This window comes from Pelodiscus sinensis, chromosome 7 (genome assembly GCF_049634645.1).
Source record: "Pelodiscus sinensis isolate JC-2024 chromosome 7, ASM4963464v1, whole genome shotgun sequence".
Classification (NCBI taxonomy): domain Eukaryota; kingdom Metazoa; phylum Chordata; order Testudines; family Trionychidae; genus Pelodiscus; species Pelodiscus sinensis.
The window spans coordinates 52,830,757-52,902,845 of record NC_134717.1 but is presented as its reverse complement, the minus strand read 5'-3'; positions in this window follow the sequence as shown (position 1 = coordinate 52,902,845).

The following is a 72,089-nucleotide window of genomic DNA, read 5'->3' as shown; positions in this document are numbered from 1 at the left end:
CAATTTTGCTAACATTTAGGATATGAAACTTGTGGGAGTCAGAGACAGAGCTTTTTCCTGTCCAAGAGTGCAGGTTCACTTCCATGAGAGTTGGGGATTACCACGTGTGACGGGGTGAGGCAACCCCGCACTAGAAGGGCCCCCCCCAGCGAGGCAGGGGAAAGCGGCGCGGCTTGTCTCGCCGCCACCGAGGACGCGTCCGGTGGGGTAACCGGGACGCGCCGCTCGGCAGGCGGTCGAGCTGGCGGGACCCCGAGCAGCACGGGGGAGGGCGGTGACGGGGTGAGGCAACCCTGCACCGAGGAGGGCCCCCCCAGCGGGGCAGAGAGAAACGCCGCGGCGGGACCCGCTGCCGCCGGGGACGCAGGCAGCAGGGCAGCCGGGACATGCCGCCAGGCTGGCGGCTCCAGGGACGCAGCCCGGGACATCGCGGGGGAAGAACCCCCCCCCCGGCAAGGTTAGTGGGGACAACAGGGCAGGAACGGCACCCCACCAGCCTCGGGGCGGGCCGCCCCGCGGGCGCCCCAGCCAGCCCTATGCCCCACAGCTGCAGGAGATAGAGAGGACGCTGGGGGTGAGGGGAAACAGCTGGGGAGGAGAAGCTGGAGCCGTGGACGAGCACAGGTGTGGGTGCTCTGGAGGGGCGGGGCGGCACCTTCCCCAGGTATAAAGTCAGGAGAGGCAGAAGCAGAGGGGGGAGGAGAAGGAGGACGCTGGAGGCAGAGACGGAGAGACACCGAGGAGGCGGCGGGACCAGCCGGCTGGTGAGTGGACGAGCGAGGGCGTGAGGAAGCAGCCCAGGGCGGGTGTGCTGGAGCCCGAGGGTTGATGTGTTGCGGCTCCGTGCCCCATCAGCCAGGTCGGGGGAGAGAAGAGCATCTCCCCCGCCTTAGGGCCCTGGGCTGGGGTCTGGAGAGAGGGAGGGCCCGGACCCCCCTCACCTCCTCGCTCGTGGGATCCTCTGGGCGACCTCCGGGAGGGCCGACCCGGCGCCGCGGCACAGAGACTGGGACCTTTCGGGGCGGCAGCCGTGGTAGTGTGACTGCCCAGGACGGGGTGGGCTCACGGACCCCGTAACACCACGGATCACATATATAACCACTTTGTTAACTTAGCAGTGCTCAAAAATATTTTTAATAGCAACTTACCCATCCTACTCCTGCAACACCTAGCAGTTTAAGGGAGAAAAGAAATAACGTGTAGCCAAGTTTTTTTTCAGTAATGAGCAGTGATTTTTTTTAAGTGCTTTAGTGTGAGATACCAGAAAAGGACTGGATTTTAAGAAAGTGCTGAACACCCATTCTCTAAAAAAATCAATTTGTTTATATATTTCTCAAGATAGGCATTCAAAAATTCAGACATTCATCGCTACTCAGGCCTTGCGTACACTTGCTGTGATCAATTTGCTGGGGGGTCAATTTAGTGGGTCTACTAAAGATCTGCTAAATCAACTTCTGATTATGCTCTTGTCAATTCCGGCGCTCCACTGAACTGAGAAGCATAAGGGGAGTTGACAAGAGAGTTTCTCCCATTGACCCTCCTTCAGTGGTGATGCTGTGGTAACTCGATCTATTCATGTAGTTGGAGTTTCATGCCTTATTTCTACGTTGCCCCCTCATATAGAGCTTGTGGCATCATGAAAATCTTGGCCTGTTTGTCTACTTTACATTTCATTCTCTGTAATGCTTTCAAATACTATTGAGTGCAGTAGAAACAGGGGTCTAGTATATGAATTTATGCTTCTGTATAAATCCCCTTAACCACATTTCACATTCCAGCTCTTTTATGCATTTCTACAACTCTACCCCCTAAGGCAATATACACCTACATTTTTGGTGGCTGGCTAATGGTATGTGTCTGTGCAGTGAAGCTGAGATATATATGTAACAAACCAGCCACTTTCTCATCTGTGATTATTTGAATTAGGATTTAAAGCATGATACTCGCAGAAGGCAAATTAACTGGAACCATTCACATTTCTTCTAAGTCATCCTAGGCATTTCCTTTTTGCTACTAGCATTACAAATGAGACAACTGAAATCACCATTGGAGAATTTTTCTGAAGCCAAAATGTCAGTTCGCTAGGCATGTAACTGCTGGTTGTGCCTTTGAAAAAGCTTCCCTCATGACAGTAAATGCAATTCTACATGAGAAAATAGGATTAAGGGCTAGATTAAGGTGCCTAAACATGCAGATTGGTGACAACTGGCATTTTCAAAAGCACCGAGGAGCCTTGCTGCCATTGAAATCAATGCATTTTAGGTGCCTAAATCACTTAAAAATCTGGCTCTGAGTCATAAACTTATGGCACATTAACACTTACAATGCTGCATTGGCACAGTTGCATGGATGCAGCACCTTAATGAAGATGCTGAAAGCTTATGGGAGAGAGCTTGCCCATCAGTTTAGTTAATCCAACTTCCTTAAGAAGCTGTCCTGCCTACATAGCACCGTCTGCATGGGGAGTTGGATTGTTATAACTACCAATCCAGTGTGTGGATTTTTCACATCCCTGAGCAATGTAGTTAAACTGATAAAGGTCTGTCATATCAGACCTCAGTATAAACTCCCATTAACTCTCAGATTTAACTGATTAAGGAATGCGGGATTTGATCTCTATAACAATTTTCCTCAAAATTACCATGAACACAATAAATGCTTGCATTTTGTGGCAAAGTATGATTTCTACCAGTTTTAGTAGCAATCAATTATGAAGATGCCATAATCAGAGTAGCATCAGGAACCTGCATTATTTATAGGCACCGAAACATTTCTAGTCATTTAATATCCAGGTGGTGTGTATAATGCCATATATAAACTAAATTATGTAATTGCTAAATTCCCAAATGAAGCACATGACTCATACTGAGAGAATCTGGAAGAACTAATAACTTCAGATATTTTCTAATTAAAGGGAAATGACCAAGCAACAAATAATAAACTCATAATTAAAGTAACATTTCCACTTCATTGATAAAACTCATTAGCAGATGATAATGCAGATCACCTAATGGATATAACATAAATTCTTCCTTTCAAAATTAGTTGTGGGCTGAGGAGAGGCAGTGTTTGGATCTGGATGAAGTTTAGGTAATGGTCTAAGGGCTCAGTCATAGTTAGGCGAGGATCAATAGAATCACCATCTTGTGAGCCTATTTGTTTGAATTTGAAGGAATTCAGCTTGGAGGTTCCAGTTTTGGTCAACTCTATTCAAATTAAGGATGGTAAGTTACTGTGAAGCAGGGATGTAAGCGAGTAGTCGACTACCCAATAAACCTAGGCTTATTGGGTAATCAAGTCGACTACTCACATTGTCCCCCCTCCACGCTACCTCTGTATCAGATGCAGTAATGAGGGGAGGAGAGGAGAGCAGGAGCTGATGCTGAGGGAAGCTGGCTTAAAAGCTGCTTTCCTATACCATCTCCATGGTGCCACCTGCCCTTCTCCTCGCTGCTACTTCTATCAGAGGCAGTAGCATGGTGGGGCGCAGGGGAAGTTTCCATGAGGCAGCCTCTGCCCACGGTGGGCTAAGCTCACCATGGGCAGAGACAGGTCCAGCAGCAGCCCCTGTCTGCGGTGGGTCCCATACTAGGGGTAGGTCCTGGGCCCAGCGCAAGCTGGAATTGACCCAGGCTTACTCAGTCCCAGCTTGCACTTGGTCCGGGACCTACCCCCACTATGCCTCTGCAGTTTAAATATAGCAGGAGAGGGGCTGCCTGCATGTCCGGCTCTTACTACATTTAAACTGCATAGCCGCAGTGGGGGTAGCTCCTGGACCAGATGCAAGCTGGGACTGAGTGCCTTCCCTAATCGATTAATTGTGTAGTTGATAAAAATTCTGTCGACTACACAATTAGCCAATTACCCACCTCTTAACATCCTTACTGCGAAGTGCAAAACATCAGGATTTGAGGGCGGTGCAAAATTTTTTTTTTCTGGTACAATTAAATGCCACCCTTCAAAAGCTCTACGGCTTTCTTGCCTATTATGTTCTACACAATCACTTCAATTAATTACGGATTATCTGTGCAAGAGGAGGAGGCAAAGATTAATTTCTCCAGCAAAATTTCATTCGTGGTGGATTTATAGTAAATGAAAAGCATTGGAGTCCTGATGTTTCATTAAATTCAGCAAAGGCTATTTTTTAAATTAAATATGCAAAGTAGGTTGAAGTAAGACAGATGCTGAGCATTAAAGTTTAAAGATTTGATTAAAAAAGAGTAGATTTATTGATTTTTTTTGTTGAGAATCCACAACAACTGTTCAATATGAAGCATGCTCGTCTGAAATTTCTCTATCTCGCCCTTTGTTGGTAGTTAATAAAACAGCTGAAGTAACTATCTCTCTGTGTAGACACAACACACCTTTTTCTTCCTTTTTCTTCTAAAGCCTTGTTCAAGGTCTGTGGTCATTCTTGATCTATTATGTAGATGCCTCATCATCTTGTCCTGGGACAGCAAACTGTCTTCAGCAGAGCTGGACAGGAAACTATTTTTTCATCCTATGAAAATCTTTGAGATTTGAAATGTTTAAACATGAAAACATTTAAATGTTTAAACATGAAAGATAAACATGAAAATATAATTGAAGTTCCTGCCCTACTTGTTTTGAGGAACTTTAACCAGGGTCTTCGACATCTCAGGTGTTAGCCCTAGCCAATGATCTATTTACTATTCTGGTGTATCCATTTCCAACTCAAATGTTATCCTGGACCTGACAAAGCGCCCTGACAAAAAATTAATTAAAACAGATACATTCCTGGGAAATAGAGAAAAACTCCTTGTCTTCTCTTTCAGTGAAATGTTTCTATTGATAAAAATGTTAACCCGCTTTAATCTTCATCAGACTTGGACTGTGGAACCTCTGCCTCCCTTAACATTTATCCTGTTCTAGGAAAATAAAGCTGGGTGGTGCTTATTACTTTAAGAGGGTCTTTTATGAAATTTCCAACCCATATAAACTCGCTACATATTGAGAAAAGTGGGTGAGGAAGAAAAATAGAAGAGGGAAAAAAGAGGGAAGAAAGGAATTGGCTATATATATATATAAAATTTTAACTGAAAACAAATAAATGAAACCATTTAGAAACAATGTTTGGAAAATTTTCACAAACCCAGAAGCAAACACATTTTAGAAGCTGCTGTTGAGGAACAAGGAAAGGGAAAGGAGGATCCCTTTCCAATATACAGAAGTAGTACAGCCAATGCTTATTCGTGTCAATTATAATTAGGGATGATTTTCATATATTGTTAACTCTCAGAAGCATTCCCTTTTGGGGGAACATTTTCCATGCTTAGCCTTTGCTAATATAAACTTTTCTTGTATTTGTTTGAAAGTAAATGAGCGATATCCTAGCAGCCATTTTTAAAATTTGGCAAGTGTGACTAGTCTAGGTAGAATAATAATTATTTAATGTTGTCATTTTGTCTCATTATTATGATGTTGTACAGCTGGGAAAGTGGAAGACTGAGAGAAGCTCTCTACCTGTAATTATATTTATCGCTGGGATTAATCATATTTAATTGCTGAGACTACTGTAGACTGATTATTCTCCAATGAATGTGTGCCAGAATATTATGGTAGTAATATAATGAAGCAGGAGTTTTGCAACTGAACTCACAATCATCCCTTAGAATATAAGTGTGCAAAATTACAATAGAGATTTTAATAGACAAAGGTCCCCTAATTCACATAAAAAGCTTTCCACTGTAAAATAGGAATTAAGACACCAAATAACCTCCTCCTACCCTCCATTATTCCCATTTACTTTAGAAGGGATTTCCAAGTGTCCCAAAATTTGTAATTCAAGATAAATTGTATCAGGAGTGATTAGTGATGGAAGAGTCAGGGAAGAACTAAGTCTTAGACCAATTTTGTTCACAGATCCACCGATGCTTGGGAGAGTTTGAGAATCAAAGTTCCATTCCTTTCCCTACACCTGTTAGATGATATGACTCTTTACTGGGTCATAAGCAGTAGGCTTAGTATAGTATGGATAGTTGATGCTATTTCAGCAGGTGAACAATCTGTTAATGGAGTTTGTCAATTAAACCTGCATGTTTCCAATTCCTCTCCTCACATTTACTTGTCTTGAGCTGAAGTGTCTCATCAGGCAGAAACTGTCCCATCATAACAGAGCAATACATTAGGATAATCCACCAGTAACCTACAAAATCAGCCTGGTTTGTTGTTTATAGACACATGAAGTGTAGCAACAGAAACAAATGAAAGCAAACACATATCTATAGCTAATTCCCAAAGAGGAGAAACGCACTTATGTATAGTCAGCTGAAAAAAGTAATTACTTCAACATGCTAATTAGCAAGGATGAGAGGAATCAAATAGTAAATTTGTCAGACAGCATGAATATTAACTTTATTCAGCAAGCCAAACACTTCTGGAAAATGTTTGACTACTAGACTCTTGGCAGTGTATGCCCGCAAATGGGTGAAGGAGATAGAGAGAACATTCAAAGTCTAACCAAGTTATAGAATCATAGAACACTAGAACTGGAAGGGACCTTGAGAGGTCATTGAGTCCAGTCCTCTGTCCTCATGGCAGGACCCAATACTGTCTAGACCATCCCTGATAGATGTCTATCTAACCTGCTCTTAAATATCTCCAGAGATGGAGATTCCACAACCTCCCTAGCCAACTTCTTCTAGTATTTAACCACCCTGACAGTTAGGAAGTTTTTCCTAATGTCCAACCTAAACCTCCCTTGCTGCAGTTTAAGCCCATTGCTTCTTGTCCTATCCTCAGAGGCCAAGATGAACAAGTTTTCTTCATCCTCTTTGTAACATCCTTTCAGATATCTGAAAACTACTATCATGTCCCCTCTCAGTCTTCTCCTTTCCAAACTAAACAAGCCCAGTTCTTTCAATCTTTCTTCATAGGTCATGTTCTCTAGACCTTTAATCATTCTTGTTGCTCTTCTTTGAACTTTCTCCAATTTCTCCACATCTTTCTTGAAATGTCGTGCCCAGAACTGGACACAGTACTCCAAATGAGGCCTAATCAATGCAGAGTAGAGTGAAAGAATGACTTCTGGTTTCTTGCTCATAACACTCCTTTTAATGCATCCCAGAATCATGTTTGGGTTTTTTTGCAACAGCGTCACACTGTTGACTCATATTTAGCTTGTGGTCTACTATGACCCCTAGATCCTTTTCTGCTATACTCCTTCGTAGACAGTCGCTTCCCATTCTGTATATGTGAAACTGATTGTTTCTTCCTAAGTGGAGTACTTTGCATTTGTCCTTATAAACTTCAGGAATACTGACTCCTATCCCATTGCAATGCTATTTCTGAGTTGTCAACTCTCTGGATTTTATCATGAGACCCACAATCTAGCTGTGTGGGTTTTTTTTTTTTAATCCCCGCTCCTAAAGGCACGTGATTATAAGATTATTTCTTCTTTTTTTAAAGGCAGGGTTGTAGCCCTTGTGGTTTTGGAGATAGGCCTGAAAACATATGTGACCAAAGTGTATTCTGAAGTCTCAGGAATCAGAAGGCAGATTCAAAGAACCTAAAATATATCAGTTATTAAAATCTCCTGATTTGAAAGCCAGGTACATAGCTTTTTGAATGCTTAAGGATGGTAAAACTGCTGTCGGTCTTAGAGCCCCAACCCCACTCAGGAAAAAGAGTTCATTGTTTGCTATACAGTATTCCTGTGTGTCAAAGCCTTGTTATCTAGTTACTAAAAAGAAAAGAGACCACACATGAGGGGAAATTAAAGTCAGTCGCCTCAAAATGCTCATGTAAGTGATCCTACCTAACAAGAGAAACCACTACAAAAAAATCAGTTGTCAGGAATTGAAGTGACTGTGGAAATAATGGGAGATAAACATCCAATCTGGCCAAATGCACAAACTGCAATTTTAAGACAATTAACCAGATGGGGTAACTACCCCTCAGAAGTCATAAAGTTCCAGTGCCACTCTGAGGGCATGTCTCCACACCAGCATTATTTCGAAATAACTAGTGAGTATCTACACAGCAAGCCCATTATTTCAAAATTATTTTGAAATAATGGGCGTCTTATTCTCAATTCTGTAACCCTCATTTTATGAAGAATAACGCTTATTTTGAAATAGTTATTTTGAAATAGGGTGTGTGTAGATGGGGCAGCTGAGCTTATTTCAAAATAAGTAGCTTCCATGGATTCTCACAGCTGCCCTGGTGGCCACTCTGTCCATACTCATCAGAACTCTATAGTTCCCCTTCCCTTGCAGCCCTTAAAGCTACAGCCTCAGCGGGAAAAGTTTGTGTCATGACGTGAACCCTGCCAGCACCGTGCCACACAGCGGCACCCAGCTCTGACTTCCCTGCTGCTATAGTAGATCCAAGCATGCCACCTGAGCACCCCGCAGCTGCCAAGCCCAAAGAGGTGGGTCCTATACTGGCTTGGTGCGGAGATCCTGGATCTCACTGAGATCTGGGGAGATGAGGAAAGCCTCCAGGATCTCCACACCAGGTGCAAGAACACCAACATCTACGGCCAAATGGCTGACAGTCTGGGCCAGAGGGGCCACATACGCACCCAGGAGCAGGTACGCATGAAATTAAAAGAGCTCAGATAGCCCTATACTAAGGCCAGGGAGAACATCTCCTGCTCAGGGGTGGTGCTCCAGACCTGCTCTTACTTTGACCAGCTCCCCCACTCTTGTGGACTCTGGGTTTGGAGATGCCGATTGTCACCCTTCTGGAGGACATGCCTGTGGCCAAAATGGAGGAGGAGGAGGACCAGGCCACTGACACCATGATTCCTGCCAGCCAGGAGCTCGGACGCTGGAGGCAGCACCATGACTTCCCCAGGATGTTGCCCAGGGATTGGACAAAGCCAGGGAAGGCCCAACAGGTGAGCTTCATTACTTTCCCTAAACACACACGGCAGGAAGCAGTGGGCAGTGAGGGGCTGCGTGCGCTTTGCTTGGCCTATCACTCAGCAGTCTATGCATGTGGCTGCATGTGGAGCACCAGTCTAGAGCACACAGCTCCTATAAGGATATCTCAGAAGACCCTTGTGCTCCTGCTCACAGGGTTTCTGGAGAGGCCTGCTTTCCTCCCGACTGTGGTAGAACACCCTCCCACCACAAGTCACAGCTAAGGAGGCTGGGGTCATGGACAAACACACACAGCAGTGCCACGCATGGCACATGGGCATGCTGCTTTCTCAGGATAGCCCATGCTCCCGGGTAAGTGTGGTGAGGCAGAGGACACTGAGACCTTGCAAGGGCAGCCTGCTGGGAGGGAAAGGAAGCAGAGGAGATCCTAGTAGCACTCTTCCCGGCAAGCAGCATCTGCTGCTGACACACAGTTTCCAGTGGGCAGGGATAGAAGTGCTCTCCCTGCAGGATGCCACCACTGTCAGACCCAGCATGTGTATGGCATGCAGGAAAGCCGAGCCATCACCCCCCTCCCACCCACAGGCTCCTGGCCTGGCCGGCACCTTCCTATGTCTGCTCATCCCTGGGACATGGAGGTAGCGAGACTCCCCCTGGGGCCATCTGTGCCCCTGCAGGAAGGGGCCCACTGTCTAGGCCACAGATGGCCTTGCTCCAAGTACATTGTCTTGGTCTGACCTGAGACCTTTCGTGTCACCTCAGAGATGAGGGCTAGGCTTCATGTACCCCATCTCCTGGAATGACTGACCTTCTCTTTGTTCTTCACAGCTGGACCAGTTGTGAGTGAGGTGCCTGCAACATCTCCTGCACCAGCCTCCTTACCCCGTGAGAGCTGCCGCCGCAAACATGCCCATGAGGACCTGGAACAGGAACACATTGCCTGTCTGCATGGCCTCCAGCAGTCTCTGGAGCAGGAAGATCAATAGTGGGAAGAGGACCAGAAACTGTGCCACACCACCTGCACAAGAGGCCTGCAGTATGTGCCTGGCATACACAGCCGCCATCAACCGCATGGTTGCTGCCATTGAGTGGTTGAGCATCTGCCCTCCTGCTCCTGCTCCCACTCCTCCAGCTTCTCCTCTTAACCTCGCCCCTCGGTCACTGAGAGCCCCACACAAGAGGTGGTGGGATAACGCAAGGCAGATGCCACTCCCAGCCCTGAGCCTCTCCTTCCTCTTCTACCTTCTCCCCCCCAGGTACTTTCCCCAGTCCCTTCCCAGTTTTCACTACCCCAAATGAAAAAAACATACTTCGTTTTTCCAAACTAAAAAGTCTGCTTTATTGTATCTGCAGGGGTGAGGTAGGGCTGGGTGAAGGACGAAAGGCACATTGGGGCACTGCAGATGTCCCTTGTGGGGAGGCCCAGAGGAGAGTCTCAGGGGAGTCCTTGTCTGAAACGTTCCCTCGGGACCTCTCATATGCAGACAGCCCCCAATGGGCCTCCCAGATGGCAGCCATGCACATCTCCTCATAAGCCCTGGTGAACTGCTCAGCCTCTGCCTCCTTCCCCTCCCCCTGGCAGGAACATCTTATTTTCACAAATATTGTGGAGGAAACTGCATTCTGCCACCTCTTGTGGGATGTTCCGCTGGCTGAGGTCCAGGAAGGTGAGGAGGCAGCGGAATCTCCCTTTCAGATGCCCCTGAAGGCACCCTCCACCACATTGTGGGCTCTGCTGAGACTGGACGTAAACTGTTCTTTGGTGGGGTCCAAATGTCCATTGTAGGGCTTTGTAAGCCAGGGGAACAGAGGGTAGGCTGCGTCCCCCACAATGCACATCAGCATGTCCACATCCCCAACCCTGATGGTATGGTTGGGGGAAAGAGTGCCGGCGTGCAGCTTTTGGTAGAGGCTGGAGTTAAGATGTGGGCAATGTGCACCTTCCCCGCCCACCTGACATTAATGTCTGTAAAGTGGCCACCGTGGTCCATGACAACCTGCAGGACCATGGAGAAGTAGCCCTTCCGGTTGATATAGTTGGATGCCCAATAGTAGGGGGCCCAGATGAGGATATGGGTGCTCTCAATGCCCCACCCCCCAGCTGGGGAAGCCCATGATGGCAAAGCCAATGAAATGGCATCCACGTCACCCAGGAGGGTGAGCCTGCACAGCAGGATGGTGTTGATGGCCCTCACCACCTGGAAAAGGAGACAAACAGAGCCCAACCCCTCTTGCCCCACACACCAGGTTCAACCTCAACTAATCCCATATCCCGGCAAGGCTTTGTGAAGCTGGACTGGAAAACCTCCTGGGAAGGGAGCTTCTACTACAACCACCTCTTCCCTAAGGAACCCCATTCCAGCAGTTCAGCACCTTCCCAAGAACATAGTAAGATGGTCGATCTCCCTACACCAAAGTGGTTTCTGATGGAGCAGCAGCTATCTGGCAAGGCAAGATTCCAAATAGCGATGGCACCCTCCTTCTTGAGGGGAATGGCGGGTCTCGTGGATGTCCCATTGTCGGAAGGCAGGGATGAGCCACTCGTACAGCTCCAGGAAGGTGTCCTTCTGCATGCAGAAATTCTAGAGCCACTGCTGGTCTCCCCACCATGATGATCCAGTTCCACCAGTTGGAACTGGTGTCCAGTTGCCAGAAGTGGCACTGCATGGTGTGCAGTGTCGGGTAGGACGGGCTGTGCTGCATGAGAAGCATGTGGAGTGAAGTGAGGAGGTGCCCCACAGGGAGCTGGTTCTGGTTCTACAGTGCCACAAGGACAGTGTGCAAAATCTGCACCAGGAGGTGCAGCATGAGGTCCAAAAGCTGGTGACTGCTTTGCAGCAGGTCTGATTCCATGGCAGAAGCATCAAGGATTCTTCAGGTAGCTTCAGGAAGCTGCTCCATGAGGTGACTGCTGTCCCGATGCCCTGCCTGAAGTGCTTCCAGGTGGTCTTAAATACGATTCAGCCTCCAATCAGTGCAGACACTACACTATTTCAAAATGAGCTGTTTTGGAGTTTTTAATCCAAAATAATGGTGCCCTGTAGATATACCCTGATTGGGCACCAATGATCCTGGGGGAAAACAGATTTAAGAGTGTGTGGGAAGGCTATTGGCTCCTCTTCACCTTCAGTCCAGCTCAGGTTCCCTGCCTGAAATCCAGAATCCTGCACTGCTCCCTTTCCCCAACAGTGGAAATAGGAGAGCTAAGATGAGGGAAGCCACAAGCTGAAAAAGGCAGACTATGTCTCCAGGAGCTCAGAGCTGAGGTCAGAGCTCTGTAGCAATGCAAGATCAGAGTCCTCTGGCAGCTTCTTGGGCCATGGGGTCAGGGCCAGTGCCCTGCAGTAGTCCCTGGCAGTGCAGGACCAGGGCACTGTGGCAGCGTGGGGCTGGAATTTATCTTTGCGACAGTGTGGGGCCAGAGCCTTGCAGCAGTGCACTTGAGTCCCACAGCAGCCCCAGGCCAGAGCCCACCCCATTTCCTCTGGAGCACGGGGCCGGAGCCCCATGACTGCCCCTGGATGTGCTGGATTTTCGCAGAAGGAGTCAAAGCTTCTGCTGCCCAGGGAGCCGGCAGCAGCTGGGCAAGCAGCCCAGCCAGGTTGGGGGAGAGGAGCGGAGAGGACAAGGCAAGTGCCTGCTTGGGGCAGCCTGCCAGAAGCAGGAAATGGGCTTGGGAGTCAGTGGCAGACCTCGCCATGTCTGGCAAATTCTCTTGTTCAGGACTGGTTTGGTCCTGACGGTGCTGGACCAAGCAGGTCCATGAGGTCTACTTCTGATCCTGCCTTGATTCAAGAATCTGGGCAGAGTTCTGCGCTGTGGCTGCTACCTCCCTGGATGTCTTTGTGGAGCAGTGGGTTCTATCTGGGGATCCTCGGCTCAGTATTCCCCTCCTCATCCCTGTGACCTTCCTTACTGTCCCTGTTTTGTTTTTTCATTTCTTGTCCCTCAGATTCGACTGATGCCTGAGGTCTCTGGAGCCATCCTTTACAATGAGGAGGTAGCTGAATCTTTAGCAATGGGCAGGCTCATACCTGTCCCTCCCCAGTTCCTCAGCTGGTACATTGCTATCTGTAGTTGCTATAGGTTTCATCGAGTATGTGTATGTGGAGGAGGGAGGTGGGGGACAGACTTGCTGAGCCCCTGGGCAAGGTGGGGGAAGACAGCTCTGCACTGCCAGAAGGGGTGGGATCTTGGGCGGACAGAACTGGACTGAGGGGCAGCTAGCGCTCAGTGTCACCCAGGGTATGTCTACACTACAAAGTTAGTTTGAACTAACGGACGTTAGTTCGAATTAACTTTCATAGGCGCTACACTAGCGCTCCGTTAGTTCGAATTTAATTTGAACTAACGGAGCGCTTAGTTCGAACTAGGTAATCCTCATTCCACGAGGATTAAGCCTAGTTCGAACTAGCTAGTTCGAATTAAGGGGTGTGTAGCCCCTTAATTCGAACTAGTGGGAGGCTAGCCCTCCCCAGCTTTCCCTGGTGGCCACTCTGGCCAACACCAGGGAAATTCTACTGCCCCCCTCCCGGCCCCGGCCCCCTTAAAGGGGCATGGGATGGCTACAGTGCCCGTGCCAGGTGCAAGCCTGCCAGCACCCAGCCAGCAGACCCTGCACCTGGCACGGCACAGAGCCACCCACCCGATGCCCCCCAGCTCTCCCCCTCTTCCTGGGACCAGGCTGGCGGCTCCTGGGAGCTTGCCCGGGACCGCAAGAGGCGGGCACCCACCTGGGCTAGTGCGGACATCGTGGACCTCGTCCACGATCTCCGCACTAGGCACAGGAAAGTGGCTGGCTTGGGCAGGAGAGCTGCCAGCCTGGCCACCCAGGAGCAGGTGTGCAAGAGAATCAAGCTGGTCCACTGAGACCCCCGACCCTGAGCCCTGAGCTTACAATGGCCGTCCTGGGTCAGACCAAAGGTCCATCTAGCCCAGTAGCCTGTCTTCTGACAGTGGCCAACCCTAGGGACCCTGGAGGGGATGGACCGAAGACAGTGACCAAGCCATTTGTCTTGTGCCATCCCTCTCCAGCCTTCCACAAACCTTGGGCAGGGACACCACTCCTACCCCCTGGCTAATAGCACTCCATGGATCCAACCTCCATGACTTGATCTCACTTCCCTTTAAACTCTGTTCTAGTTCTAGCCTTCACAGCCTCCTGCAGCAAGGAGTTCCACAGGTTGACTCTTTGCTTTGTGAAGAACAACTTTCTGTTACTAGTTTGAAGCCTGCTACCCATTCCTTTCCTTTGGTGTCCTCTAGTCCTTCTTTATGGGAACTAATGAAGAACTTTTCTGTATGCATTCTCTCCACCCAACTCCTGCTTTTAGAGACCTCTATCCTGTCCCCCCTCCGTCTCCTCTTTTCTAAGCTGAAAAGTCCCAGTCTCTTTAGCCTCTCTTCATATGGGACCTGTTCCCAACCCCTGATCATTTTAGTTGCCCTCCCCTCTCCCAGCCTCTCTCTTCCCCTCTTCCACCTCTTTTTCCCAGTCTCCCCCAGTTTTGTTCAATCAAGACAGATTCCATTTTGGAAGACACGTTTTCTTTATTTTGTACATCAAGAAGAGGGGCTAGGGAAGGGTAAGTGGAAGGAGGTGAGGGAGGAATGGGGCACGAGCCCCCGATGGGGACGACTGGGCTGGCTCTGCAGGCTTCTGGGGGTGGAAGCTCTCCTGCAGCCCCCCAATTATCCCCTCTCCCCAGATGGCAGCCTGCGGCAAGTGCAGCCGGGCTGACGGCTGAGTGGTGTGATGTGCCCAGTGTGGGTACTCCGGGCAATCCAAGCCAGGACTGCTTTGCAAGCGGGGCACCCCTGAGAACTGTCTGTCCGGGGTGGGGGTCGGGACCCTTTAAGCACAGTCCTCGGCTAGCCTGAGACAGCATCGCCACGCTCTAAGTCCTCCTCTGATGCCCTGCCGGCACTGCTTCCGGCCATCCTTAACCCCGCTTCAGGGTCCACTGAATGTGGACACGCTAGTTCGAATTAGCAAAACGCTAATTCAAACTAGTTTTTAGTTCTAGATGCGTTAGTTCGAATTAGCTTAGTTCGAATTAACTAATTCAAACGAAGTTAGTTCGAATTAGCACTGTAGTGTAGACATAGCCCCAGAGTGTGCTGCTCTAGTTTCCCTCTCCCCAGCCAGCCCTGAGAGCTTGCTGCTCTGGAGGTAATTTAAAGGGCCCGAGGCTCCAGCAGCCAACTCTCCTGAGGCAATGACAGCAGTGACCGGGAGTCCCGGGTCCTTTTGAATTGCTGGGCCCCAGGACAACTGCTCCTATTTTCTTACCTGTTGGCAGGCCTGTGGGTATGTGAGAGGGGAATCACACCCCTCACTTGGACTGTAGACATAGCCACAGAGCCATATTCGTTCACCATGAGTTTCTGTCCCCCCTCACAGGGACCTCATTTGGACACTTTTCTAAAACATCAGGTGCACTGGAACCTCCCAGAATTGTGACAATTTTACTAACAGAAACCACAAATATATAGTTATTAACTATAAATTATTTACTCAGTTCTAATGGAGGCTATAGCCTGTGACAGTAATTGGTTGCTTGAGTTTATGAAAATGTTAGCTACTTTGATACTTGGAGTCACCTCTCCTAGTCTACCAGTCAATTTCTGAACTACTAGATCAGAGTGACTCTGCCTTTGTACTTCTATTTATTTCCCCATTTTTTTCACTTTTGAAAATGTATGAGGGAGATTCAAATTGTTTTATTTCAGGTTTATTCATTAGGCTTACTGATTAGGCACATTTTGATACCTGTTCCTATGACTTCTCTTTTAAAATTATTATTACTACTGTTTATAGACTATTATAGAATGCTATATTTAGTTTAGAAAACAATCTGCTATTATAGACACTCAGAATACAGGAATAAATGTCTTTTTTACTACTTCAGTTGTGTTCCAGAGTTATCTATTAAAAGCTTAGTCACCACTTACATGTGATCATAGTTAATGACTATTGCTTGAAATCTTTCTTAGAGCATATGGTAAATAGACATGCAATTTACTGAAACTGGTTTTCCCATTTTTATGCATTAGACAAGATCACTGATTTCTGTCGTAGGTTAATCAAACAGGATAGCAGAAATACAGTGTTAACATTGTGTTACATCTTATGATTTTTCATTAATACAGGTACTTAAAACACTGAAGTCCTTAATGAAGCATAATTGGTTGGCTTCATTGGTCTTTGTTAAACGCATTAAAATGCACGTGATAAATATTGTATATTCAGTTAAACTATGACTTTGACAATTAGCAATGAAATGAGGAAACTTTCATTTCCAGGTTATATATCTGGATCTATGACAAGTCAGTAGAAATCAAAAGTAAGCTAATATTATTACAATCTGATGGTCTCAGCTTAGTTTTCAGTAGACAGGTTGGCATCACACAAAAACCATCATCGTAATTAGAAAATGTAGGGGTCAATTGAGGAAGAACTCTGTGCGTGTAAAGTATAGGAGTGGTGAGACCTATATTCTTGCCCCCCCCTTCCCTACTACTGATAAGCCAGTAGCAAGCCTCTAGAAACATACACCATTGTAGCAAGAACAAATTGTAGATAAGGGTGGGAACATAACAATTTTGTTTACCTCAATGTACTGATCATGTAAAGAAAGTCAAAGGACAAGCAGTACAGCTGAGCCATACTGTAACAAGAAATGAGTAATCACTGGAAACTTCCAAACTGCCTCAAACAAGGTAAAGACACTATATTTAAAGCTGCACCAGAGCACAGCAATTTAGACCTCACTGATGACCTTTGGGTACCAGCGCCTCAGAAGCTGAGACAGTCTCCCACTTCATCCGCAGCCAAAATGGGGTTCCCCGGCTAGCAGAAGGGATGTAAGAATGCTGCTTTTCCTATCATGTTCTTTTAGTTAAGGGGCACAGCTGATAGCTGTCAGAAAATAAACTGCTTGTGTTTGACAGATACCTGTGTAGCATGTCTTTGTACTTTGAGAACCCAGTGTTGGACCTGAGATTTACTCTTGTCAGCAACAGAAGCAGCTGTTGTCAGCACAAAGAATAAAAAAGTGAATGTAACCATATAGGTGACCTCTTACCGCTAAAGGTGGTTACTGAGAGATGGAAATGTGGCCACCTTCTGCGAAAACTTTTTGATCACTTTCTGCAGCAGGCCTGCTCAGGGACAAATTGGAGACATCAGTTTTCAGTGCCAACTGTGAGTATACAAAGAAAGCTGAGAGAAGTTTATAAAGTCTTCTGTTAGGACATGCTTTGTCTTTTGGTTTATGAGACAGATTTAGTGCTTAGAAATCATGAGAACTACATTTTGAGAACTTATCTGCAATAAGATGCAGTGGTGTCTATCCACTCAATGTGCACTAGCTATGCTGTCTAGCAGTTATAGGGCATGTTGTTGTGTTGTTCCTAGGGCATTAGGGAGAAAAGGTGGGTAAGGGGATCTCTTTCATTGGGCCAACCTTTGCTGGGGTGAAAGAGATGCTTTCCCATTTACACGGAGAGCTTCTGGGCTGCTGGGAAAAGGTGCTCAAAGCATCACAGCGTTATACAAGGTGGAATAGATTATTTTGAATATGTAGTTAACAACATATTTTAAGGGACTATTCAATGTGAATTGGCCTATTAACACCAGTTTTGAGGGGCAAAACTGGGGGAAGGCAGGCCTAATCTTTGGACAAGGAGAGCAAGGCAGTTGCCTGGGGCCCCGAGCATTCAGGGCTCCATCCTGCCCAGCTCCCAGCCCCTCCCACTTGGCCGCTCACTTGCTGCCCTTACCATGTGGCTCAGGGCCCTGCGCTGCCCAGCTTTATTCCGGAGGATCATGCCAGTCTAGACGCTTTTTTCCGGCTTTTCCCCAAGCCGGAAAAAAAGCGGCGGCCATGTTTATTTAAATCCCTATTTCCCTATTCTGAAGTTGGAAATTAACATGCCTCTTCCAGAGAAGGGGCCAATGTAGACGTAGCCCATGTGGTATCATACCTTTCAGAATTGCAGGAGCAACTACATGAGTTCTCTTAACACCCATGACACTGAGATTCAATCTAGGGCCTCAAAATTTGCAAAACTGATTTGTTAATCCAGTCTTGGCCTAGAGCACCTCAAATGCATGTTTGGTGGCTGTCTTCCAGGAGTTCTAAGGAGAAGAGGGTGGGGAGGTTTCCGCTACCCTAGCATGGTATTTTTATGCAAGGTTTTATTCTGTGTTTATAAATCTCAAGGAGGTTAACTAAATCTTGTATTACAAAGCAAGATGCAGTGTATTGGCCAATTCATGTAAATGGCTCGGTATGCTGCTTGTGTGTCAGTTTCTGGCTCAATCTGTTCTATCTGTTTCTGTATATGAACCAGATTGAGCCTCCTTGACTCCTACTATAGAGTAACCAGTTATTACTAGTTTTATCTGTCTATTAGTGTTGCCTTCCTAAATCATACCTCTTACTGCTCACAATAATTTTTATTTTAGGAAGTATTTCTCTGTGCATGAGTTATTCACTGTCAGGGCTGAAGTCAAGTCATACGTTTTGTTTCCTGTTTAATGGGGAAAGAATAGATCTAACTTTCATCTGGAGCAAAAGATGCACTGCCTCTATGTGCAGCAATGTCATCCAGATCCTGACTGTTTTGTTAGTGTTTATTTGTAGCCCATGTGTTGCCCTGTCCATATATACTGCAAGATGGCATATAACAATGAATGGAACATTATTCCACAGAATTCATAGTTCTATAGTAAAGCAAAAATTCTACAACTTTAATGTACAGAAACCATTGCTAAATAAAAACCGTGGGTTTCCGAATGTCCCTTTCAGTGGGGATTTCTGTAGAGGGGGGATAGATGACAGTTAAAAGGCAGTTATTCAGTCCACCTTAAATTGACTTACTTAAAATTCCCCATTTATCTGCACACTCTTTCTGGAACAAAGTTAGGATATATGTATACAATTGCCTATTTATTTATATTCAGTAAGCATACTCCTAAACAACTACAAATGATCTGGTAATACTTTACTGACTAACAAAACATGTGCTATGTCTACACTGGCAGCTTCTTGAGCAAGAACTGTTTTGTGGAAGAGTTCTTGCGCAAAAAGTCTTCCACAAGAGTGCGTCTATGTTGGCATGTGCTTTTGAGCAAGAGCATCTATGGCAGTGTGGCCGCTCACTTGCGCAAGAAAGCTCTGGTGGCCATTTTAGCCATAGGGGTTTCTTGTGCAAGAAATTCATGTTGCCTGTCTACACTGTCCTCTTGAGCAAGAGGGCTTATTCCTCGTGGGGAGAGGAATAACTCTTCCAGAAGAAGCCCTGTTTCCGACACTGTACTGTAAATTTACTTGTGCAAGAACACGCATGCAGACACCTGGCAATTTTTTGCACAAGAATGGCTATTCTTGCACAAGAAGCCGCCAGCGTAGATGTAGCTGTAGATGGTGGTATGAGCTTTTGTGGGCACAGCCCACTTCTTCAGATGACTGGAGTTTTGAGTTTAGGATGTGCAGACCCAAAATAAATGGGAGAGAAGAAGGGGTGGGCAGGAAGGAAAAAAAAGGAGGGGGTGGGAGACAGAGCAGAGGGAGTCAGTGAGTATCTGAAGATTGGGTAGTTAAACTGAAGCAGATAAGAGTCAAAGTCAATTGATAGATTCCTGTGTCAGGAAGGATACTGTCAATTAACTACCCAGTCTTCAGATACTCACTGATTCCCTCTACCTTCCTGAAATTTCTACGCCCTCTGCTCCCTGTCTCCCACCCCCTCTTTTTGTTTCCCCTTCCTCTCCACCCTCCCCTTCTCTCCTATTTATTTTGGGTCTGCACATCCTAAACTCAAAACTCCGGTCATCTGAGGAAGTGGGCCGTGTCCATGAAAGCTCATGATACCATCTACTGTATATGTGTTGTTAATCTATAAAGTGCTACCAGACCATTTGTTGTTGATCTGTACAGAAAAAAACACAACTCGGCTACCCCCTGAAGCTCTTAAATAACTAGGTGATAATAAGACTAGATGATCATAATAGACCCTTTTGGCCTTGAAATCTATGAATAAATTTTGTTGGAAAAATTTAAGTGGTCAATGAGGGAAAAGTCTACTTTTTATAACATTCAATTTTATATGGAGTTTCTTTTCTTCTGATAAACTGACTTCCTAGCAGTATTTAGCATGGGTGATTAAACTAATTCCTGCTTCAGTTTATTGCTTTTGATGGTTCCAAGACCTGATTTAGCATGCTGTATCACATTTTTTAATTAATATATAGCCTCTAGTACTTCTAAGTCTTTTTGTTCATCTTTATTTGGCCAAGCAGAGCAGCTTACCCACAGTTTATTTGAAGACCTGGGTTCCCAAGCAATCATAGCCTTAATCTGTACATCTAGCTGGTAGCACTGTCCACTTTTCATTTTCAAGGCCTGTGAGATCGGACATGGAAAAGGCAAAAGGAGACTTCAGTGTGGTTTTCCACTAGCATTGTTTGCTCTGATATCTCATTTATAGTAGTAGCTTTTGGCATAGGTCCAATGCAAAACCCTGAGGTAGAAAATGCAAAGTAATCCTAATTAATAATTCTGAACACTGTAAATAAGCCTGCAAGTAACTATGCCATTCACCCAGGAATGTCAATGACAGTCAAAATGACTTGTATTAATTTGATAGTACTCTCAGAATGCAAATGATTTTATTGCCCTATGATAATTATAGCATTTTAAAATGTAAAGCCTGCTATAAATAGCTCATTCTAAAATGTCTATTGAAAGATTTAACACTAATAAGAAGCTGAATAACTTAGCTGATAGGATACCTTTTACATCTGCAACATTAGTTTGATTTCAGCTCCAGTTAGTAGTGAAAGCTCTTACATTCTGGTGACTGTTTGGTGCCTTTGTGAACTGTTTGTGGTTTCATTCCAGTTCTTTAATAAGCAAATGAAATAATAATTTAATTGGAACTGGTTGATCCTTTGACTGTACAGTGTCTCCATGGTTTGAATGGCTACTGGAATGCCCATTAACTTCAGAGACAAGGATTTCATTTCCTGCCTTTAGACTAACTCCTTCCTGATGCATTATAATAGGATATTATTCCAAAGCATGCCTTGCTGTTGCCTGTCCATGTAATGTGAATAAAAACAATTTTAGTCTCAAGGACACAATGTGGCACAAAACTGGGTCTCGGTATTCATCTCATTTGGTGTACTAACCTTGATAGTTACCTTTGATTTACAATTAAATTGTTTAAATAGATTAAAAACTAATGGAGTTTAGGACAGATTGCATATCAGTAAATTAAGGATAAACAAAAAGAGAAAGAATGGTGTAATTAGTAAGAATGGCCAAAGTGGTCAGACCATTGGTGCATCTAGCACCATATGCTGTATTCCAACAGCAACCAGTGCCAGCAGCTTCATAAGGAGTGACTAGAACAGAGCAATTTGAGTAATCTAGTCCCAGCTTCTAAAAGTCTGAAATACAGGGAACCCGAGAGCATGGTCTATAGCCATCTTACCTTAAAAGCCATTTATAGGCCTAATCTCCTTGAATTGGTCTAATTTGGTTTAAAAAGAATGAAGCTTTTGTGGATGCTTTGCTTATTCCAAAATAAAGGGAATTATATATATAAAAAACTACTCCCTAGTGTAGACCAGGGCTGTGTGAATGAGTATTTCCTTTGCTTGATTCAAACCTTCTGTCAATTAACTTCATTGTGTGACCCACAGTTGATGTATTCCATGAAGGGGCAAACAGCACTTCCTTTTTCAATTTCTCCATATTAGTCATGACTTTATAAATCTCTATCACATCCTCCCTGAATCATCTCTTTCAGTCTTTTTAATCTCTTCTTATACAGAAGTGATTCCATACCCTTAATCTTTGTGTGTGTGTGTGTGTGTATGTGTGTGTGTGCGCGCGCTCTTCTCTCTACCTATTCTGATATAAGTTTGCAGATGATACTAAACTGGGTGGGGTTGCGACTTCTTTGGAGGATAGGGACATAATTCAAAATGACCTTAGCAAGTTAGAGAAATGGTCAGAGGTAAACAGGATGAGGTTTAATAAAGAGAAATGCAAAGTGCTCCACTTAGGAAGGAACAATCAGTTCCATACATACAAGATGGGAAGCGACTGTCTAGGAAGGAGCATGGCGGAAAGGGATCTAGGGGTCATAGTGGACCACAAGTTGAATATGAGTCAGCAGTGTGATGCTGTTGCAAAAAAAGCAAATATGATTCTAGGTTGTATCAACAGGTGTGTTGTAAGCAAAACTCGTGAAGTCATTCTGCCGCTCTACTCTGCACTAGTTAGGCCTCAGCTGGAGTACTGTGTCCAGTTCTGGGCGCCACATTTCAAGAAAGATGTGGAGAAATTGGAAAGGGTGCAGAGAAGAGCGACAAGAATGATTAAAGGTTTAGAGAACATGACCTATGAAGCCAGGCTTCATGAATTGGGCTTGTTTAGTTTGGAAAAAAGAAGATAGCGGTTTTCAAATATCTAAAAGGGTGTCACAAGGAGGAAGGAGAAAATTTGTTCCTCTTGGTTTCTGAGGACAGGACAAGGAGTAACAGGCTTAAAGTGCAGCAGGGGAGGTTTAGATTGGACATTAGGAAAAAATTCCTAACTGTCAGGGTGGTCAAATATTGGAATAAATTGCCAAGGGAGGTGGTGGAATCTCCCTCTCTGGAGATATTTAAGAACAGGTTGGATAGACATTTGTCAGGGATGGTGTAGACGGAGGTTGGTCCTGCCTTGAGGGCGGGGGGCTGGACTCGATGACCTCTTGAGGTCCCTTCCAGTCCTATTATTCTATGATTCTATGATTCTATAATTTTTGAAATGTGGTGATCAGAACTGCACAGAGATTCACATCTTGACTACAATCAGGGATTTATATATCGTGGCACTGTCATATTTTCTGTTTCATGTTCTGTCCCTTTCCTCATGGTTCCTAACATTCTGTTAGCTCTTTGACTTCTGCTGCACTTTGAAACAATATCTTCCTGTAAACAATCCACAACAATGTTGGGCAATAAAAGGGCAGCGGTTCCCCTGGCAGGCTGCTGCCCCTATAATAACCTGCACTTCCACAGGTACTTGTGTTTGTAGCTCCTCTTGGCTGTGGATTGTAGTTCGTGACCAATGGGAGCCGCAAAGGAAGTGGTGTGGACTGGGACACTGCTTCCTGCAGCTCCCATTGGCTTGGAATGGCTAGCCATGGCCAACAGAAGCCGCAATCACCAGTTCCTGAGGAGGCACAGGTAAATATAGCTGTGGCAGCCAACCAGGGGCTCACCCTGGCAAACTGGACCCAGCCCGTGGGCCAATATTTGCCCATTCTTTATCCACAATAACTCCCAAGATCTCTTTTAGGAATGCTTGTTTGCCAGGTTTGCTGCTTCTGATGTACTTAAAAAAACATTTTGTTGTTAGTTCTTGTCTTTTGCTAGTTTCTCTTCAGTTTTTTTTGGCCTGCCTAATTACTCTTTGATTTGCCAGAGTTTATGCTCCTTTCTATTTTTCTCAGTAGGATTTAACTTTCATATTTTAAAGGATGCCTTTTTGTCTCTAACCATCTTTTATTCTGTTGTGTAGCAAAGGTGATATTTTTTGGATCGTCTCACTGTTTTGTTTTTTGTATGCATATAGTTTGGTGGTCTCTGTATGGAACCATCTGAACACAACCATAAGAGAGATTTCACTCTAGTGACTTGTGACTGTACCTTTCAATTTCCATTTTAACCGCCCTACTTATTTTTACATTGTTACCCTTTATATAGTTAAATGCTGCTGTAGTGGGTTTCTTTGACACTTTTCCCCACAAGCATGGACATTAACATTCATTACGATTGCTATTACCATAGTTATTTGAAAAAAGACATTACAAACCCAGCAAATTCAAAGTTTGAACTTAAGAAATCTATAAATGTTAAGGTATGGAAGCACATGAAGTTCTCCCTATCCCCAACAACCTTATCTGTTCCATGCAGTGACATGATACAGTTATTTTGATGCATTATAGTAGCCACGGTCCTTGGTTTTTAAAGTTAGATTGAATTTTATTTTTAATGTTTATTTTCCTGCTTAAAAGTTTGTTTTGGAGTCTCTGCTACACATGTCAGTAAAAATAAATAAATATAAGGACTGTTATGAAAATGAAGGGCTTGTCTACACTGTCATAACCAGAAAAAGCACATCAGAAGTAAATTAAATAATAGTGTGAATTTGAAAGGGTGGACATACACAAAATTTCTTACCAGTATGGAAGGGGAAGATATAGCAGCTAAGGAGAAACCACATTACACCTCACCTGACTCCCCACTTGTCTCCACCCTTCTCTTTCTTCCTTACCTTCCCATATCATGTTACCTGGAATGTGGGGGGCAGGCTGCAGGCAGTTCAGCTTCTGACAGGGCAGGGAAGGGCAGCAGAGACAGGAGCAGAACTATCAGCCCTTCTCCCTAGTTCTGTACACAGAGACAAAACTCCCTAGAGAGGCTGCAGGTGGGGCTAGGAGCTCCTAGCCCCTTCTCCAATGTTCCTCCTAGTGGGGCAAGGAGCAGCACAGCTGCTGTAGTGCTCCCAGCACTCTCTCTCCCGCCGGCTTCCCTCTTCCCAGCCTCCCATTGCCAGGTCCCTGCCTTGAGCACAGAGATATGGCATTCAGTGGATGGGGATACTGGCAGGCAATCTTTCTGGTACAGTGTACCAACTACATATAACTTGCTGGTATGGCATCCTGGACTCTACCAGCCCTCTTGTACCACTATGTATTAAAACCCTGTGTGAATAGAAGTGACTTAATATATAAACTGAATTAAGGCCATGAAAGAGGGAGTTTGATAGAGGGGTTTAACTAACCTACTTCAGTATCAGAGGGGTAGCTGTGTTAGTCTGAATCTGCAAAAGCAAAAATCTCCTCTCTAGGTATTCATTTAACCTACTTCAAATTTTCAGGTTTAGTTAATTTGGATTGCTTTTCCTGCATGTCTCTCCGCCACCCCCCCCCCCCCCAATTGAATAACCTGGAAAACCTGACCAAAAAATTCTCTGCTTAGTGCTAATGTCTTCTCTTTGAATTATGAATTATCTTATAATTACTTTCATTAGGCTGAATTTGGCTTTATAATAAATTTACATAATGCCTCAGAAATTCTCAGTTGCTCTGTAGACCAGGTGTATTTCAGGCAGTTGTATGATACAAGTTTCCTTTACCTACACTGTCAGGAGGTCTATCCTGACGAAGAAATGCTCTTTAGTGGTAGTTCTGTTTTTATCTCGCATATACATAGGTTACTTTGCAAGCTAATAGTTTTTTTCCCTTACCCATTTTTATGATTATTCATGTGGAAAAATCATACTCCCTTAACTGTAACAAATAAACATAGGTCTTTTCTTACATTTTGCCCTCTGTAGGAGAGCAGCACACCGTTTGTAATGCTGTTTTACATCTAAAGACTGTATATCCATGATTAAATGGAAAACATATGCAACTAATTCCAAAGTGCCTGAATGTACTTCATTAGAATATTTCTTTTATGAGTTAGTCATCACATGAGTGAATAGCTTTTTCAATCTAACTTTATTTTGCTTTTATGGTTATTAATATTCTTGTGCCAGTACTCAAATTATAGTTCCCTCTCTTCTGAACTAATCATTATCAAAGATTTCATGAGGAGAATTATGAGGTAAGCCCATGACGTAGTACGAAGCCCAGCATACTGCTAGCATTTGACATAATAATAATGCAAAATATGTATTGCCACAGTGAGGAATTTTCAGCTATATAAACAATTATAAATATTCTGATATAAAGATGAATTCTGTTTTTCTTACCTTTGCCAGCCCTGAGGCCCCAATGGCCATCTGAGATGCACACATGAAGGGGTTGTAGAGAGATAGGAGTCAGACCCAGAAACCTGTTGGTGGCCACGCAGGGCTGCCCAACATCCCATTCAAATAGCGAATCTTGTCTACCCCTTTGTCAAGAGGCCAGTTAACAATTTGACTGACTGGCCAAAATCTGTGGTTTGTGTAAATATCTTTCAACAGGGCCTGTTTCAGCACTGCAGCCTAATATGGGGCCTGATCTAATGCTCATGGAAAGCAATGTCAATGCTATACTGGGGTTACAAGAGTCTCATTAAAGTAAGTGACACGCCTCAGAGGGGTAGCCATGTTACTCTGTATCCTTAAGAAAAATGAGGAGTTCTGTGGCACCTTTAAAAGACCAGCAGCTTTATTTGGGCATAAACTTTAGTGAGTAAAAACCACTTTGTCAGATGCATGGCGTGGAAATCACAGAGGTAGTTTTATAGAGCTATGTACTGGCATACATATATTATTATTATAATACATATAATATTTTATTCCTCAGTTTTCTCATTAAAATGGCCAAGTAGCAGCGAATCTAGTATATATCAAATAAAGGGTGTTACTTACTAGATGTAGGACCAGTGTTATGGAAGCCTATTCAGTCAGGATGGATATGGCTCATTCCCAGCAGTCAATGGGGGAGGTGTGAATACCAAGAGGGGGAAAATTGCCTTTGTAGTGAGAGAACCATTCTAAATCCATATTCAATCCTAACTTTTGTGTTCAATTTGTAAATGAATTGCAGCTTGGCTGTTTCTCTTTGAGTTTGAAGGTTTTTTTATTAAAGGGATGACAGCTTTAAATCTGTTACTAAGTGTCTAAGGAGGTTAGTGTTCTCCTGCTATATTTTGTAGGTTACCTTTCTTTGTCTGTTTTGTATCGGTTTCTTATTTGATGCAGAGACTGTCTGGTTTGGCCAAAGTCCATGGCAGAGGGTCATTGCTGGCACATGATGGTATGTGTTACATGTTAGTATATGTGCAGGTGGATACGCCCCTGATGGTGTGGCTGTTAGTCAAACTGGACATTCTTTATTTTATTTAAGTCCTGTCCCGTATATGGCTAAGACGAATTTTAAAATTTCTTTTCCTGTAGAGTAATAGAAAAGTTATACATATGGAAAAGGGAATATATTATTCCCCAGTTTTCTCATGGAAATGACCAACTAGCAGCACGTTTCGTTGTTAAAAAAAATAGCATTACCGATTCCCTTTCTGTGTTATCAATACCATATTTCAAATCACAGTAGAACTTTCACCATGGGAAAGGTCTCATTGCATATTATTTTAGAGCATACATAAATATTGCAAGTTTCCTTTTTATTTTCTCCCATGATGAGCCTACCAGTGGGATGTTCATGAAGATGGCCTTGTTCTGTGGGTTTTCTTTAACTGTATTATTTTACCATAGCTTTTGCACTGATCAAATTCAATGGGACTGATTGTGCTTTCAGTTGCATTGATAGATATAAAAAGCAATTCCAATGAAGTCGGTAGAACTAAACTGTAGCATAACTGGCATAAATGTGATTAGAATCAGGCCTAATATGTCTTACTCTGATAATTCCTATGCTATCAAAGCACTTAATTTTTTATTAAAATAAATTACTTTATATACACATGGGAAGACTATGGCTCCTTAATCTTGGATCTACATCGGATCCTTTATCCTCTTTAATTTCTCATGCTATAAATTCTAGAGTAAATGACTACACATCCAAAATAAATTCTCTACTTCTACTGACAATGGTTGAAATAAACATCTAGCTCCTGGGAGCAAGTGGTGTTTTTTTTTTTGTTTGTTTTTTTTTTTAAGCGAAGACCTGGAACCAATCCTGCTCAATTCAGTGACCTCAATGGGACTACTTAGAAGTGTTTGACCCTTTTTCCCTAATCAGGAGATTGACATAATTTTCTATTTGTGTAAAGTCAGATGCAAGCCGTGTGAGTACTGGTGTATAGCCGGTACAACATAAAGCCCTAAGGTTGGTCTTATTCCATCATAAATAATTTTGTGTATTTTAGTTTACAACCTGAAATCTTCCCATATAGTCAAAATAAGTTTATCTGAATATATAGGAGAAATAACTGAATTAAAACTGATCTGTTTTTTACAAATTAAATATTTTATCCTGCCTGTACAAGGTGTTAATATATAATTCAGTTTTCTATAGCCAATTCAATCTGAAAAACCAGCCTGTCCATCTTCACATTTACTTTGCATTAAATAGTTAAATTAACTCTCAAGGCCCTAGTCAATGTATAACTCTAATTTATAAACTCCTACAGATATATTTTGTATCCTTTCTCTTTGACGTGCTTGTGCAAATAAATACTTTTAAACTAAGTGAAACCCTTAAAGAGCAAGACATAAACAAATAGCCTATTTTAAATTTGCACTTCATATGCTAGACTATATCCCCATAGTGTTTAACCTCAAGTGTCAATATCTTAGTTTCACTTTAGTAATGATAGCTACTAGCTGATTACAACAATAATTTTATTCTAAGTAAACTTATGTTCATGTTCTTTTGCATCTGTTCCACTGAAGTGGATATTTCATATTTGGAGTATCCAGAAGCCAGAGGCACTTGATCATCCTGCAGAATTTACTTGTGCAATAATCTTCTTTGAAAAGGCTTTAAGTTTTTATTTTAAATAAGTCAAACTAGATGTATATATTCCTCAGAAAATATCAGGGGTAAACAGAAGGGGTGCTCATAGAATGGTAAACAGATGAAATGGTAAACAGATGGTTGGTATTTTGCTGTCCCTTGGTTGTGGCTAATTCAGCTGTGCTACAGCTTTAAAAAGAAATACAATTTGTTGAAACAAAATTGGGAATCCCACCCTTAGGTCTGATGCAAACTTGATAGGTCATTAAACAAACACACTGGCATCCTGATTCGCATCTATGTGACTTCCCACCTTTCAGCACAAATCAGTCTTGTGTCAATAAAGGCCACAGTAGGCTTTATCTACACTTAAAAGTGCAGTGCTTTAAACTGAAAGTGAGGCCATGGCATCAGTGCTGGGAGACTGATCTCCCAGAGCTCTATGTAAGCCATCTCCATAAGGGTCCCAGCACTGTAGCCTGGTTCAGACTGGTACTTTACAGTGCTGTGTCTTTGGAGGTAACGGATCCTGAGTTCATTTCCCATCCAGCCATTAACCTTATAACCGTCCTGAAAAGTCTTTTATCCTCTCAGAGCCGTAGACCATGTCTGCACTACAGTTTACATCAGTATAACTTTGACACTCAGAGGTGTGAATAAGCTACCCCCTGAGCAATGTAAGCTACGTTCACCTAATCCCCAGTGTAGACAGCATTATGTTGGTGGGAGAGTTTCTCCCATTGACTAGCTACAATTGTAACTGGGAGCTGGAGTAATTAAATTGAGGTTTCTGCTGTTAGCTTAAAGCGTATGCACCAGCAGTGCAACAGTGGTGTACCAGCTGCACTGCTATAAATTCTGTAGTGTAAAGATGGCCTAGTTTTACTAATCTATAGCATTATTAAATACTTTAATGAAAAGGTATTGTGCTCAGGGGTCCATTTAATTCTATGTGACTATGCATTTGCCTGATTGCCATTGACTTCAGTGCTAGCAGGACTGAACTGCAGATGAGCAAAGTCTATAACTTTGTTTACTGAAAGCAATAATTTAATCATTGTAATATAGAGTTACAGAAAACATTTTAATGGTCCTAAAAGAGCTCCTATGGGCCATCTTGCATGTCGGCTGTGTAAGAGGTAGGTCTATGGGGAGGATGCCAGTGTTTACTTGGCAGTGAAAGATGTGCTGGGGCACGCGCAATTTTTTTGTAACGTTCATAACTGATTCAGCAAGCCCAGAAGTGCTGAAGTTACGAACTACCAAGTCCAAAGGTGCTGGGGCTCAGTCTTGGCAAGCCTGACACAAAACTAAGTGCTGGAGGATGTGGGATGTAAGAAGCTTTCTTACCAAAAGCACTGAGAGATGCATTTTTAAAAAGCATGTCTACATATCTGCGAAGCATGTATTTTGGTATGTTGTGTGCCCAGTTAAAACGTCTTGGGTGTCACCAGGGAGCAGCACGCAAAGCTCCCCTGATCTCCGCTGCACCTAGGGGCCACAGGGACATGCTGGGACTTCTGGGCCATGGTGCAGAGCTAAAACATTGGCCGGATGAAATTAAGCAACAGGATGGATGCAGCCTGTGGGCTGGAGGTTCCCCATTCCTGCTCTATTTCCACAACACTCTTTTGAGTTGCAAACAAAATGGATTCCTTTCTATTTCAGAATAAGAAGGCTCTCTAATATCCATTAACATTTTAGAGCTAATGATTAAAGTTGATCAATAAAAGGGGGAGGGGAATAGGCAAATAAAATTCCATTCCATTTTCTTTATGGAAATTCTGATAAATTTGAAAAGTTTAGACTGTTACCACTTATAGTACCATTACACTATTCTAAATCTATCCGGGCAAAGGCAGATACATCTACATATTAGCCACGTTGTTTTATTTAATTAGAATCACATATAGCTTACTGATTTTTCTCCTATATAGTTAAGTGTCACTGAGTAAGATAAGGGTTGCATTTCATTTTGTTAACTTTTGTAGATAACTGATCTGGCTGTTCATAATGACTTTTGGCCAGGCAAGACTGAACTAAAGCAGGACTTGTTTGTTTTCACAGATACATGAGTGCTCAATCTCTTTCCATTTAAAATGTAGGACTTTAAAGAGAATTTTACTGGAGGTTGTGTGTGGCAGGACATCATTCCTTATCATCAGAATTTAGTATTAGATTGAAAATCTTCAGCACTTCCAGATTTGAAGCCTCCTGCAATGCTTTATAGTTACTGCCAAGAGCACCCTCTGAGGCTCTTTCAGGCATTCCTGGCACAGTCTGCTGCTTGTGCAGACTTTAAAGCTTGTTTTCACATCACTTCAGCCATTGCCAGTTCTCTCTGATGCTCGTTGGACCTTTGTGAACTTCTGTGCTTTCTGGCTATTTCATCTTCCTTCAGTTTATGCCAGCTGTCTCTGCACTTTCAATGAGCCCTCTGAGGTTACTACTAACTTAAACGGTTCCTCTTGCTGCCATAATTGGCTAGTACACCTACAAATAATGTTTAATTGCATTTTGTGTTTAACACCATTTTCATATAGCCATAAATCCATACATCAAGGGAAGGCATGTCATACTATTTGCACCATGTTTCCCTGAAAAGCCACCTATCACTCCCTTAATGGGTCTTTTTCTCAGGTATGGTCTCCAGGGTAGCTAAAACAATAGTTGGAGGACATGGATATAGCCTTCCAATAAATGATTGACAACAACGTTCCCTCTAATTTTTTCCATCTATGTGCAGAGTAAATTTTGTTAGCACCAACATGTGCAGATGTGCTCCACCAGTAGAAACACATGCGGCCAGCTGTGGGAGGCAGTGGGTACTCTGCTAATCACCTGGGTGATATTTGAATGTCTCCTGGGCGGCCTTCCAAGTGCTCAGCTTACAGGGATCCCTGATTGACACGCACAGTATTATTTCCAAAACAAGGCATCTTTTTATTGGGGCAAATAATCCCTAATGCACTATTAATGTAAAAACCATAAATCCCTTGTAACAAGTTAAAGAGCACCAGAACTGCAATAACATAAAGTAAGTCCTCACTTAACGTCCCGGTTAATGTTATTTCATTGCTATGTTGCTCATCTATAAGAGCACATACTTATTTAAAGTTGCACAATGCCCCTAATAATATTATTGGGCTTCCCACTTTGTCCACTGCAGGATTTTCTGGAGATGCAGCCTGTCCTCACAGGGGCTTGGAACCAGGGTGGGCTGGAAGCCCCCATTAGCTCCCTATGGTATCCCTTTCCCCCACTTCCATGCTGCTGCTGCCCTCTGCCTCTGGTCTATGCTAGGGAGTTGTTTCAAAATATTTTTGAAATAATAAGCGAAGCGTCCACTCTGCCCAGGCTGTTCTTTCGAAAGAACAGGCTAGTTATTTCTAAATCTGTACTCCTGCTTTCCTGGAGGGACTAAGCTTATTCCAAATCATTATTTCAAAATAAATTCCTAGTGTAGACATGCCCTTAGAGATGCTCCAGGGAGTCTTCATCTTGCAGTATAGGGGAGGGGAGGAGTGAGGTATTGATGCCAGGACATCTCCCCAGCTGAGCCCCCTGTGAGCCATCTTCACAAAGCAGGATGTCACAGCTACCGATTCCTGAGACTTGAAGAGGGGTCAGTGTACTTAAAGGTGAAATGTGTACCTCTGTGTGCCCTTCTCTCCATCCTCTCCTCATCCCTTGGAACTTTGCACCATCCAAAGGAGAGAATGATGCACTCCAGTGAGGTAGTGTAGGTTCTTCATTATGTCTAGTTTCTGCAGGGAAGTGTTTGCAGCTGCTGCGGTGCATCTATTGTATTTCCTTTCTCAGTCCATGCTGCCTTGTAATGTGTGAGGCTACAACAGCAATGTGTTAATCACTGAGTGCTAGTTCATCATTTAACAGCAAGACATTTCCTGGGAAATATTCCACCCTCTGACTCCACCACCACAACTAAGCTTCACACTCATCATTTCTGTGTAAAGTGTTAAATTGTTTAAAACTTATATCTATATCTTGTCTGCCAAAAAGAATTTCCCTGGAACCCAACCTCATCCCATTTACATTAATTCTTATCGGGAAATTGAATTTTTTTAACATCATTTCGCTTAAAATAGCATTTTACAGGAAAGTAACTACAGTGTTAAGTGAGGAGCTACTGTACAGTTGAGATGTAATCACGATACACTCCAAGTGACTGTACTCTGTTACAGGTGGTCAGTCTGTCATAGGTTTGACAGTAATTCTTCAATATACTTCAAGTTTAACATATAAACATTTCTTCCACAATCATCACAAACTCATGCATCTTTATTAACCCAAATATATCCATATTTACATAGACTCATACTCTAATGATAAATGACAAGCTTATTCAACATTGCTGCCTCTGTTACTGAGTTCCAGAATGACCTCCTTTGTTGCTTACTTGCTGCTGCTTTTCATTCAGTCAGCTTTTCAACCTAGACCCTGGGTTCTTACTATCAGCTATGTTTTTCTTCTAAACTTCTCCTCCTCCTCCTCCTCCTTAGCAGCTCCTAATCTTTCTCCAGCATCTTCTAACTCCCTCCACTGCCTGCTGACACACTGCCCTTTTATACTGCCTTCTAAAAACTTTCTAGATGCTTACCCTTACTTCACAAATGTTCAGTGCCTACATTCCATTGTCTGTTTTGCTTTGGCTGGTCATTGTCATTTATCTCATATTATGATCTGTTACTCATTGTTTATCACTTTCTTTCTCCTTCCTATATTTTATAACCCTTAGCCTACATTCAGTGGTGGACCTTACCTCTAGTTTAGAAAATATTACCTGCAACATCCGATTGAATAGTGATTCTTGGTTATTCTGTATGGTCCTGGAGGTCAGGAATGCAAATTGGAGTCTGAAGAATTTCTTTGGTATTGCACTATGCCTATTTCCTTGTTGGTTTGTAGGTGTCATGCCCCACGCCCATGGTTTGCATTGAATATCCATGACTTTAAGATACTTCAGGCAAAATGATTTAAAGTTACGATCCTCTGAATGTGTATACTATATTTCTGTGTATATACCGTTCTTGCATGTGAAGTTAGAAATATGAACTGTAAACCTGTGTTATAATCTAAATCTTCTAGTGAAAACTACTAGTGGTACTTAATTGCCCGGTGCTCAAGACAATGATCTGTAAAAAGGTTTACAAGAAAATCAAACCTAAACTGGTTGGTTCTACAAAGACATATGACTATGCCATCTGCTGCTAGAACCTGTCTTTAATCTGGCATTTTTCATGAGGCTGAGAGTGATAAATAAAAGATTCCTACTCTGAAGTAATTAGTTTCCATTCCTTAAATATATCAATAACAGACCACAGCTGGATTTTGAAATTCCCTCTCTACCCTAAGGGGATACACATGAAGGAGTCTGAAAACAAAAAAACTCAAAAGAACTCTAAGGATCTGTGGACTCGGGCCAGAGAAAAAGATCAGCTCTATCTTGAAGGATTTTACTTGCAGTGAGAGTTATGTTCTGTAACTTTCTTGCTTAAAATATTAGGCTTAATTGGCAGATTCTGTTTATTTTGGCTTGGTAAGATATTTTGAGCTGTTTTCACTTGCAATCACTTAAATCCTATTTTTTTCTACTTTACTTTTCTTTATTATGAAGCCCAGTGTAAATAATTATTCCATGGAGGAGAGCAACCACTGTGTGTATCATTGTTTCATTGATAAAGGAGATGAACATATTTATGAGCTTTCTCTGTGTAAAGCTTTTATACAGATTCAGATTCATTTCTTTGGATTTTTGGTCCCTTTTGAGGCCTGTGCTGCTGGATGCTTATAAAAGAGCCCTCACAGAGATGAAGTAGTTCAATGTCTGTGTTGCTCTGCATGAGGGTTGTTACCCCAGCTCTGTGCCTTGGCTGTGGGAAACCAGAGCTTCTGGCCCAGTGGGACAGGGTGGTGGGGGAATCCCAGAGGATGGGTAGGCAGGCTCAGTGGCATGATCAGCACATCGGATGACAGTTCCAAGGGGATCTTTGTGATCAAACTCATCACAGTGTGGTGTGTCTAGTCTAGCAGGATAGTGTGCATAGTTGGTTACTCTAGACGTGCCATATAACGCATCCAGGTTTTTTTCATATAAATATATTATGCTATTCTATATGGAGTCATATGATTCAAATATATGCTCATTTCTATTCACTCCTTTCAAATGTTTGTTACAGTTTAAATATGTTCCAGGGGTTCTAAATGTTCATGCTTCAACTTCACAATAAGTGCCTTACCTTACTGCAGGAGTCTCAAACTCTGTTTACTTTACAATCATTGCCAGGCCACAACTCCTCCTAGTGGACACGCCCTGTATGGATGGGATGGTCCCCCCCATACTCAGGTTAGCTTCTTGGATGAGGGCACTTGAGAGAAGGTATGCAATGGGAGACAACGGGGCAGGGATTGGATTTAAGGGTATGACCACACCCCTTCTTGCAGACCAGATTATGGAACTACTGAGGCCACAGATGGCTCCTGGGCTATGAGTTTGAGACCCATGCCTTATTGCGCATTTCTCTGCAAGTGAGCTGAGCTACCATTGCCTAAAAAGTCACACAAATCAACACTATTGAATTGTGTTGCTTCGCACCCATGTTGTACAGGCAGTCCCCGACTTACGCAGATCCGACTTATGTCGGATCCGCACTTACGAACAGGGCTTTTCTCGCTCCGGAGCTCGCGGGCGGCGGGACCGCCCAGAGCGCAGTGGTCTCGCCACCGTGTCCTCCGGGGCGAGAAATGCTGCTCCAGGTCTCCCTGCTGTGCTGGGGGGGACTCCCCAGCACAACAGGGAGACCCAAGCAAAGCCGCACAGGTGGCAGACCCCGCTGCCTGTGCGGCTTTGCTCCTTTGCCCCGGAGCAAAGCCGCAGAGGCGGCGGGGTCCCCCGCCTCTGCGGCTTTGCTCCTGTCTCCCTGTGGGGGACCCTGCCACCTGTGCGGCTTTGCTCCGGGGCAAAGGAGCAAAGCTGCATGGGCAGCGGAGTCCTGCCGCCTGTGCAGCTTTGTTCGGGTCTCCCTGCTGTGCTGGGGGGGAATCCCCCTAGCACACCAAGGAGACAGGAGCAAAGCCGCAGAGGCGCGGGACCCCGCCGCCTCTGCGGCTTTGCTCCCGGTCTCCCTGGTCTGCCGGGGGGGGGGGGGGAGCTCAGCTAGTGCGCCCTCCCCCCCAGCAGACCAGGCTTTTGTTGTGGACTCCTGGGGTAGAGCAGCTGGGGTGCTGCTGGGTTGGTCCTGGGGGGACCTACCTGGCAGTGCCCGAGCTGTTCTGTCCCAGGCTCCAGATTCAGCTGCTGTTGAAACTGATCAGTGGCTGATTCCAGGAAGCTGGGGGCAGAGCAACTCTGCCTCGGGCTTCCTGTAGTCAGCCCCTGGTCAGTTTCAGCAGCAGCGGCTGAATCTGGAGCCAGTTACGAGTTATGTACAAATTCAACTTAAGAACAAACCTATAGTCCCTATCTTGTATGTAACCCGGGGACTTCCTGTATTGTATTTGTGCTGGGATGTGGAAATGAAGCACCCATTTTTAAATGGAATTTTGTGTATACGGCTGAATATATCATTGTGCTGCTTTGGCAGCAAGTCTGTAATACTCTGTAATAGATTCTGTGTTAAACGATGTCTTTGCAGAGAGGATGAAGACTGATGCAATGTCCATTTTTCTTCTTAATTGCTCCTTTTTACTTCCTGGGAATCAATCAGGCTCACTAATTTTATCACCGGCTCCATGCTTCTGATTCACAGAGAATTGGTTTATTTTTTTGTGTCCTTAGTTTAAGGGTCTGTAAAAATCCCTCTTAACTTTCCTAATTTCTATCTGATTTTTTTTTAAAACCTGAAACCTTTTTATTGGTTTCAGTTGCTCTGGATTTCCATTTTTCTGAAAGATTTGTAAACATGTCAATGTAGAGGATAATAGCATCTCTTCTCTGTAGCTGGCAAATATTTGTTTAATTATTCCCTGTTTTACTCAATATCTTTTATACAATGCACACAGGTGAATAGAGGTTTTTGTGACTTTTACTAAGCTTTCAAAATAAAATGTTTTTCCAACAATAATTGTCGGTTAGGAAGAGTGAAATTCATTGTTTTATATATGAATTAGGCTAAGTTCCATAAATCTGCTGTATCTAATTTCAGCATGAGTTCCCACATACTCATAACTCTTTTCCTTTTGATGCTAAAGTTATAAGCAATTGTATAGTAATTGAAAGTTTTCAAAGTTCAGATGTTTTAGCCAAAATTTTAGTTAACTGAAGTATTATAGTATTGAATTACTGTCCGCATCTCAAATTACAGTATTTCTACTGATCATCCAGCAACTAAAATGCCTAACTATCCAACTTTCCATCCCATAAACTCTAAACACAGATTTAAAGATAAAGCTCCAGATGGCAAATGGTAGGGATGCAGAGGTGGGTTGTAAGACCTTGGAAGATAATGGCTCTGAGTCTCTGAATGCACCTCTTCAGGAGAAGGCTCATGAAAAACCCAAAATAGAGATGAGAAACAGTTTTCCTTTTCCATCTTAGCTGGATCCTGTTTAAAAGAAGTGTCCTTAGTTTAACTCTTATCCTTTTCTTCCAAGCAGTAGTTTGAGGTCACCCGCTCTGCTGCCCATCACTTATTTGAGGGCTTTGGTTTCTGAGGGCTCCTTGTGCTTTGTAGCTCCAGATACATGCTGATTTGGGGAAATACTGGAGACCTCTGAAATCAATCTACAGCCATCAGTTAGGATCAGAAACATTAACAAACTAGGACTAGCTAAATTAACTGTAATCTAGTTGAGAAGCGAAAAAAATAAAAGACGATGTATTGAATGGATCCATAACAACTTTGGTTTAAGTTCATGTTAATTATGGTAGAAATGTAAAGGTCTGTTTTTATTCTGATCTCATTGTCTTTAGTTGTATATCTGGCAAAGGAACATTTATGGACTTGTTGACATATGGTACGTTAAACAGTTGGCAAACCTGTTAAAATATAGGGATGCAATGGAAAGTATGGTTTTGTGTACAGAGGTTAATTTACTTCTACTGCTGCTTGCAATTAAAAATACTAATTCTTGTGCCTTCAAAGAGAGACATTTTATTAGCATTCCATAAATTGTTGAGAGAATTAATTTCTGAAAATTAAATTGTTCATCTGCAGCAAAGGGTTTCCTTTTATTTTAACAAAAATGTAGAGCTGAGCTGTCATTTGTTTTTGTTACTCCCAGCATTGTACAATAGACAGGAGGTAAAGAGATGAATGTTAGTTACTATAATTATAGCTTTAAAAAAAACTTATTTTATTTCTGTGGGACCACAATGGACTCAAAATCACAGGATGAGAATATACTGTAAATCAAAGAAAAATACTTTTCCAACCTGCTGTGGCCCAGTCATAAAATTGCATTACCTTTTATCTGAATTTCATGGCTCAAACAGTTATTTTAAACATTTCTTTACCAGCACCAACTCTGACTCTGTCGCTGATCTGTGACCCAGACCAATCCAACCCTCGTCCAGTGGCAAATTAAGCCCAATGACTTTGCCATGTTTGCCCTTAGTGTGATTGTTCTGATCATCCAATACTGAATGTTTTGCCTCATTGACTGTGCAGTTAGTGCTTAGTTCAAAAAAAAATTTATATCTAAAATGACATTTGTTCTGGTTTTAAAGTGACTTTTTTTTCTGATCTACAAAGCTCTCAAACGTCAAACACTGTCATCGCAATTCGTACAAACTGACTTTTCAGTGCAGAGGCCAAACCAATCTCTCTTCCCAAGCAAATACACAATTGGTTTTTTCCCCTTGCCAAAATACAAAAAATATTATGTCAGGTTAAACAAAATATTTTTGTTCAACTTTTCACAAAGCATTGCTGTGTTAGAATGTTTTTACTGTAAAAAAAATCTAGCTCTATTTCAATGTTTTTACTGTAACAGGTGGGGGCAGGAGCGTGTAATAGAAATCTCTCAGTAAAAAGGGGGAAGGGACAGATGAAGGATAATAGTCTCATTGTTAGGGCATTTAACTGAGCTATAGAAGACCCATGTTCAAGTCCTAGCTCAAACTGAGTTGAAATCTGCTACATCCAAGAGAAGTGCCCTAACCACCAGACTACTGTCTATGGTGGGTTGTTTCTCTCTAATCTTGATTAGAAATTTTTATCATGGACCTGAGAAACCTGATCAACTAAAATTTAGCTTAAAACCTGTATATTTATGTGAAAAGTTTCCGTTTCAATGAGTCATCATTTTCTGACTCCTCCCCCCCATGGTGCCCTCTTCGAAGCTACAAAAATTACTAATTTCAGGTAAAATTCACCCTTTTGGAACAGACCCCCAAAGAAGTAGGTCTAACATCAAATTGTTATCATATTAGGAAATTCTGTAAGATTTTGAGCTAGTATTTGAGCAGAAAAAGCATACTAACTTGTCCAGATGGTCTTCTTGCAATGGCTAAGAATCCCAAACTGACTTAATCTTTTAGTGATATCTTTGCATCCACAAAGAGCAAATTGCAGAGAAGGAAAAAGAGTATTTTCTGGTAGCCTACACCTGCCTATTAAACACAATTATGAAATTGCATTTAACTCATAAATCTGCATCTAATGCAATATTTACTGCAGTTTGCCTTACTTATGATTCATTCAGTGAAAGCTCAGTAGATTTTTTCCCCTCCCTTTTATTCTCTGAATTTCGTCCTGTATTTGGCTTACAGAGTCTGATTAAAATTCTTTAATGAACATGTTTTCACTCAAACTCTATGAAATATTTATTTGAAGATGAAATTTAAACAAAATGGAAAACATCTCTGACATGATTATAGTTTTAATTATTGTGAGCTACCATTTATATTTCATAAAAGCTCAAGAAGTCATATTTATCTTAGTCCCACATAAGTCACTTTCACAATATATTCAATTTTTAATATGAGACCTGAGGGAATATTATATGACATGGATGGCTTGCATGTGACTGAATAATATTAAATAGTACTCTGGAGAATGAATAAATATTTAGAGGATATAGTTTCATGCAATAGTTCTGAAGAGGCATCAGTGCACAGAATATTGATGGATCCGGATTCTGCTTGAGAGAGTGGAATATTTTGTGCTACAACCTCAATGCCACTGGACAAATTTGATGCATATAATTACTTTATTTTGTTGGATGGCATTGTAATCATTTTGACTCCAAAATACAAGAGTAAAAGGAGCCTTCAGGCATTAATAGGTACCCGCTAAAATCATATTAACCTTGTTTTGTTTGTTAAATAACATATATTGTAATATATATTCTATGGGAATATTCAATGCATATTTAGCTTTTTCTGCTGTACCACAGTGTGTGTGGAGTGTAAGAAATAAAACCAACCCGTTGTGTGTACCATTGAAATCTGTTGGAGTGGTAGCCATTTGATTTCATAAGAACCTTTATGAGGAGCAAAAGACGATTAAAGTGTGTACTTGAAGTGCCAAACACTGTAGCTTGTTTACTGCTTTTAGAGGCTGTACTTAAATGTTGTCAACAGGAATCAGTTCCTAACACTTGCTTCAATTCAATATGTTAAAAAACAGAGGCAGATTAGGGGTCTGTGAGGCCTTGTTCAAGAGGAATTGGGGGCCCATCTCCACCTGTTCTGCCTGCAGCCTACCCACACCCCCTATCTCAGCACTTCTGCTGAAGAATGAGGTCAGGGTGCAGAGGCTTCTGTAGGTGGGCAGAGCTGTTTGGGGCATGGAAGGGCCAATTTTGAGGGGTGCCCCATACATAAGCCCTGCTGGTCCAGTGACTAATCTGAAACTTTTGTTGGAGTTCTGTGTGTGGTGTGGCAAAGCCCACCAGAGTTGCATGATTTGTACAATGTTCTAACGTGTTGCTCTTTAACGTCCCTGTGTAAGCTCCTCTGGCATGTTTCAAAAAGTTACTCGTTTGTTTTAGCATAGTCCTGTTTGAAACATTAATACAAAGTAGATACCTTTTTAGAGTATGCCACCAGGGTCTGTCTTGTGACATTACATGTTGGACCATTACAAATCACAGCCTTCTAGCTGGCACAGTGTAAGTGATCCAGCATAGCCAATAGACTTAAAAATAGCCCCCTTTCTGCACAGAGGTGCTTCAAAGCTAAGCTGCAAGGAACAATTCTAAAGCCCAGATAAGAAGGCACTCTGGCTATGTCTACACTGGTGGGTTCTTGCACAAGAACAGCTGTTTTTCCTCAGAGCGTCCACTCTGCCCACCCGCTCTTGCACAAGATGATGTCCAGTACAGCGTCAGAAGACAGGGCTTCGTGTGCAAGAGCTATGCTCTTTTCTAACAAGTGTAAGCCCTCTTGTGCAAGAGCTCTTGCACAAGAAGGCAGTGTGGATTTGCGGCATAGGCTTCTTGCACAAGAACTGGCCTCCGGAAAAAAACACAGGAGGCCTCTCCGACACTCCGTACGTGAAATCAACACTCGCTGGTTTCCCCCTAACCAGCCTCCCCTTAAAGTCACAGGCACCCAGCAGAGCCATGTGGACGGGCAGCCTGAGTAGCATCCAGAGGGAATGATGGCAGCTACCCAGCCACCGCATGGTTCCACAGGAGCCACCCCAGAGTACCCAGCAGGCCCACAGGGGCACCAAGCGGCAGGCTCCATGCTGGGGCACCACCGAGGTCAAGGCTCTCCTGGATCTCTGGTGCCAGGAGGAGGCCCTCCAGAACCCGAAGTCCAAGAAGCACAATGTGGAGATCTTTACGCAGATAGCCCAGGCACTGGCCGCAGAGGGACATGAGGCCCAGACCCTGAAACAGTTCCAGGCCAAGGTGAAAGACCTGCGGTTCAGCTATGTGCAGGCCAGCGAGAGTGGGGGCGATGGAGCCACTGCCTGTCCCCACTACTAATGCCTGCACAGCATCATGGGGAACACGGGAGCCGAGGCCCTACAGGCCAGGGTGGACTCAGCGGTGGCCACTACAGTTGTCTGGCCAATGGAACGGGACGAGGAGTGCGACCGGTCCATGGAGGAGGAGGAGGAGGAGGGGGCAGAGGACGGTAGCCAGACCCCACCAGCCTGGCACAGCAACCGGGCCTCCTCGGAGGCTGGAGAGGGATCTTCTGGTGAGTGTCATGGCTGCCACTTGCAAGTGTGCAGGGGGCAGAGGGGCCACGGGGTGGGGGAGAGGGAGCGGCACATGGCACAACCTGGCCACATGATGTGCAGTAGCATGCAGCACATGCAACCTTGTGTAGCCAGACCTAGCGGCACACGGATGCAGCCAGCCCCAGCACATGCCTGGGATCCCAGGGGTCATGTATACCAAGCTTGGGGGCAGAGGAGATCTGGCCAGGAACAGCCCAGCCCCAAGGGTGCAGGCCTGACCTCACACAGCCCAAGGGTGCTGCACGCAGCACGCATCCATGGCCACCTATGGGACAAAGTAGCTGCCCCAGAGGAAGGCACAACAGCCCCCCCAGCACATGTGCCCCCCCCAGGAACCCCCGGGCCACCTCAGGGGCATCTCCCCCCCCCCGCTGCCTCCAGGGGAATCCCCCCTCGCCAGCCACACCTGTCCTCAGACGTCATGGCACGTGAGGTGCTGGGGGGAGGGCACGGGGTGCCTGGAACACCATGGAGCAGGGCTCACTGACCATCTTACTGTCATCTGTTTCCCATGCAGCATGAACCCCTGCCAGCGAGGTGCCTTCCAGCACAATCCGAGGAGCCAGAGCCTGTTGCAACACTCCCGGGACTACCACCACTTGCTCCGTCACCATTGAACATTCACTCGCTGCCAAGATCCGCGCAGACAAGGAGTGGTGGAAGCAGGTGTGGGGCCAGTATGTGGAGCGCTGTGACCACATGTGCACACTTCTGGGCACAATTTCAGAGTGCATGGGCCCTGCTTTGCAGTACAGTGTGGACAGGTCCCCCCTTGCTGCTGCCCCTGCTATGCCCAGCTTGCTCCCCGCTTCTCCTCCACCAAGCCCATGCCCCATCCCGCGGCTCCCCAACCTCGGCACCTCCTGGTGCAGCCTGCCCCAACCCAGCATGAGAGGCCCTGGCACCCCCGCACCTTTGGGGATGGGAGAGGCCTCCCCCACGACCCATGAGCCCTCCCTGTTAAAGGCCCTCCCCTCCCCACAGTCCACTCCCTTCCCCTTGTAATTAAAAGTGTGTTATGTTACCTCAGTGCATGATATTTATTGGGAGGTGGGGAAAGGGTGGCGGGAAGGGGTGGTGGTGGGAAGTGGGGATATGGGGGCAGCCCTGTGGTCAGAGGTGTAGGCATGGCCTACTGTGGGGCTTGGTGCAGCAGCACCCAGAGGGTTTCCTGGATCCGCATCCCATCGCAGTTGGCCTGCTGGGTGGCAGCCATCTGAGGCTGCTGGTAGGCCTGGCCCTCACCTGCCATCCACCATGGCTCCCTTTTTCTCTCAATAATATTATGCAGAATGCTGCGATGATCTCCAGGACATGCTGCACCCCCATGTCCAGGTGGGTCAAGAGGCACCTGAAACATGCCTTCAGGCACTTGAAGGTGCACTTGACCGGGTTGCGGGCCCGGTCCAGGTGGGCATTGAAGGTGACCTGGCTGTGGTCCAGTCAGCCCATGTATGGCTGCATGAGCCAGGCCATTGGGGGTAGGCCGCATTCCCCACAATACAGACCGGCATTCTGACAGTGAAGGCTGAGGGAAGTAGGTCCCCACCTCCAGCCTGTGACACAGGCCAGAGTGCTGGAAGATGCGGGCGTTGTGTCAGGCTGGCACCTATGTTGATTCCCTGGGAGAGGACTTTCCCACTGAGAAAAGAATGTCCCGTACTTCCAATTTAATCATCTCAATTCTCTCTTACAAGTGTAAATTAAGTTCACAACTCCCTTGTAAGAACTGGTCTCATAGCAGACAGACCAGCATCAATTGGCATTACAGATAAGAAAGAGAAAATACGTGACCCAATGGGTATATAAGATGGGCCCAGCACACACTCACTTTGAGTGTCAATCTACCATTTACCTGCTGGTCGGGTTAGGTGTTTGACCTCCCGAGGTCCACGGGGACGCCCACCTCATATTTTCATCTTTCCGAGGAATTGAGGGACCGATCCTGGCCTGACACGCTGGGACCGAGTGACGCAGAAAGGGGTAAAAATTGTACCTGTATGTGTCCTTTTGTTTTAGTGCATGCATAGAATAGAGCTCTTTAAAGATTAAGCTGTCATTTGGTACCATTATTTTCTATTTTCTATCTTTATTTTCCTTGTAACCATTTTTTTTAAATATCTATCTATCTATCTATCTATCTATCTATCTATCTATCTATCTATCTATCTATCTATCTATCTATCTATCTATCTATCTATCTATCTATCTATCTATCTATCTATCTTTGCCAGCAGTTAAGAAATAGAACAATAGCCATTGCAACCACATGGTTTATAAGCTTCCTCAAATAAACCTGTAACTATTTAAGCTTTAACCTGACTCCTTCAGTTGCTGTAATAGAACCAAGCACAATTTTAAAAGAACTTCAGCCGGTCATAAAGGGACCCCGGTCTCAGCAGTTAAAGTCTCGGGTGTATAGTATACACACACACACCACTCACTGCCCCGACCATCGGTTGGCAGAATTGGGGAACTCGTCAACCTCCTCCAGGTTGCCCGCTGCAAGGGACCCCGGTCTCAGCAGTTGAAGTCTTGGGTGTATAGCACATACGCACACACTGCCCTGACCGTCGGCTGACAGTGGTCCACAAGGGCCTGGAGCACCACTGAGCAATAGCCTTCCTAGTTGATGAACTGGGCTGCTCAGTGCTCTGGTGCCCAGATAGGGATGTAGGTCCCATTCATGGCTCCCCCGCAGTTTGGGAACCCCAGGGTGGCGAAGCTGGTGAGGGTGGTGTCCAGGTCACGGAGGCGGATGACCTTCTCGAGCAGCATGTCATTGATGGCATGGACAACCTGCAGAGGGGCACAGGGGATGCATGGAATGAGACACAGTGGGTACATAGACTCTTGGGGTGTGCCCTCCCCCCACGCATGCCAGGTGGGGCTATGTGAGGGACGGATGGCATGACCTCCCCCCTGCCACCACAGGCCCCCCCTGGCCTGGCCCCTTCCCTCCCCTGGGGTGGGCCCGTGGGCCCTCGCGGGCCTTACCTGCCGGGACAACCACACAGACGGTGGACCTGCCCACCCTGAACTGGTTCCCCACAGAGCAGTAGCTGTCCGGGGTGGCCAGTTTCCAGAGGGCAATTGCGACCCTCTTGTCCATGGGGATGGAGGGAGCGCAAGTGGGTGTCCTGCCTCTGGAGTGCAGGGATGAGCCAGGTGCAGAACTTGTGAAATGTCCCCCTGCACATCCAGAAGTTCTGCACCCAGTCCTCGTCTCCCATTGTCCCGGCACCAGGTACTCCCACCAGTCCCTGCTGGTGTCGTGCCTCCACAGATGCCTGTTGGTGGTGCAGTAGGGGTGCCCGAGCACAGCTGCGGCATCAATGATTAGAGCCTGCAGGTGCTGCCCAGTCTCCAGCTCCTGCTGGAGCAGCGTGGCTCCCTGGTACAGCTGCTCCACAGCTTCAATGATGGCCATGAGGGAACACTGCTGGCAGGGGTCCTCCTCCAGCTTCATGGCTATAATGGGATGGAGGGGGGTGGAAAGGGTGCCCAGGGGCACTTGCCAGGGGCTGAGGTGGCAGGTGCGGCTGTGGCTTTTGAGTCCCTCAGAGGTGTCTAAGCACGCATCTGCAGAGAAATGGCCATCCAGGGGTCCCTTTAAGCGTGTTTCCCAGTGGGGGTCCGGCACACGCCCACAGATGCTGCTGGTCACCTCTTGACATGGCCAAGTTCTTGCATAAGGATGTCCCGCCAGTGTGGATACTTTCTTGCTCAAGAACTCAGCATTCTTGCGCTGTCCTTCTGGCCAGCGTGGACACAGGAACTCTTACACAAGATGTTATTGCGCAAGAAGCCGCCAGTGTAGACATCGCCTTTGTGTCCATTCAGTTTTGGTTCTCTCTGCTTAGACTGCCAGAAGGGTTCATAGCCAATTGATTATACACAGAAAGATGGTTTCTGTGATGTGCACTCACATTCCTATCATGTGTAGCTAGACTGAGAACATCAGTCTATTTCACAGAGACCATCAAACATTCAGCTGTGATTATTCTAGCTTTTATCTAGGCTGATACTGTATTAATGATGTAGAAATAAAAAAGTTTTTATCCTATTACCCAAGTACTGAACTATCAGTAAGGAAAACCAAATCAGTCTCTGTTGTTTAACTTCTTTTTATAAAGAAAATATATTAGGTCTGATTTCTAGTACATCAAGGTTATTTCATTGACATAGTGCTTGTTTATAACTGTTAAAAACACTACATATTTTCTGATTTTTTTCAGCTCTCTTTAAGCTAAAGTCTCATCTTGTCATCCTGGTGCTATAGGCTACGGCTCTTTATAAAATACAAAACTGTACTAACTTAACTGTACTTCAGTGCAGAGTGGTTAGACTGCACAATGCACATCAGTAGTTAGGAATGGTACTTCTAGGATATATAAATTGTATCCTGTAAAATCAGGCCTTTTTGAGAGCATTGGAAGGCTGCTTTCATTGATAAAATATCCTGTCTATGGGCATCTTCCGTGTTTCAGTATATGAGTGACACACACAAAATGATAATTTGTGGAAAAATCCATTGTGCTTGTTACTTCATCGGGATCTGTACAAAGCGCTTCAGAGCAGATTTTTCGGAACAATCCTTGGAAAAAATTATGGGTTTGCCCTATTCATCTCTAAACATGTGGTCCAGGAAGTGATGGGTTAGCATGATCAGAAAAGGGCTTTTTAAGAAAAATTTCCAAAAAAATAAAAAACTGGATGTCTTGGCAGAAAATTGAATTTTGATTCAGCAATGCTGCTAAAAGACCTCATGCAATTTTTAGTTCAGGTGCCTCATGCAGCCAGTTTTCTTTATAGAATTATAGACCTATGGAATTGGAAAGGATCTGGAGAAGACACCTCATTCAGCCCCCTACACAGTGGCAGAACCTAAACTATCCCTGACAAATGTTTGTCTAACCTGGTCTTAAAAACTTCCAGTGACTAGGATTCCACAATCTGCCTTGGAAGCCTTTATCAGAGCTTAGCTATCCTTATAGTAAGGAAGTTTTCCCTAATATCTAACCTAAATCTCCCTTGCTGCGGATTAGTCCATTATTTGTTGTGTTACCTTTAGTGGACATGAACAATTAATCTCCATCCTGTAAGTAACAGCCCTTAACACTATAACCCAGTTCCCCCTCTTCTTTTCTCAAACATGCCCAGTTTTTAACCAATTCTCATGTCAGGTTTTCCAAATCTTTTATTATTTTGATTATTCTCTTCTGAACAACTCCTATGGACAAATGGATTTCCCGATTTATGGTGCCCAGGACAGAACACAGTATTCCAGCTAAGGCCTCACCACTAAGGAGTAGGATGGTACAATTACTTCACAAGTCTTACATACAGCACTCCTGTTAATACACCCCAGAATATTAGCTTGTTTTGCAACTGCATCACATTGTGGCTCATACTCGTTTTGTCATTAGTATAGCCCCTTTTGAATAGTACTGACTAGCCAGTTATTCTTCATGTAGTTGTGCATTTGATTTTTGACTTTGAACTACTTTGTACTTCTCTTTACTGAATGTCGTTGATTTCAGACCAGTCCTCCACTTGGTCAAGGTCATTTTGAATTCTATTCCTGTCCTCCGAAATGATGGCCACTTCTCCAGAACAATATCACACTCTCCACCCCACTATCTAAGTCATTAATGAAAATATCGACTAGCACTAGACCTTAGACAGACCCAAAAGGCCTGAACAAGATTTGTCTTCCCATTTGAATGTGGATCATTAGTTATTATTGTCACAAGTTCACTTGTACAACGATGCTTGTGACGGTAGTCACGCGATTATCGTCCTCCAAGGGTGGGGCGGGGGGTCCAGGCCCGCCCTCACTCCGGACCCCGGCCCAGGGCCCTAACACCAGGAGCTCCGCTCCCGATGGTAGCAAGCGGGGGGTCCCCCCTAAACGCACTTGCTCCCGGGCTCCGCGGCCCTTCCCTGGGCCATTACCACCCCGCTGTTGGGCTCTTACCCTCCGCCCGTAGCCCTCAATGTGGGTTGGGCAGCCAGCCCTTCCCTGCCGCCTCTTCCTTCGTTTCGCACTCTCCCTCCCTTTCGACCCCGATTACCTCTCCTGCTCCCCCCTTGCTTCCATCCTGTGGCGCCCTTAGATAGCCCACGCCGATCTGTGCTCCCTCCTCCACTTCCGGGTGCCCCGCCCGACTCCTACCCATCACGCCGGTGACCTCCCCAGCTTTCCCAGGCGCGTCTTGATGACGCGTTGCTGCCCCATCTCCTGTGCCCGGCAGCACAGCTGGGGCTAATCCCGGTGGCTCTCCGCTGGCGCCCGCGGCATCGGGCGCTTGGGAGTGACGGGGTTGCTTCACCCCATCACAATTATTCTTTTAATGCAGTTTTTCAACCAGTTGCTCAGCCATATATAGTAATTTCATCTAGATCCCTGTTTCCCTCATTTGTCTCTCTGAAAATGTCACATGGGACCATATCAAAAGTTTTACTAAAAATCAAGATAGAACATGTCAATAGCTTTCTGCATTTCCACTTGGTCAGTAACCCTGACAAAAGGGATAATAAGTTGCTTTGATGTGATCTGGTTTTATAAGTCCATGCTGGCTATTAGGTTTTACCCTATTATCTTTTTTTATAAGAGTTGAAATTTGGCTGGGAATCCTGAGCTATGGATGAGAGAGCCATAAGCTTGGCCTATATAGAGCCAACTAATCTGCAACTCTCTGAGGCACCCAGGCAATAAATCTTGTTAGATTCAGCTTGTAGGAATTTAGTTTTTTGAGGAATAAGAGTGCTTTCTGCAGAAAACTTGAACTTCTGATGAAAAATGTTGGTTGGCCATAAATCCAGTTTCCCATGAAAAAACAGTTTTGATAGAATATTTTCAACCAGACTTACTCTGGATCCATACATTATTTGAAGTACAATTTTGATCTGAAAATGGCTTTGTGTAAATTGCATGTGGAACCCCAGAGGCACTGAAACCACTGACAAGTGAGAATGAAGTCAGATCTACACCTTAGCTGAGAACAAGTCGGCTTTTAGTTCATGCTGAAAAGGAACATGACTTTAATCCCTTATGTCCCAGGTTAAATCCCACCTGCCAGTAACCCAACATGGCTTAATACATGTTAATGTGTCTCAATGATGTAACTATTTGCATGTTAGTACATGTTATATAAGTACAGGACTGTCATTCTTGCAAACTAAACTTGGAGTCTATGTCAAGCTGGTTTTGTTTTTTTTCTTGCATATTATTTCCAATGGCATGAGATCTCCGGACTAACTTAGACTGTTAGCAACACCTGTGATATCTCATTGTCTTTGACTTTGCACAAATGTAATGGATAGGAACTGAACCAACAATTATGGTTGATGAACAAAAAGGCACAGAATGAACAAAAAGGCTGGAGCTCATTCTGTGTGAATTTGTGTTGGTTCTGCAGCTGCAAAACCATACTTTTTAAATACAAATTACAGAAGTCATTATACACAGGGAAGGGCTGTCTTGATTAAATGCACCATTTTCCCCGTGTTATATTTAGGGTAGAAACTATTTTAAAACTTCTCCAAGATGGAGCCATCTCCTAGGAAAAATAATAGGCACAGCCATGGTTTCAATTATTTTTTTAACAAACTGAAAACATGGTGATATTGACAGGAAGCCCCTTTTCAACACCCCCCAAGTAGTTTTGTTTGGAATAACCACCCTGCACCTTGAAGACGGTGGCTTGCTGGCCCAGTGAAGGGAATGGTGCTTTATGGCTGGTGGCGGTGGTGGGAGGAAGGAAATGAAAACTGCTGTAAAAGGGGGTAACAATATTGCTGACTCCTCCCTTGGGAATGCAGAGTTAGAGAAGGGACAATTAAATGCCTTAAGCCTTCTTTTTCACATGGACCAGGCTGAAGCCACCCTCCCTTCCTTTTAGGTGATAAAATACCAGGTTTGGTCAATACCTACTGTGGACATTATGGTAGCTACTTTTTTGGGGGAGGGGGTAAAGGGGTCTGAGAAGAAATTTTTTCTTTTACCAACATATTGGCTTGGATGCAGTTGGGGGTTTTGTTTTGTTTTTCTTCACCTTTGCCAAAGCAGGTTTCAGGATTGCCTTTGTTCATGCATGGCATGACGGGTGGTATCCCTTCATTATTTAAGAAGGGTATGTCTACACTACGGTGTTAATTCAAGTTATCTTAATTCGAAATATTCATTCGAATGATGCTAATTCGACTTAGCGCATCTACACACAAAATGAAGCTCCAATTAGCATTTTGCTAATTTGAAATACTGCATCCACACTGACTGGACACAGAATCAGATTTAAGGCCAGCCAGAACCAGGTCAGGCAGGGCATCAGGTCAGGAGTGTCTGTGTGTGGCTGCTGCCTGACGCCTGTGCTTAAAGGGACACTTCCGCCCGCGCCTCTGGGCAGCCAGTTCTCAGGTGTCCCTGCTTGCTTGTCTCCCTCAATGAGGGACAGCAAAGCATTTGTGTGTCTGTGTACTCTGGTTGCCCTCACTCGGGACACCACAGCACTCTGCAAAACGGAGCTGGAGCTGCTCCTGGGCACTCTGGTGCTTCTTGTGGACATGTTGCTTTGAGCCTGGCTGCACTTTCTGCAGGCTGCTATCCTGGAGGTCCATTTGGGGAGCTGTCAGTATCCAGGAGGCCCTGCAGAAGAACTTCCACCCTGAGGAGCACTAAGAGCGTCCCTGGTGTGCCCCACTGGGGGCTCATTCCTCCGTCCTTCCACTTACCGCACCCTAACCCCCCCTTCCTGATGTCAAATAAAAACACATTTCTTGTGAAAAACAAATTCTCTTTATTGACTGAAACTGGGGTGGGAATGAGGGTGGGAGAGGAGAGGGAAATCTGAGAAGAAGGAGCTGGAAGGGGGAGGCAAGGGGAGGAAGGGGGAGGAGAAGCTCAGGGCTGGGGGTCTTGCTGGACCAACTTGATTTTCATGCAGACTTGCTCCTGGGTTCACATGTGGCCTTTGGTGGCCAGGCTGGCAGCTTTCCTGCCATAGATGGCTGCCTTCCTCTGTCTAGTGTGGAGATCATGGACATTGGGGGCATCCCTCCCCAAACCTGAGTATGGTCCACCCTGATCTCCACCCTGGACCAGGAAGGCGCCCACCTTCTCCGGGCCCTGGCAGGCTTCTGGGAGCTGGCAGACTGTTTCTGGGGCGCAATGGAGGGCTGGCTGCCAGTGCCTTGCCGGCTCATGTTTTGGGGCACTGGGTCGAGGCAATGATTGTTGGCTCTGGCCAGCAGGCTTGGAGCTGGCACAGGCACTGTGGCCAGAGTCTGCCCCTTTAAGGGCTCCAGGGCTGGGAGGAGGGAGAAGAGTTTTCCTGGTTTGGCCCCTAGTGGCCACCAGGGGAAACTGGGAAGACTGGAGGCCAGCTAGTTTGGACTAAGCATCTACACAACACTTATTCCAAATTAGCTAATTCGAATTTGGCATTACTCCTCATAGAATGAGGTTTACCAAACTTGAATTAAGCGCCCGCTTTTTCGAATTTAATTCAAAATAGCGGTTTGCTTGTGTAGATGCTATGGAAGTTAATTTGGAATAACGGCTGTTACTCCAAATTAACTTTGCAGAGTAGACATACCTGAATAGAGCAGATGTCCAGTGCAGGTACTGCATAGGAAAGGTATACAGTGAAATTATAAATGTCTTGGAAAAGGATTTAAGAGGTGTTCGTGGAAGGACCAAATGAGGGACATTTGGGGCCTAGTGTGATTTTTTTTTGGGGGGGTGGAGGGATGAGGGGAAGAGAGGGTTAGCTCTCTGCCAGACCAATCTTAGAGTGCTCCTTGTCCCTAAGGTCTGCACAATGGATTTGCTGGAGGGATCTGGATAGAAAAAGAGTTGGTAAAGCTCCCTAAGTAATTACAGACTAAACATGGGGTTATCTGCATTGTATATTATTATCTGCCAGGTAGTCCCAGACATATAATTAAATTGTGGCTTGATTAAACTTATGTGATATATAATTCCTCTCCTTTTTTCAGCATAGCTAGACAATCAAAATGTGTGGTGCAGAGTCTGATTATTTGGATTCTCAGTCCCTCCCTCAGCTATATAGTGACTAGAGTGTAGAGAGAGATAACTCTGCTAGTTTTCTGACTTTGGGGTGAGGTTTGAAGGAATGAAGAATCCTGATGAATTAATCATTGTAGATAAACAGGTCTCTTGGGTTCTTTGACTCAGAACCTTCACTTTTGGAGATGTTGACTGTGTTGTTTGAATGAGATTCCACAAAAAGCAATCCATACTGTTGAACCTGGTTGCTTCCCCTAGATATGGGTTCATGAATTTACAAACCTCCCCAGAGGGTAAAAAAAATCAATCCATTTACTAAGGGCTCAGGTAACTCACTTTAATTTTTAATTTCCTGGCCCTCTTTTTTTTTTCTTTTTTGTCGAAGATCTAACAAAAATAAATAATTAAGTTTTTTTTATTTAAGCAAAAAAGAAAAAAAATATAAAACTATATTTAGGATGAGATGATAAAAACAAACCAGCATAGCAACCTCCCTTTTTTTGTATTATGCCATAGAGTGATATGCTAAAGTATGGCAGTTTCCCTGCACTTAGAATAGGACTGATCCATGGTAATAACTGGGAAATGTTTACTTTTAATTAGCTATATTGTATGTGTTAAACAGACTGTTTTTTTCTATTTGACACTCAGCTTTTTGTCTCTTACAGAACAGGAAATATGGATGGCTGAAGGGAGTGAAATTTAAAACAGATTGGTAGCGTGTGTGTCTATACTGGGGTTTGCTCACCACTCTGGTACCTCCTGATGCTTGCCTTCAGAATTAGCTCTGTCTATAGCCTATGAGCTCTCTCTGGGCATGTCTACAGTAGGAAACGTATTTCAAACTAACTTGGTTTGAAATATTAACTCTCAAAATAACTATTTCAAAATATTGTGTCCACACTCCAGGGAAGCCTCAAAGGCAGGCTCCCTTAATGTGTATGTGTTATCTTGACTTACAGGCCCAGGAAGCACTGGGCAGTAATTACTCTGAATGACTCTGGGGATTAGTTATTTCAAAACAGTAGCAGTGGAGCATCAACACTACCACTATTTCAAAATAAAAATATTTCGAAATAAGCGTTATTCCTCATGGAAAGCAGAAGTTATTGTTTTGAAATAATCAGCCCCTTATTTTGAAATAACAGGCTTAGTAGTGTGGGCACTCCACTTACTGTTTTGAAAACAGGGCTCTGAGTGGTTTCTCACCTGCCCTTACCTCTGCAGTGGGACCCACATCCATCTTCAGGATTGCAGCGTCTTTTTAAGGACACAGCCCTCTGGATGTGCTCCACTCCATTCTTTCTCTTCCAAGGGAACAGGAGTCCATTGTCTGACCACTTTCCTCAGAGGAAAATGGCATCAGTGGTAATTACAGCCCTTTACTGGCCACACTCCTCAGAGGCAAGTCAGGGAGTGGGACTTTGGCCTGCTTGCTATTCCAGGTCCCAACCCAGGGACTGTATAGCTGGCAGCCACATACTGCCCCTTCTCCAATTCCTCTATGAACTTCCCTGTGGCCCCAGCACCTCCTCTGCCCTTCTGGCAGCCAGCCTGGAGCTCATTTTCACTCTCCTGGATCCTGCCCCAGCACTGCTTTGTCCAGGGTGCTAGCAGTTCCCGCAGTCCTTCAGGGAGCCAGTTCTTTTCCCTGGACTCCCAAGAGGTAAATGACTTATCTATCCTTCAGCTCTCTTTATATACGTACCTACTTATATGGGGTTGGAAATGGGGGGGACTACGGCCTATAATGGCAAGGAGAAAGGAGGGTTAGGGCACAACAGGGAGGCAAGATCAAATCAGTATCTTAGATGCCTATATACAAATGCGAGAAGTATGGGTAATAAGCAGGAAGAACTGGAATTGCTAACCAATAAATACAACAATGATATCATTGGTATTACAGAAACCTGGTGGGATGGGACGCATGATTGGAATGTTGGTATGGAAGGGTACGGCTTGCTCAGGAAGGACAGACAGGGAAAAAAGGGAGGAGGGGTTGCCTTGTACATTAAAAATGTACACACTTGGACTGAAGTGGAGATGAACGTAGGAGATAGCTGTGTAGAGAGTCTCTGGGTTAAGCTAAAAGTGGTAAAAAACGAGGGTGATATCATGCTAAGAGTCTACTACAGGCCACCTAGCCAGGTGGAAGAGGTAGATGAGGCCTTTTTTAAACAATTAACAAAACTATCCAAAGCCCAAGATTTGGTGGTGATGGGGGACTTCAACTATCCAGACATATGTTGGGAAACTAATACAGCGAGGCACAGGCTATCCAATAAGTTTCTGGACTGCATTGGAGACAACTTTCTGTTTCAGAAGGTTGAAAAAGCTACCAGAGGAGAAGCTGTTCTGGATTTGGTTTTAACAAATAGGGAGGAACTAGTTGAGAACTTGAAAGTGGAAGACAGTATAGGGGACATTGATCACGAAATAATAGATTTCATGATCTTAAGGAAAAGTAGAAGGGAGACCAGCACAATTGAGGTAATGAATTTCAGGAAGGCAGATTTTGATAAGCTCAGAGAACTTGTAGGTAAGGTCCCATGGGAAGCAAGACTGAAGGGAAAAACAACTGAGGAGAGTTGGAAGTATTTCAAAGGGACGTTGTTAAGGGCCCAAAAGCAAACAATTCCGCTGTGTAGGAAAGATAGAAAATATGGCAAAAGACCAGCTTGGCTTAACAAGGAGATCTTGCACGATCTCAAAATAAAAAAGGAGTCGTATAAAAAATGGAAACTAGGACAACTAACAAAGGATGAATATAGGCAAGCAACACGGGAATGCAGGGGCAAGATTAGAAAGGCAAAGGCACAAAATGAGATCAAACTAGCTACAGGCATAAAGGGAAACAAGAAGACCTTTTATAAATACATTAAAAGCAAGAGGAAGACAAGGACAGGGTAGGCCCACTGCTTAGTGAGGAGGGAGAAGCAGTAACAGGAAACTTGGAAATGGCAGAGATGCTCAATGACTTCTTTGTTTCGGTCTTCACCGAGAAGTCTGGAGGTGTGCCTAACGTAGTGAATACAAGCAGAGAGAGGGTAAGTTTAGAAGATAGGATACACAAAGAACAAATTAAAAATCACTTAGGAAAGTTAGATGTCAGCAAGTCACCAGGTCCTGATGAAATGCATCCCAGGATACTCAAGGAGCTGATAGAGGAGGTATCTGCGCCTTTAGCTATGATCTTTGAAAAATCATGGCAGACAGGGGAGATTCCAGAATACTGGAAAAGGGCAAATATTGTGCCCATCTATAAAAAGGGGAATAAGAACAACCCAGGAAACTACAGACTGGTCAGTTTAACGTCTGTCCCAGGGAAGATAATGGAGCAGGTAATTAAGGAAATCATATGCAAACACTAGGAAGGTAATAAAGTGATAGGGAATAGCCAGCATGGGTTTGTGAAGAACAAGTCATGCCAAACTAATCTGATAGCTTTCTTTGATAAGATAACGAGCCTTGTGGATAAGGGACAAGCGGTGGATGTCATATACCTAGACTTTAGTAAGGCATTTGATACAGTCTCGCATGATATTCTTATTGATAAACTAGGCAAATATAACTTAGGGCCACGATAAGGTGGGTGCATAATTGGCTGGATAACCGTAGTCAGAGAGTTGTTGTTAACGGTTCTAAATCCTGCTGGAAAGGGATAACAAGTGGAGTTCCTCAAGGGTCTGTTTTGGGACCCGTACTGTTCAATATCTTCATCAATGATGTAGATATTGGGATAGAGAGTACGCTTATTAAGTTTGCAGATGATACCAAACTGGGTGGGGTTGCGACTTCTTTGGAGGATAGGGACATAATTCAAAATGACCGTAGCAAGTTAGAGAAATGGTCAGAGGTAAACAGGATGAGGTTTAATAAAGAGAAATGCAAAGTGCTCCACTTAGGAAGGAACAATCAGTTCCATACATACAAGATGGGAAGCGACTGTCTAGGAAGGAGCATGGCGGAAAGGGATCTAGGGGTCATAGTGGACCACAAGTTGAATATGAGTCAACAGTGTGATGCTGTTGCAAAAAAAGCAAATATGATTCTAGGTTGTATCAACAGGTGTGTTGTAAGCAAAACTCGTGAAGTCATTCTGCTGCTCTACTCTGCACTAGTTAGGCCTCAGCTGGAGTACTGTGTCCAGTTCTGGGCGCCACATTTCAAGAAAGATGTGGAGAAATTGGAAAGGGTACAGAGAAGAGCGACAAGAATGATTAAAGGTTTAGAGAACATGACCTATGAAGCCAGGCTTCATGAACTGGGCTTGTTTAGTTTGGAAAAAAGAAGATTAAGGGGGGACATGATAGCGGTTTTCAAATATCTAAAAGGGTGTCACAAGGAGGAAGGAGAAAATTTGTTCCTCTTGGTTTCTGAGGACAGGACAAGGAGTAATTGGCTTAAAGTGCAGCAGGGGAGGTTTAGATTGGACATTAGGAAAAAATTCCTAACTGTCAGGGTGGTCAAATATTGGAATAAATTGCCAAGGGAGGTGGTGGAATCTCCCTCTCTGGAGATATTTAAGAACAGGTTAGATAGACATCTGTCAGGGATGGTGTAGACGGAGCTTGGTCCTGCCTTGAGGGTGGGGGGCTGGACTCTTGACCTCTTGAGGTCCCTTTCAGTCCTATTATTCTATGATTCTATACTTTGCCCTGATAGGCTACTCTTTGCAGCTCCTCTCAAATTGGCTGCTTACTGTGCAGCTTCCTTAGGGCTGCTTTTAACACTTCCTTTTGTCAGTGAGGGGCAGCCAACTCATCACAGTGTTCTATACCTTTTCATTTGCCTAGATAAAATGTGAACTTATCATGGAAAGGAATGTTTACAGATATTGTTGAAGTCAGCTGTTTTCTGTACTCACTGGTTTACATGTTGAGAGTTTTCTTACCACCTGTAAAACTCCATCCATAATACACAAATAGTGGACCAGATTCTCATAAGGTGTAATCAGTATGGCTTCACTGATTTCAGTGAAGTTGAGCGTCTGGCTCCATATGTGGTACATGAACTGAGTCCAATGTGTGTGATTTTGCAAAGTTTATAAGATCTTATGAAAAGAGGAAAGTGTGTGTAAGTCATTATTGCAGATTTTATCACAGAAAACAAATACCATGTGTGCAATGAATTAGAGATAATGATGAAATCATGTGTGCATTGCAGTGTGTGCAATGAATTAGAGATAATGATGAAATTCTTGTTTGGTGTGAGCTATGTTTCCCATGAAAGAAAATAACTCAAGTTCTTTATCTGAAGGCAATATTGATATTTACAATGAAAATTTTGTTGTCCAGCACTTTAATTGCTTTGCATCAGTGCTGGCTGTTGTCATCAGCAGGTGCCTCCCAATTTAGCCTGCTTCTGACCCTGCCAGGTGATGTAATCAGCAGGCTTCTTCTCCCTCAGTCTCCTCTGGCCATGCTGGATGATGTTGTCAATAGGTGCCTCATTTCCCCTCAGACTGCCTTGAGATGCTGGGAGCCAAATCTGCAGGTAGGATGCAGGGCTGAGCAATAAACTTTATCTGGCACGTTCAATTAACCAGCAACCCCCATTTCCCCATCAATGCTGGATAACAAAGCTCTCACTGTATTTGTTTTTGATTAATTCCTCTTATAACACTGATATCACTCTACGAAAACACCCATTTACTGTCACGCATGGCTACAGTAAGTGACGCTAAATCATGTCTGTCCTCCTAATTCTACCTTCTTTCAACCTCCAACAGTTTATTCCTGCTTGCATGCTGATCTAAAAACAAGGAAGAGACTCAAATCACAATTTCATTGCCATGTTTTCATATTCCTAATGATTGGTGACTGAATTTGGATAGACTATAAATTCTAACAATTAACTTCTACATCAAGAAAATAACTCAAAGAGTAAAGTGTTCTAAGATGATCAGCACATAATTTTCAGTTTATAATGAAAATGTAAACATACTTGACAAATGTCAAGACTGGCAAGTCTTGAGACATGATATGGAACTTCTGGGAACATTTGGCCATTAATCACTGCTTCCTTCAGCTTCACAATCTTTACGAACAGCCACAATTGTTTGCTTTCTTATACTTTTTTTTAATACATTTTCAGTTATTCTATTGGTTCACCTTTTCTGCTGTTAATGTTTCAGTACTAATCAATATACCTGAGTAAATTCTGTAATTTCCAAGAGAGAGATTTCCCCACCACTCCTCCCCCTTTCCATGACTGCTTTGTTTGATTAAGCAGAACGTAGTCGAAGAATTTCTAGAATTAAGTTTTCATGTCCATCTCTATTAATAAACGTTGCTGTTGATATCAGGGCAACTTAATTTTTTCCCTAGAGATTTTATTGTAAAACTTTATACCTACAAACCTACTTAACTTTAAGCATGTGGTTAGTTTCATTGAAAACTCATTTGCTGGTTGAGGCTGAAATGAGACATTTGGGGATATGAAAACTTTTTTAAGCTATTCTGCTAAAGTTATATTTTAAAGTTATTTTGACCATTTTTCTGTCTCAGATTTTTTTTATTTCAGATCTGTGGGGCTTTTGTTTAAAGTACTCAAGTGGGTTATCATCTGGATCTTAGTATTTTTTGTTACATATTTTCAGATATTCTGCATTTTTATTTGGTTTTCAGTTGAATGTAAGTCTTTGGAACTCTACAGCTCAGCATTTTCTGAAGGAACTAGCAAATCTATCTAGTGTTTGGTGGGAAGAATAGTAAAAGGCCAATACGGCCTCAGCGGGAGTTGTTTGTATGACGACTCCTTGATTTTTCAGGCCTTCAGATAGTAGAAACATGGACAAATTTTTAAGAATGAATTCAAAACAATAGCATACAATCAGAAAAGTTACAGTACAAAATGAGTTATATTTTACAAGGGACATACAAGATAATAAGAGGATCTAGAAAATCAATAGGCACAAGAGAAAGATGAAGAAAAGTGTAGGTCCACTACTTCACAGGGAGAGAGAGCCTTGGGAGGCAGGCCAGTCCTCCCTCACAGACAACTCACCAACCTGAAGCATATTCTCACCAGCAACTATACACTGCACCATAATAACTCTTAACTCAGGAACCAACCCATGCAACAAACCTCGGTGCCAACTCTGCCCACATATATACACCAGCAACACCATCACAGGACCTAACCAGATCAGCCATACCATCACTGGTTCATTCTCCTGCACATCTACTAATGTAATATACGCCATCATGTGCCAACAATGCCCCCCTGCTATATACATTGGCCAAACTGGACAGTCCGTATGTAAAAGAATAAACGGACACAAATCAGATATTAGGAATGGCAATATACAAAAACCTGTAGGGGAACACTTCAATCTCCATGGACACACAATTGCAGATCTAAAAGTAGCCATCCTGCAGCAAAAAAACTTCAGGACCAGACTTCAAAGAGAAACTGCTGAGCTACAGTTCATCTTCAAGTTTGACACAATCAACTCAGGATTAAACAAAGACTGTGAATGGCTAGCTAACTACAAAAGCAGTTCCTCCTCTCTTGGTATTCACACCTCCAGATCAGCTACTAGAAGTGGGCCTCATCCCTGTCATCTCTAGCCTGATTCTGGCCTGCATATTTATACCTGCCTCTGGAAATTTCCACTACATGCATCTGACGAAGTGGATCTTTGCTCACGAAAGCTTATGCTCCAACACTTTGGTTAGTCTATAAGGTGCCACAGGACTCCTCGCCACTTTTGCAGATTCAGACTAACACAACTTCCCCTCTGATATAGATCATAAGATACCACAAAATAGAATGCTATGATGATGAAACTGCTGACAGATAACCATCAAATACCAGTTTATACCAGGTTAGGTTATTTTAAGTTAGGAACATTATCAGCTATCTGACCACAGGTGTACCCTGATTACTAATTAATAAATATGCTAATAAACTTGGAGTAAATGGATTAAAATATATGGGAGAAGATATATTTGCTTAGTTGGGTGGGGAAGTACCATGAAGAAAACCCTGATGAAACAATGAATATGTATTGGGCATAGTGGTGTTGTCATAAGCCAGGACACAACAGGTATAATGTGTTGTGTAACTAACACTTTTGGGTCCTTTTTCAAGGGAAGGAGTGTGTGTATATGGTACTCAGGCACACATTCTAAATTAGCTCTATCTATCTTGCTGTGTTGAAATGTTTGTAATTTTGTTAACTGTTAGGAGAAAAAAAACCCTCCTGTATTTATCATAGTTTTAAGACTGAGTGTTAGAACCATGCATATTGTGGTTCACAGCTGAACAGTAAATTTTATAATACTAGGTCTGATAAGGGGGGGAAGACTTGATAATCAATATAATTAATATGCAATCAATTGATCAGGCAACATCCCAGAGGACTGGAAAGGGCAAACGGTATCTATTTTAAAAAGGGGAACAAAGAGGACTTGTAGAATTATAGACCAGTCAATCTAAATGTAATATCTGGAAAGATACCGGAATACATTATTAAACTATCAATTTGTGAGTACTTAGGAGATGATTGAGTAATATGTAATAGCCAGCATGGATTTATCAAGAACAAACCATGCCAAGCAACCTAATTTCCTTCTTTGACAGGGTTACTGGCCTAGTGCATGGGGGAAAATTGAAGAATTGGAGAGAGTCTAAAGGAGAGCTACAAAAGAAAGAAGTCAGGTTTTCTAAACTTTTAAGATGAAGAAATGTTATAAAGAATGGGTATGTTTAATCTGAAGAAAAGAAGACCAAAGGGGCACCCGATAACTGACTTCAAATGTGTTATGAACTATTACAAAAAAGAACAGTGATCAGTTGTTCTCCATGTCCTTTGAAGGAAGGAGAATAATCAGTTTTATTCTGCGTCTAGGGACATTTAGGTCAGATATTAGGAAAAACATTCTAATTATAAAGATAAGCATTGTAATAGACTTCGGAGAGAGCTTGTGGAATCATTGTAATTCAATGTTTTTAAGAGCAGGTTTGACAAACAGCTCTCTTTAACTGGTATACATCTCATCTAGCTATATTTTGTCCTGCCTCAGCACAAGGGGCTGGACTAGATGACTTTTGAGGTCCCTTTCAGCCCTATATTTCTCTGATTCTTTGAATACTGCGGTTCCTGGTCCTTTTAGGAGTCCTTTTTTTGGGAAATGATCTTTGTTATTTATACACTAGATATTTCACATTCTTGGGGAGGTTTTTTTAAGTGATAATCTGATGCTCCTGGGTAGCTGACCACTTTACACTGCTATGCATCCAGATAAGAATGTAATGCTGATTATGAAATACCTTCCAGATTCCCACAGTGGATTAGTTTACACTTTGAAGTATGGGGTTAAGTTATCTTTGTATTGTTTTAGATGGGATGAGAGTTTCAGGTAATTGAATAACAATTGTGCCAGATAAAAGGGAGTCAGACTATTCCCAAGACTGGGTGATTAGAGAATTCATTTGTAAGTAAAGGATACCCATGTTGAAGACCCTAGTCCCATTATTTACAATTTATTATTTACTGGACCTGCTTCAACAGGCAGATTGAGTGTTTTATATCAAAATATCCCCATACCACAGTGAGAAGTTCAAATCCTTTCTCCCTATTAGCAGGGAGGAAATAGAATCTGGGTATCCCAGGTGATCAGTTGAACCAAGAGGCTAAAATTCCTAAGGGAGTGCTTCTAAACATTATATAATTGGCTTCTCCTCCTCAGCTAGCAATTTTCTATCTTTAGCCCCCCTCTTTGTTTGCAAATTAGCTATTTGTCCAAAACATGTTACCCGGTTAGAGGGACAAGTGCAAAGTGCACTCCAGATTTTTTGTCTTTGCAGTGGTTTGTGATCAGAGCCAGATTAACCACTAGGCTAATAGGGCTAAAGTCTTAGGCCCTACCATTGGTTAGGCCCTCCTGCTTGGGCAGGGCCAGATGAGGAGTGAGCTTGCTCACATATTCTTACTGGGGCCTGGAGAACTCCTGCCAACAAGAATGACAAGGCAAAGCAGCCCCTTGTGGCTTAGAAGGCTCTCCCTGTGGCTTCCTGATACCGATGGAAGGGCAACAGCACACAACAGGCAGCATTGGTAGGAATCAGAAGGCAGCTTCAGCCTCTTCTGCCCTTTCTAATAGGCACCCCAGCTACCTCCTACTGCATCTTACAGCAGCCTGTGGGAGAGCCCCAGGAGCCCATGTGGGAGCGCATCTACTTTCTCCTGCAGCAGAGTGCTCCGGCCAGCTCTTCTTATATCAGCACACTGGGGTCACCACTTTACTTTCACCTCGGGTTTCATTCCATAAAAAGGTCCGTCTGCCATCTGCTTGAGCCTTTCTACATCAGCCTGATAAACCCCCCCTCCCCAAAGCTGATGGTTCTTTTGAGATGTTGATATTCAATGAAGCCTTTTTGTTAAAGGAGACAGAGGGCACAATAGCTCAGTTTAGTTTTACTCAACAGCTGAAAGTGCAGGGGACTGGACTAGAGGTTCCTTCCAGTCCTATGATTCTATGGTTCTAATTGTGCAAGAGTTAATGAATACAGGGGAAATCCATTTAGGATGCTGGCTACAGACAGGACTCTGTAGTAGAGCCCCCTAGTCCTCTAGCTCCCATAGTAATCAAAATCCACCTAGTGGTAGCCAGAGTCCCCACTCAGGGCCTAGGATTAGTCAAGAAAAGATGATGAAAGCTTTTTTACTTTGGATGTAGTGAGTTATCACTGAATCTAATGTGACAGAATGTTTCCCAAATGTTAAAACTTCATTACAGCTGCATTTGTTACTAATAATCACTAACTGTAGAGGAGAAAGTTGTGACAGATGTGACTTTGCTGCAGCTAAAATTGAGTGAGTATAGCGAGAATAGATGAATGCTTGATGACTTAATTTTTTTGCGATATGTAATTCATACTTAGGTCATTCTCTCCAACTAGCCTTAGGCTTCTTATAACCTTAGTCCAGCCCAGTTTGTGATCCTTTTGGTTGACTTAGTCTCGTCCAAAGTGAATCCTGGATCATTTGATGGCTTGTCAAGATCAATTAAAACATGAGTTTTCAACATAAAACCAAACAGTTTAACACTTTTCTTTTGAGTTAAGTTTTAGTAAAACAGAAACACTCAAAATATCTAAATATAATGTAGCTCAATCTTTAATACATATTATATGAATCTCTGGTAGCCAAAGGCACTAGCAGTCACCAATGAACCAATAAAACCATTATCAAGGAAAATTAAAGGTCCATATATCCCAGCATACGATAGAAAGCAATTTGACATACAAGTTCTGTCTGACCTTAAATATAAAATAATAATAAATGCTAATGAAGGAGAGGGAAAAAAGCAAGCAAACAAACAAACAAAAATCACACCAGTCTGAAATTGGTGTCAGAAAATGTTTAAGGTAATACTTGAATATTTTAAGGAATAATGATGCGTTTACAGCTAAGAATGCAAAACCAAAATCTTGAAAGCTTTCCAAGTGTGATAAGCAAGCAGGTCAGCAATTTAAAATGTTTTGCCAGGTTTTTTTTAGGTGTTAGAAGGATTTGATAAATGAGGACCCCCTACCCCTAAAACCATTCAGCATGGTTGATTCCCACACAGTACAGAAGCTCAGAATTATCAAAATAGCAGAAGAGGGCCTTTGTGGACTGGTAAACACAGCAACTTCCTTTTCTCTAAAAAGACACTGATGGTCTCCATGACATTCCTCCATCGCCCTCCTCATCCATTCTTTTTTTCTGCTTTGCTGAATTTATTCATGTTTGACTTATGATTTAGGGTCATGGGATATGGATTGCATGGACATACCACATGAATAACAATCAGATTTGCATTGCACAAGCTAATAATAACATTGACCTTCAGCTTTACTGCATTCAGGTGCATGACACACAACTTATGAATCTTTTCCAGTTATACTAGCTTTTTTAAATTACAGACGTACACTCCATTTCAGATGATAGGTGTAGTGCACACTGAGACACTTTTGTTCTCTGTCAATTTTGATATACTGGAAAGACTGTATGAACGCATCAAACTGAAGTCTGTCCGGCAAAGAAATCCTTATGTCTTTGTGAAGTCTCCCTGAATCCACACAAAAAAAAAAGGTTTTGAAAAAAGCTTGTCAATTGTTTATTTTGTTACAAAATGCCTTTATGGTCTCTCATTCAACCTGAATTACTAACCAATTAAATTATCTTGGGAAATATATGTTTAGCATTTACCTTTCCACGGATGCCTTTATTATAGCCAGATCACTCAATGGCAGATCAGCTTTTCAATGTTAAATTAATGATACAGTTATTTTACTTCATTACGTTCATACAGTTAACTCACTTTGTTAATGTCATGCATCTGAATTGAGATTCAGAGTCAATGCATTTTTCCTCTTCCCTAAGTATTGCTTACAGAAACAAAGTCAATAAAAATCAGCGTAGCAAAATGTTCTTTCCCCAGTTTCATGATAGGTAAATATTCCATTAATATAATTCCATGTACTGAAGTACTTTCTATCTAGAGTTCTTATTTTTACCATCTGTAACAGGGGGGAATGATACTAACTGTCCATTGTAAAATATTTTGAAGTCTATGGTTGAATTATTTTATTAAACCTCATCCACAAAATACCTGTTACTTACGACCTCAAGGGATACTATCATTGATGCAAATTCTTGTTAAACATATTGTGCACAGCAAAACATGTTTTAGTAAACCATCCAAGGGATTAACAAACACAAGCTGACAAAAAGACCTTTAAATCATGGTCAAATAAAACTGACTGAAATTTTGGGAATACTGTAGATTAGACATTTAGAAGAATTATACCTTAAATTTCACTGTACTTATCCCACTAAAAAAGCCATTGTCATCTTTCCTTCATGCCATTGGTCCCTCTAAAGCAAGGATGGACAAATACTGGTCTGCGGGCCAGGGTTAGCCCTTGGTGGACTGCCACCACTATATTTACCTGCACCTTCACAGGTACAAGTGATTGCAGCTCCTGTTGGCTGCAGATCGCCATTCCCGGCAAATGGGACCTGCAGACAGTGGTGTTCCAATCCAATCCTGCTCTAAATGCTCTGATCCTACAAAGGACAGGAAGAATTTGAATGAACTCCTAGACCCACTAACATCAAGATAAATTTCCAGAGAATGCAAAGAGACCAGAATTTCACCTTGAATGCTTGTGTGGATTCAGAATAGTGATAGAGATGTAGCCGTGTTAGTCCGGGGTAGCTGAAGCAAAATGCAGGACAATGTAGCACTTTAAAGACTAACAAGATGGTTTATTAGATGATGAGCTTTGTGGGCCAGACTCACTTCCTCAGATCAAATAGTGGAAGAAAGTAGTCACAACCATATATACCAAAGGATACAATTAAAAAAAATGAACAAATATGAAAAGGACAAATCATATTGCAGAACAGGAGGGGGATGCAGGGGTGGGGGGGAGGAAGGAAGGTAAGTGTCTGTGAATTGATGATATTAGAGGTAGGGAGAGTGGGATGTTTGTGAGTTAATGGTATTAGAGGTGATAATTGGGGAAACTATCTTGGTAATGGGTGAGATAGTTCAAATGTTTGTTGAGTCCTTTTTGGAAAGTGTCGAATTTTAACATGAATGACAGTTCAGAGGATTCCCTTTCAAGTGCAGATGTAAAAGGTCTTTGTAGCAGAATGCAGGTGGTTAAGTCATTGAGAGAGTGTCCTTTCTGGTTAAAATGGCAAGAAACTGTTTTCTCTTTGTGATCTTGTCTGATATCTGTTTTGTGGGCATTAATCCTTTGGCGAAGTGTCTGAGATGTTTGTCCAATGTACATAGCAGACGGACACTTTCGGCACATGATAGCATAGATTATATTTCTGGATGCACAGGAATATGTGTTCTTGATCGTATAACTCACTTGGTTAGGTCCAATAATGGTATCAGCAGAATGAATATGTGGCCAAAGCTGGCAACGGGGTTTGTTGCAAGGGAAGGTACCAGGGTTCGTATTAGTGTGGTATGTCCTGTGGTGGTTGGTAAGAATCATCTTGAGGTTAGGTGGTTGTCTACAGGAGACTATGGGTCTGTCTCCCAGAGCCTCTTTGAGTATGGTATCCTGTTCCAATATAGGCTGTAGTTTATTGATAATGTGTTGGACAGGTTTAAGTTGAGGGTTGTAGGTGATGACAAGTGGTGTTCTATTGTTGGTTTTCTTGGGTCTGTCTTGAAGTAGATGGTTTCTAGGTATTCGTCTGGCTCTTTCAATTTGCTTTTTTATTTCTCTGGGTGGGTAGTTGAGGTTTATAAATGCTCGGTAGAGATCCTGAAGCTTCTGGTCTCTGTCAGTGGGATTAGAGCAGATGCGGTTGTATCGAAGGGCTTGGCTATAGACGATGGATCGTGTGGTGTGTTCTGGATGGGAGCTGGAAGCATGTAGGTAACTGTGTGAGTTGGTGGGTTTTCTGTAGAGAGTGGTGTCTAATTTTCCATTGTTGATTTGTACGGTGGTGTCTAGGAAGTGGATCTCTCGTGTAGAATGGTCCAGGCTGAGGTTGATGGTGGGGTGTAGGTTGTTGAAATCTCTGTGGAATATCTCCAGTGTTTCTTGGCCATGTGTCCAGATCATAAAGATGTCATCGATGTACCGTAGGTAGAGGAGGGGTGAAAGGGACGGGAGTTGAGGAAACGTTGTTCTAGGTCAGCCATAAAGATGTTAGCATACTGTGGGGCCATGCGTGTACCCAGGGCTGTGCCGCTGATCTGGAGGTATAAGTTGTTCTCTGAGGCGAAACCAAAAGTTCTCGGGTCATATGAAAGCGATGTGCTTCAAGCAAGGCCATATGTGGCCTAGACAACAGGCCCTTTCTTGCTGGGACACAGATGTCTCAGACAGCAGCCTCGCTTCTCCCACGTCCTGGGGACAAGCAGGCATGGGAAGGTGCTGGCCAGACCAGGATCCTGTGGGTGAGAGTGGCTGCATCCCAGTGGGAGAGGGCTTGTATCCCTTACTGCTGGAGGAGAGTGGGGAGGGGTGTTGGAGGAAGGTGTGTATGAGTGGCAGATGCCCCTGCACCTTGCTATGCTGTCCCCAGGAGCAGATGTTGCCCCAAAAATGAGGGCATGCCCATATGCTGTGTGTGGCACTACTGATTTTGTGTGTGTGTGTGTGTGTGTCTCCATGTCCCTAGCCTCCTCCTTGTGGAGGAGTCAGGAGTATGGCAAGCCCTGCTCCCATGCTTTTGGAAATGGACTTATGGACATAAATATACATAGCTCAAAAGTGTTTCAAACAAATCATTTCGTGTAATCCATCGATCTTCAAGTCACAATCCACTGGTTCTCTTTATCTTACTCTGTTGTATGTATAATTTATGTGTGTGTAAAATTAGACACGTGGTGTGGGGAATACTTTGTGGGTTTCAAACATGTGAGTGAGAGATATGGAGGGTGTTACCCTCAACTGTTAAATTATCTCTTTTGTCTTTCAGCCTGAGCAGTGGCTGGTAGGGAGGGGCCTCAATCCTTTAACAAAAAGAATAGGAGAGCAGAGGCCTAGGGTCTTTTGGCTGGGCTGCACTTGAAGGAAGGAGCCTGAGACCCCAGGGTGGGGAAGAGAGCCTTGGTTTAGAGTGGCAGCTGGAAAAGAGGTTTTAGGGTGAGTTTAAGTTTGCACTGAGGTTTCAGTGGAGAATTAGCCAAGTGGTTTTGTTTCTTTTGATTTGTAACCTACTTTGCTCTGCCGGTTCTCACTTATTTCTACTTAAATCCTGCTGCTTCCACTTAATAAAACCATTTTTATTTTCTATCAAGCCCAGTGTAAATAATTGTTACCTGGGGGTCGGGGGACAAAACCAATGTGCACATTCCCCCTTTCACTGCTAAAGGGGGCTTACCTTATTCTTTGGGGTTTGATCCCATCTGGGGAGTGCTCTCTCAGGAGGCTGGGCCCTAAACTGCACTCTCCTTGGACCTGAAGTGGTTCAGTGTCTGTGCTGCTTCTCAGTGGGGGCAGGGACCTCAGCCCAGGGCCTTGGCTGGGAGAGACAAGCGGAGCTGGCCCAGCAGGACTGGGCAGTGAGGAGTCCCAGAGAATGGGAAGGCGAGTGGCAGGGGGCATGTCAGCACCCCGGGAGGCACCCCTGAGGGTTTGTCTGTGACAGCACTCTGTCACAATGGCACTTACCTGATGGGCCTTCCCTGACTTCGAATGATGCCTGGGAGACATCCAGGGAATGGGATACTGACTCCAGGGTGAGCATGAGGTCCAGGCTTGCAGGCACACATATGGTGCTGGCCTCGTCCAGTTGCCCCTTCTCCTCCTCCTCCTCCTCCTCCTCCTCCTCAGCAGCTGCACCCCAGGGAGAGTGACAATGGCCCTGGGACAGCGGGCATCTCCCCCTGAGAGCTGCACCCCCTAGGATGGTGACAATGGCTCTGAGCCCACTACGGGGGGAGGAGGAATGACCCACCCCCTAGGATGCAGTGGATCTCACTACAGTAAGGGCAATTCTGGGGTGCTGCTCCATAACGGGAGCAGTGCCTACTTATTAGTCTGCCTAAGCTCCTTTACTTTCATCTGCACCAGCTCCTGGAAATGGATGTGGCCCTTTGTGGCCAGGCTATTGGCAATCTGGCTGTAGACATCTGCATTCCTGTGTCTGGTGCAGATCCTCGCCCCAGACCTCAATGAGGTCCAGGATCTCTGCACCAGACAAGGAAGGTGCATGTCTCTTCTGTCGCTAGGGAGGGTCCCGAGAGCTGGTTGACAGCTCCCTAAGAGCAATGGAGGGCTCGGTGAGAGCAATGGAGTCCTTATTTCACCCAAATCTGAGGCTGTAGTAGCTGTTGGGTGGCTCAGGGCTGTCAGGGCCTGTTGCATGCCACAAGCCCTTTTTCCTGTGCCTGCAGCTTCAAGAGGTCTAGGGAAACAGGGACTATAGAGTTGTGGTGAGTGTGGACTGAGTGGCCAGCAGGGCACCTGTGGGAAGGGATGGAGGCTAATTATTATTATTTTGAAACAACTCCAGCCATGTCTACACATGCACTATTGCAAAATAATTATTTTGGAATAGATGTTATTCCTCATAGAATGAGGGTTACAGAATCTGGAATACGATGCCCGTTATTTCAGAATAATGCCTGTCATCCTGAAATAACACTGCTGTGTAGATGTGTTCCTTGTAACCTCTTGGAAGCAGTGGGCTAGTGTTTCCTATGCTTACCCTTGCAGAAAAATAAATGCCTTGTGTGAAGATATGATAATAGTCTAGGCAAACCTTACTGAATTAATCTAAACCGTGTTGAATTAAGTTTGACATCTTTGAATTTCTGCATATTGAAAATGCAAATATTCAGGGCTCGACAAAGCATTGAATCTACTCGCCTGTGGCGAGTAGATTTCAGCCAGGCGCCCTGTTTGCTTGCAGCACGGGCATGCACAATACAAGTCTTGCGCATGTGCAGTGCGGGGCTGGCGAGAGGCTTTTGCTGTGGTTTGTCAAGCCCTGAAAATATTTATGTACTATTGTGGGATTGTATGGAATATCTTTAGCAGGAAGAATGGATTAAGGAAATCTTTGGGCACTATTAAGAAATTCAAAGGGCATTTTGGGACAATATGTGTGACGTGAATTTTATACAAAATACTTGGGGATGTGGAGAATGCAAAGATCCACTTGTAATCCATCATTCTGAAGAAACACCCTGGATGAGAAACTTATTGTCTACTGATTACCTGCTCCTGAAGACTCTCATTGTATAAGGAAGGAGATTAAACTTTTTATGTGTGTTAGTTCTGAGCTAAGGCTGTTATGAACTTGTGACCACAAGATACACCCCTTTGGGAGTTTGAAAGAGACAGTTGGGTAAACTTGTTATTGTGCTTGTGGGTTTTTTATTTTTAATAATTTTTATGTAATGCTTTTGCCTTAATAAAATGGGCTACCAAAGAAAATACTGTGTTGTAATTTATAACTGCTTGCAATTATACAGGGTACCAGGGGAGAAGAAGGGCAGGTGTTTTGCTTAGGCGGACTATTTTATTTATTTTTTTTTTGCAGGAAATAACACAGGTAAGGCTGGAATCTGTTCAACTTGGAAATACTCAGGTCAGAAGGGAGACAGGACGGGTACCAGAAGCCAGTGGATGCCCTTGTTGAACCCTTAAGGGAAAAACAGATGCAGTTGCCCTGAGCTGTGGAACTTTTACCACTCCAGTATTCCCACTTGAAGGAACAGGACAAATAGAATAAGGCACAATTCAACATTACTGAGGTGGGGGTGGCAAAATCTGATCTACCATCACATATTGACTGTACAGACTCTGAGTGTGCATAAGAGTTTTCATCACTGCCATTTGGTTTGTCATTTACTTGGCACTTTTCAAAGCTGTTTTCCCCCTAGATTTGCTAGTTTTCGTAATCACCACATTCTGCTTGGCAGTCACCGTTTATTTACATGGAGTGATATCTTATAAATTTGATATTAATTTTCCAGACCTTATAAGGTGTGTCAAATTGGCATGCAACATTTGACTGCATATCATTTGGACACCTCATATCACTCATTGCTTTTGAAACTCTTGACTTCATAGCTTATGTTTTTAGCATTTTCTTTGGGAGTAGCAAAATATGCAACTTTTACTATAAAGTTAACTGTTTTGTACTGCAATATAGATTGGTAATTTTGTAAAGATCACATCAGAAAATATGTTCAGTTGGCAATTCCATCCATTATCAAGTCTCTTAAGGACATAAAAACAAAAATTCAATCTCAGAGTCACTAACATTTTTTCTGGCAATAAATGAGCTAAGTGGACACTTGGCACTTCCACTAATCTCTTTAGTCACTTTGCAAAAGCACTGTCAATTTTTTCAATAGCAATTCAGTGTTGAACTACTGCCATTTTGCATGTATTTTTACATTTACTAAACAAATAAATAAAGTCTTCTCCTATTTCATCTGTTAGCTAGAGATCCAAAATTAAGGCCAACAGTTAATTGGACTTTATTGATAGAGAATGCTTTTGCTTCTGACATGTAATTAGTATCATGGCCATAAATGACAAATACCCATTAATGGAATGGTTCTGTTAATAGTGTCCTTGAAATTCTCTTACAGAACTAGCCACATAAGTAAGGGTAGCAGAATGGGAACCTTGGGTGGATGATCATCAAATGGTAGAGATGAATTAGCTGCATTGATTGATTGATTTGATTTAATATGTCTTCTGAACTATTACATGGGACACATCGATTTGCTCTTTGCTGGGTTTTTTGTTTATTTGTTTGTTTGTTTCTAGCTAATTCTGTGTTTATCACTGATATCTAAGTACTTTTGCTTTTTTGTATTACCTGATCCACAAATATAAAAAGAGCTAATAATGTCTACTGATAGAAATTGAGTGATTTTTTCCCTTTCAGAACTGACAGGGTTATCACCATCCACATCCATAAGTGTCCAACAGTTCACAAACTAATTGAAAGAGTCATTGCAATTTCCGTGCCGACATACATATCTTGAATTGCAGTGATTGTAATGAGGTTTCTGGTACTTGTGACATCCCATTCTGGGACATCTTCTGTACATCAGGAATTTCTGGAAAGGTATTTCATTGAGGGAAGAGAAATGGATTCTACTTATTTTTGTATGAAGGGAGTAAGTCAATGTCAATTTTTAATGCACCTGGATCAGGCATTAAAATCCTGTGTACAATGTATCTAGTGGGGAAATTCAGTATATAAAACTCTTTTTAATTTACTTTTCTTTCTTGTTTTGTAGTTAAACTATTATATCCCTTAGAAATTAGCCAGTTCCCTGATGACACCTACCATGCTGGTATCCAGCTGGCTAAACAGATCATCAACTACAATACTGAGTTTTCAGAGAGTTGTGACATCTCCATCTATAGGCACTGACTCCAGGGGTGCTGTGGGGCTAGAGCAACCACTGACAGCTCAGCTCTCCCTCTGCCTCCCTTCCCCTCTCTCACCTGCTGGTGGCCCTGCAGACCAACTCCTCCTTCACCCTTTTGTTGAATCCAGGGCACTTCAAGAAGCTGATTTGTAGTTTTCAGGAAACATGGGGAGGATGGGGGAGGATCAGGGACAGGGTGCACTTGGGGAAGACAGTGGACTGGGGATATGGCGGGAGTGGAGCAGGGTGGGAAGAAGCAGGGCAGGGGCATGGCCATGTGGGTGGGAGTGGAGATAGGGCAGGCCCTGGGGCAAAGGGTGGGGGTGCAGGACCTCCCAACTAGAGGGGAAGTCAGCGCCTGTATCTCCCCCTACCTAGCTTTACCAAACATCATGATCAGATGTAGTGCATCTCTAAGGCTGTTAAGTCTGTTAATATTTGTTCCATTTGTATGATTTAATTTCAGCAGCAGAGGATCAGCTGCACAGGAAATGTATAGACTAATATTCCGCACCCCAAAAATGACTGTTAGTGGAAAAGAAAAGGACATAGAACTTAACATATGGGGACTATATCCATGTGCCATAAACTCAAAGACCATAATTAGCAAGGAATTCATATTAAATGTTAGAAACATCTTGATCTAGATTCACAGTCCTGTGTATAACTAGGCTCTTAAACCATGAGG